General features: G+C 43.1%; 1 protein-coding gene across 1 annotated transcript; it reads right to left on the bottom strand.

Moving 5' to 3' along the window:
- Positions 1 to 15,134: 15,134 nt before the first annotated feature.
- On the bottom strand, positions 15,135 to 45,602 carry LOC126284663 (uncharacterized). The gene is made up of 5 exons (XM_049983766.1): positions 45,469 to 45,602; positions 39,304 to 39,522; positions 33,226 to 33,258; positions 28,699 to 28,932; positions 15,135 to 15,328 (listed from the first exon to the last, which is right to left on the bottom strand). The coding sequence occupies exons 1-5, from the start codon at positions 45,514 to 45,516 to the stop codon at positions 15,230 to 15,232; spliced, it is 633 nt and encodes a 210-aa protein (XP_049839723.1). The 5' UTR covers positions 45,517 to 45,602; the 3' UTR covers positions 15,135 to 15,229.
- Positions 45,603 to 59,038: the final 13,436 nt, after the last annotated feature.

Genomic DNA, 59,038 nt, shown 5'->3' with positions numbered 1-59,038 from the left:
ACTGCAGTATTTTGCAAACAAAACTTTCTTTACTTCTCGGAGATATCCCTTCATTCTCCATTATTTCCAAAAAGTCCTATCTATACCTGATTTCTGTACTTTTTTCGTATAACTTCTCAATGCATTTCTTCCAATCCATCGCAAATCATTCTCTTATATAGGCTACCCCCTCTTAAGCTAACTTAAATATACTGAGCTCAGATGCTTAACTAAGGGACGAGGCAAAGCAGCAGCACAAAACAATTTACACAAACAACAATGATAAAAAAATAGAAATTGGCAAAAAAGGCAGCAATATTACAACTAATATAAGGCAATGAGCAGCAAACAAGAAAAATCAGTAATAAAATTGGCTTAACCCAGTAATACAAAGTGACATTCAGTAGCACTATGAATGGCAAACAGCCGCATCAAATGCTATAACTTATACCTAAACATGACAAAGCTCAATCAGAAAAAATGTTACACTAAAGACAACAATGCAGATAAGGACAATGTCTATTCACATCTTAATGTCTATGCAATTAAAGTGGTGGACCACAACTTATTCTATGAAATAAATTACCAAGTACTTGAAAAGAAAATTATGTATGCAGTTCCTGTTACTAGTCCCTTCTTATTGTTCTTTCCTTTCCAAGTGCTCCTTTTTTTTGAAGAATGTGGATCATAAAATTATTATTTAACAGATCTGTTGACAGAAAGTTTTCACATTAGCAAATGCATTTACTTTTATTTTATAAAACCAATGCTGCAACACAGCTGGAAAACAGATATCAAATGAAATAAGCATTTATGTAAAAAGCATAAAAATATCATTCAATAGTGATGTGGCATTTCATAAGTTAGTAGAAATTCTCTCAATTCTCTTAGAAAGACGCTTGTCATTATCAGGTGTGCAGATGTAAGAAAGTATCTTTCCAAGTAATGAGCGTGTCGTTTTTGCGATGCTTTCTACAAAGGAATCTCAATAGCGAGGATAATGGCCTCTTTTTTTTTCACCTGTGCCTCTGAAAGGCACACACTAATGGCTTTCTTTTGTCAGGTGGTTGTTGCGCAGCTGGGTGCCCACGACGCATTACATGCAGGTGGTCACTTAACTGTCTTATCGAAATACTTACGACACCAGTTTCCGCTACAGTGGCAGTCTCATATAAAAAAAGTTCACAGGTCAAGAATTTGCGTTACAAATCTGTAGAAATAAAATCATTTAAACATAATTGTGTCCAAAAAATTTGCGCCAGCACAGTGATACATTCACGCATATACACTCATTTCATAACTCTTAAAGTACGATTCTCGGTTTCCAACATCCTTTTTCACAAATCAGAGTCCCTAACCACTACTCGTTATTTCTTACCTTATTACACATATATATATTCGTCGACACTTCTTCAATATTTCATCATAACAAATACGTAGCGTAACCAAATAACTCATATAGCATCAGCTTAAACATACCTCAGCAGCATAATTCACATAGTCGTCGTAATAATAACATCATAACACCACAGTCAAATTCTCAAAATCTCCGTAACTTCCTCCAATAATTTCGAAACCTAAAAAAAAATTCTCTGCTCATGTCAAAAGTGTCATCTGCCTCAAACGTACTTTAAAAATCGTGATCCCATACCAAATATGTCATTCAAAGCTCTCATAGTATCACAATGGTTCCGAAAAAATATGAACAGTTCACAAAGTACAGACAAAATACAACTTCGTAAGTGTGAAGTTATCCAATGGTGTAATTACGTAAACATCTGTCACTGATGTAGTAAAGTAAATGTTTGTCTCTCTCTCAGTTAAACGATCAGATAGCTGTGTAATTTATGTGTTAGAGAAATATGGTACCGATGTGTAAAGTTGTATAAACAAATACCATATTAGCTAGGGCTCCTTGTGCTTGCCAAACACATGGTACACAAAGTAAGCGTGTACCCCCCTGAGGAATAATGTAATTATACCCTCAGGTGTTATACATCACAGCAATGGAATGAAATGTATCACGGAAAACTTTCTTTGTAATTCAAATATGTTAAAAAATAAATAGTTTAATGCGTGTCCTGTAGCGCTAAATGTGCGTCTTGCTGTAAGACAATCTCTGTGGAAGTGTCGTAGTTATTGTCCTTCGAAAGTTAAGTTCTGCAGAAGTCAATGTACTTACCTCATGATAAACGAAATTGAAATGCTTTGCGTATAGATATCTTAGTTATTACGCTTATTGCCGTGATGAAGTAAGTACTGTACTGTACGTATTGTTGTGCTACAGAAAAGGTTGTCTCATTGTAGCTATACCACAAACGTTACTACTAAAACATGTTTTACTTTCCAGAAAAATTCAGAAAAACTGTGCAGATATAAAACAGATAAACTGCAAAAGCAACATTGTAAATTGTCACTCATTAGTAGCGTCGTGATAAAATCGTGTAGCTGTCACATAAACTAACCACTGTGTCAACTGGTATCTCACAGAAAGTACTTTAAATCCAGAATGTATTTTCAAGTAAACCAAAATGTTGCATTAAAATCTCATTAGCAATACTGGTAAATGTTCTAAGTATGTAAGCCTGATAGTCGTTACATAATCGTGCAACTAACAAGCAAGAATGTACAAATACAACACTGTGTCGTCTGTTCACTATAACAATGCATTCGTAATTTCTGTTTAAATAAGTTATCTTGGTTCTAGACTGGATAGTTAACTTCAAAACATTGTTGCATGTTAACAGTTTCTCAGTGTGACAAAATATACTAGAAATGTTAAGTGAAATGTTTTATGGCAAAGACAAACTTAAAAAGCAGATTATTTCTTAATAAACGGTTTTACATGTGAAATGTGGTGTAAACCTTTACTCTTCCTAGTACGCAGACTGTCAACTGAAAAGCAATTATCATGTGGTTACGTCGGTAAGGAACACTGGAATTTTGCTCAAGGTTAGCTTATGTTATTTTTCTCTGAGCCCGGCGGCGCATGCGGCTGCCTGCGGTGCGAGTCATTGCCTGTTTCTTTGTTGGCGCGCGTCGTTAATGGGATTAGGAGACCTAACTTCTACAAATTCACCTTGCTGAGAGGGCCCTGCTCTGTTTGAATCCCGCCAGTTCTGATGCAATTCAGGTCTGTCGTTACGATTATATCGTATGTTGTCATGTCGGTAATTTCTGTAATTAATTTGTTGTCGGTCACGTGGTGGAGAATTTCTCCCTGAATCGTAACTGCGGGCTGGACCGTTGCGTCTGAAGTTATTCCGTCTCCCTTGATAATAATTATTTTGGTTCCCGTATTGTCTGTTTCTCTGATTGTGTCTGTGATATTCATTACTACGGAAATGCGATCTCTCTCTGTAACTATTACTCTGCGAGTGGTTGTCATACGGGTGGTGTCTGTTATGGTCACGATTTGTATTGTGAGTATAGCCTTGTCGTGTCCAGTTATTATTGCTTTCATCGCGGAATTGCGACGGATGTGACCTGTAATTGTTGTGGTCCTGTTTTCGCGTTCCGCGATTGTCAGTGTCAATTTCTAATTCTTGTAAGAGTCCCTGAAAAGCTTCAATGTCGTCTTTGCAACGGCCTGCCAAAATAATATGCCGTAAATGTTCAGGCAATTTGATTAAGCAAATGCGGATGAGTTCTGACAGGCTGTATGGGTTTGACAGGTACTCATTCTTGTGCAACATGTCTTCAATATATTTCACAAGACTGGAAAATTCAGATTGTTCGAAATGTTTCATCATCATGATGCCATGTTTTACTCGGTCTTGTGTGGCTTGGGACCAATATGCAGAGAGGAAGGCATGATAAAATTCTTCTTCACTGTGGCAATCGTGAATGACCGATCGCATTCTTACAGCTGGTTCATTCTCTAAGTAGCCACACATAAATTCTAATCTGTGCTCTAGTGACCAGTTGGGAGGAAAACAATGAGAGAATTGATGGAGCCACGCTTGTGGATGAATGTCGTTGCCAGAATTCTTAAATGTTTTGAATTTACGTGTAGTAATGAACAGCTTATAGTCAAAATCATCGTGTCGGCGGGTCGCATGTCGGTCATTGTTACGTCGTTTCGGCGGTTCCATCTCAAAATTCGGTGTACTTTGCCAATTTCTTTCATAATCTCCAAAGTGCCCTGTGTTATTATTTTGTGGCAGTTCCGTATTTTTATGTCCCTCTTCCCGTATTGGTGTGCGAGAGTCCTCTGAAATACGTAATTCTTGTATTACCTGTGTCAGCTGATCTTGTACTTCCCGGATTTCTCTTTGGTGTTGCGTATTAATTTGATTTTGATTTTGTTTGAATTTCCTAATTTGTTCGCACTCTTCTGTGTCATTAAAGACTACCGGTTTTGTGTCATTCAGATTATCATCTACCTTCGTTGATAAATTAGTTAACTGATCCGAAAGTTCGGCTACTTTCTCCGATAGTGAACACATTTCCTCTGTGTGTTTTTCTGAACCAAGTTTCAGAGTGTCCATTTGTGTTGAAATCGAATCTACTGTGTCCTTTAAGTTTTCCTGAGTTCTTGCAAGTTGCGTAACCGAATCGGTGGATGCAACTGAGTCCATTTGAGCTTGCAAGGTGTCGTGATTTTCACGAATAACAGTTTGCAATTCTTTTATGGCTGCTTCGTGATTCTGTAATGAGTTTTCATGCCGCGAAAAAATAGGTTGAAAATGCTCACAAATTTGTGTTGTAACGTCATTACAGATTTTTTGACATTTCGATTCAATGTTATGTAACTCAGTATTTAAATCTTCACGTGTTTCTTCAAGTGTGGTGTCTAACTTCCGAAGATTATGTTCCATTGTGTCCAACTGTTGCTGTGTTAGTCTCTGATTTTGTTCCATTGTGTCTAACTTTTGAAGCTTTTGCTGTGTTTGTCTCTGATTTTGTTCCAAGGTGTCTAACTTTTGAAGATTTTGTTCCATTGTGTCTAACTTTTGAAGATTTTGTCCCATTTGTTTCTGATTTTGTTCAAGCATTGTGTCTAACTTTTGTAGCCTTTGTCCCATTTGTTGCATTAACTGCAATAATAGTGCACTGGTGTCTGAAACATGTTCCTCAGTGCTAGTCAGCAGTGCATTTGAACCGGCAATATTCGCATTTTGAAAAGCAGAAAATGTGTCTTGATTTATTTGAGAAAACGGTGAGGACGCAAAATCTGAATCTACAGTATTTGCAAGATTGTGTCCTGTCATTTCGGAATCCTGAGGCGAGCTGTTGCCGACCGATCGATCGATAACTCTTCCCTGTTCACTAATTGTTTCACTGCCTACACCATTATTTGCAACCCGCTCCATTTCCCTATACACAATTACCAAATTACTACTTTGAACATTAGTTAATTCATTACCTGGTGGCGCTAACACTCTGCTTTCGTCTTCACTGTCATTTCTCAGTTTACTTTGAAGCCTAGTATTACGTTTTTCACACGCCATTATTGTCACAATTTTTCACACGACAACACAAAAAAACACAATTTGGAGAACAAAAATAAGAGAACACATTAACATAGCACTGAAAATAATAACTATTTAATTGCAAGCACAGCTGTGAAATACTTGGTGCAACTCTACATGCATGCCACAACTGTTGTACTGTACAACAATGAAAGACTACAACTACAAAGGAGATTCTCTCTACAATTACACGCTAGCAATAAACAAAATCTACATTAATTGCACAAACTACAAGAAAATATCAGAAGAATCCAGTGAGGAATCCTGGCAAGGTCGCCATATGAAATGTCCCCTTAGAAAAATTATACACGACTGTGCTTAAACTGACACACAATATTTTTTTAGCGCAACGCAATCTGACTTCCAAAAATCCCTACGAAAAATGGCCCTGATTAACATTAACCTATACATTTCACAAATCACTTACCTCACAAAAATCTTCGTTACTCAAGCTACTGCAATACAGCGAGCGCCACTAATGCCAGCTAAATAAAAGATTCAAACTACTGAAGGCACTAACTGCTGATAGGCATAGTTAGCAGATGAAAGATTTTAATAGAGAACAAACAATGTATTTACCTCACTAGTCATAATATATATAGCAGTTCATGACACCAATTCTTACAAATTTCAAAACTCCGCCATCTCTCTCCCCACGTCCACCACTGCTGGCGGCTCACCTCCAACTGCGCAACGCTACGCACTGTTAGCATCCAGCTGCCGCAGCTCAACACTACAATGGCAGACAACAATGCAAACTAAACACAGACTGCACACAGCACAGCCAGTGATTTTCATACAGAGCGCTACGTGACGGCGGCGTTACCAATAAAAAATCCTAAACAGCCTACTTACACCTATGATGCTTTCAGTAGTAAGATTTTGTATGGTCCTATGTACTGCAGTGCTGCGTGGATGTTCAACTTGTATTTGGGGCCTTTCTCAAGTAATTGCTGTTCTTGTTTTGTGAGTGTTATCTCAGTAAAGTTAATCACGCGTTTTGTGTGTGTGTGTGTGTGTGTGTGTGTATGTGTGTGTGTGTGTGTGTGTGTGTGTGTGTGTGTGTCTTAGTTTCAAATTATTTTGTTCATTACCTTATTTATTACTCCTGTTTCTGCTATTTTTCTCATGGTCGATTCTGTGTGGCGATTTATTTTTTTCTATTATGTCATAGAGTATTGAGGAGCAAGTAGTTTTGTTGGCTAGCTCTAAGTGCAATTTTGTATAATTTGAGATTCAGTTATTGCTTTTTTCACCACAGGAACAAATTAGATTTTTAAGTCAGGATCTATCGGCTGTGAGTTTGCATGCTGTGCTGCAAATGACATGTTTTTTTACATTAATTTTAATGTAATTAGGAATGGTTTTTTTGAAGTTGGTGTTCAAGTTTGATTGGTGAAGTTTCACCTGTGTTTTCTTAAGTTTATTGAACAGCTTTCAGGGAATTACTGGCAGAGCACAGACCAACAGAAGAGTTTTCAAATGACATTGGTTATAATGTGTTAGATATATGATGTTTTTTTCTTGTACTTGTGACCAAACTGTAGTCACAGTGAGATGTTTAGGGCCTATGATACTGCAAAATCTGTGCACCTCTGGTCTATGACAAGTAATTTTTTATAAAGAGAGGCAGCACCATGCGGTCTCCAGTGTTCTATATTTGCCTAACACGCTTCTTATTGCATGTTAATGACACGAGCTAAGTTTCGCCCTGCTGCCTCACTGTCTCACTACTGATGATCTTCATGCATACTGAGATGTTCGTAAATCCTTGCCGAGTTTCAGAAGAAGGCCGTACAAAAGTTAAAAGTTAAACGGAGAAAAGGCACATGTCAATGTATGGCGCATCTCTCCAAGTTTCTCTTCGTAATACGGGTCATGGTATAGTTTCACAGCACACCAAGAGGGGGTCACGCATGTTAGAACATAGAGTATAATGGAGCAATGCATAGGTTTTGTGTTATTTAATTTACGAACTCTTAGTCAATTATGACAATTCAAGGAACGATTTGGTACCAAATACCAGGTAAATTCTCCAACATACAAAAAGATTCTGTGGATGGTACAATATATATGTGTATGTGGTGCAAAGAGAAAAGGCCGGCCAGAGCCGTCAGCAGAGAAAGTGGAGCACATGTGAGACTCCTTCGTCAGAGGGAACCAACGACAGGTGCGAGCAGACACTGCAGATAACGCATTCAATTGTATGGTGCATTCTACATAAAAGTATGGTTAAAAACCATTGGTTAAAAAACCATACCGGCTGCAATTGTTAAATGTGCTTACTCTGAGGACTACGAACTGCGTTCTGACTTTTGCACTGACTTACAGCGTCTAGTTTAGGAAGACGGTTTTTCACATAAGTTGGTTTTTATTTATGGTTAGAAAGACGACAATTACAGCAGTACAGTACAGACTTCAGTTTCCTGCAAAATGGTGTTCCTCAACATTTTCTTTTAAATGTCCTTGTTTACCTCAATCCAGAGCTGCCCTAGCGTTGCGCTGGTAGCCCTCCCTCTCACGAATCTCCTCTTTTCAACTGCAGTCATGGACAGTACGGCTGATCCCGGCGAAGGTTCGAGTCCTCCCTCGGGCGTAGGTGTGTGTGTTTGTCCTTAGGATAATTTGGGTTCAGTAGTGTGTAAGCTTAGGGACTGATGGCCTTAGCAGTTAAGTCCCATACGATTTGACACACATTTGAATCACTCTTTTCCAGTGGCCCCCCATGGTCACTTTGACTTCATGCTATTCCTTCTCACTGGGTTATGTCAAAGACCGTGTGTATCTTCCTTCACTGCCACTTAATTTGGAAGAGTTGCAAGGAAGGACATTAATTCAGTCTCATATACCGACGACATGTTGGGACGTGTATGGCAAGACTCTGACTATCGTATTGAAGTTGCACTTACTGAGCACCTGTCGCGTGAGTTAAAAATTGTGAAAGATGCTCTGTCCATTGGTATGATCCTGTTTTCTGTGTGACGTATAGTTTTCAGGCATTTGTTTTCTGAAACCCAGACTCTACTTACGGATAGCCCTACACTTAAATAAAAAAAATTTGCTATCGAGAAGTCACTACTGACGTTGTGTATTATCACAGAGTTAAGACTCACAATCCATTCAAAAGTTAGTCATTCTAGGTCTGTCAAAGTGGAATTATGATAATAAATTCTACCATTAGTCATAAATGGGGCTAACATTAATATCAAAAGCTCTTCCCTATGCACCTGAGAAAGCAAGTTGTAATTTCCATTGTCGATTATCGCGGTTATATCCTGCAAGATGTATCTCAGGACAACACGGCAATGATGAATGCTTATGTACGACACATACCTATGACATTCGTCATTTTGATTATGCTTGACATAAAATAAAGAGCTCTATCATAGCTCTAACTTTAAAACAAAATAAATGAACCACTTCTTAATCAACGACAGTACCTGCTCTTTTGTTTCTACGCATTCTTCCTCCCATTACAATTGATTAACCTCCTCTCCCAGAAAATCTTTCCCCCAGCTAAAAAGTTTCTCATCTCAAGCACTTTAACAGAATTTGTCTCTGTTAAAACTCGTCATGGGTTAGTGTACCATTTTTACCCTTATACAGAATCGCCTTAGGACTTTCTAATAATAATTGTTATTGTTATTACTATTATTATTAGTACCAGTACTACTACTACCAATATTACTACTATTACTAGTACTGTTGGCATTCAATATAAGCAGTTGTTGTTTCAAGTTATCCTGTCACTTCAGCTACCACCGTTATTATTATTTATAATACATAGCGCTACCTAACTGAACTGTGACGAAAAATTTTTGTATACATAAAAACGTGTCTCGGTGTAATAAAGGTTCTCTGTTTTATTGTTGCGATGAAGATTTTTCGATTTAGTACCATTTTTTATTTTTAAAATGTTTCTTTGACGTCAGAACATTTCTGATAACACGTTTTTGTTATGTTTGCATGCAACATGTCTTGTGATGAAACATTACCTTGCTCTGCAAGCCTTTTGACTTCCTGTCCAGGTAATATGAACTCATTTCATGAGTATTGTTAAGTTTTCGACACTAATGTGGCTACATATTTAATTGATCAAATGCTGTACCGGCATAGGACAAATCAATTTACAGCTGATTAAAAAATTTGTATTTCATGACGACACATACTGCACGTTTTGAGACTACACTACGTGACAAAAGAAGTGAAGCATCCAATTACGCTTCTCTGTCTTTGCATTCTTCCCTTCCGACAAGCAAATCTTATACGGAATTGAGCAGCCCACACATTGTGCACGTTCACAAATGTGTTAACTTGAAAATTCACAAAGAAAACACAGAGCGGATTCATCACACAGAAGCATACAGCACATAAGCTTTCTCCATATTTCTCGTTTTAATAACTTTTAAAACCTTTTCATAAATGTTTTGGTAAAGGTCATAAGAATAATTTTCGAAAACTTTACTACATTTGTGAAAAAAACTTTCTATCTGTCCTAGTGCAGCAAACCAATAACCGTTACAAAACGCGGCCCCAGCAAGAAACAAAAAATAACGTGTAACACCTATCTGAAGATGGGTTTGTAAAAAATCCGAAACGTATGATTCAAATAAACTTTGTTGAACCATACTTGTGGCTAGTTGCGGTTTCAGCCATAAACCTTATCACTAGTGTGAACCTCCACTGGAACTGCACCACTTTTCCCACCGCCATGCTGAGGTATGGTATCTCTTACCCATTTCCCTCGCTTTTTGCATTCCACTCCAGGTAACTTGGTTGACAACCCCTCCCTGCGCTATCGGAGCTATTTTAAGAGTAGAGCTGACTATGTCAGAGCGTTGGTCAGAGTTCGTACATACCTGCTAGATTCTGTCTACAGTAAGCACAAGCCACTTTCAGTGTGGCGTGTGGGTGTTTGTACGAGGACGTCCTAGATTTTACTCTCTCCCTCCCGAGCTGAAGTGTCTCAGAACACGTTGTCTGCAGCCAACACCACCACACCCCCCATCCACCCTCCTCACCACCACCCCGCGCCAACCATCCTCATTTTGGGTGGCTACTGAGGAGAACTACGAGCACCGGCCGCTATCGAAACTTCCTCTCAGAGCTCGATTTTCATCTCTTGAATACTTCTGCCCCTACACACTTCAGAGTGACATATGGATATCAGGTAACATTTCCATTTGCAGCTCCGGTCTTCTCCCTTCCATCCACTGGAGAGTGACAGTGATAATTTTCCCATCGTCCTGTCCCTTCCCAGCATCATTCGCCTGGGCTCACAACAATGCTGACTGGGACAGCTCTGTCTCTACTGTTGGCGTAAGCACCCCACCACGTGGAGGTATCGATGCGGCTGTCCAAAACAGAACTGCAGCCATTGTATCACCAGCAGACATCCGAAATCGACATGGTCACTAGAAATTTCAGACAGGCTACCCAACGCCATAAGCAGCATCCATAGATGGTGCCCCTCATAGCCTTTAAAATGTTTCATGCCCAGGTCCAATACCTAATAAAAGGACACAAACAAGAATGCTGCGAACGGTCTGTTACTACTATTGAACCGCATATTCCTCTTTTGCGATAGGTATAGCTATTTCACATGGCTTTTACTACACATCAGCAGGAGGTATATGATGCTTTGTTCAGTGAGTGGGAATTCCCCAGCACGCCAGCCCTTTACCCTGACATGGCTCTCCAGAGCCAGACCATATCCACAAGCAAATGCTCAAACACCTTTTGGTGGATTTCCAACGTCACGTTGCACCCATTTTAAACCACATCCGGGTAAGGGTGGGTTCCCATCTCTGCCACGAAAGACCAGGTAAACCCGTCCTTGAGATGGACAACTATGATCAAGTTAGTTTCATTAATGTTCTCTGCAACTTAGTCAAACATATGGAGAACCAGAAGCTGTGTTAATACGTTGACTCTTGGGGCTTATTGTCTCTGTCCAAGGCTGTTCTACTGCTGACAATTTTGTTTGCATGAAGTCTACTACTGAGTCAGCTTTTGCCCATTATCGCTGTCTTCTTCGACTTGCAAAAGGCTTGTGACACCACATGGCATGATCATATCCTCATTACCCTACTTGGGTAGGGTCTCTGGGATCTGCTCCCAATTTTTATCCAGGACTTCTTGTCACACCATACTTTCCAGTTTCAAGTTATCCCTTGCCACATCACTCACATACACAAGGTGATGTGGTCCCACAGGGCTCTGTATTGAGTGTGCCTCTATTCCTAGTGGCTATCAATGGTCTATCTGCAGCTGTGGGGTCTACAGTGTCGCTCCCCCTGTATCCTGATGATTTGCGCATTTACTATTGGCCCTCTTACAGTGGATGTTTCTCAACGCCAACTGCAGATTGCCATTCAAAGGTGCCATCCTGAGTTCTCTCATGACTACTGGTTTAGAGCCAATAAGACTTGCATCATGCTCTTCTGTCACTATCATACTTTCATTTACAACTAGAACTTTACATCGACCAACAACTACTCAGTGTGGTTGAGACTTATCACTGACTTGGTATGATCTCAATGTCCAATTGACATGGCTTCTCTATCTTTGCCAACTTAAGTGAATGTGCCTTAGTAACATCAGCTGGTGTGCAGAACCCTCTGAACCTGCCCCATCTTGGTTATGGGAGTTTGACATATGACTCAGCATTGCCTTCCGTATTGTGGACGTTGAGCCAATAACAGTGCTGTTGGTCCTACTTGTGACAGATACTTTTTGGACGAGCAGCGTGAACACCTTAAACTTGCTAAGACGCTGCCAGTGATGCTAGCAGATGACGCCTAAGTGGTTAAGAACCAGAGTGGCTGATCTAATTTTGTGTTTTACCTACGAAGGTGTTTCTACTCCTTTCTGTGTGATAGGACGCACTGGCCTCGTCGGCCGCTTGAAGGACTGCAGGAGTGCCCTATCGCCGGTTCCGAGCCAGGTGGTCCATAGCTGCCGTTGCTCGGGGGTCCAACTTGGATCGTGTGCTTCCCACCTTTGTAATTCTTCTTGTACATCTGCTGTTCGCTTGCTGCCTCGTCGTCATCTGTTTCCTGACTTTTATCAACTCGGCTGAGCTGCTAGCTTTCTTGTGGTAATGGAAGGTGAGTAAACACTTGTCGTACGCTGAGACTATGTCTCCTGTCACATATCATGTACCAGGGGCCTCCAGCTTCTTTCTGAGCGGAGCAACTCAGCCACCTTCACACTCTTACTTGCTTGTGTCTCTTGGTTTTATTGATTCTCGCTTACAACAGCGTTTGTCACTAACGCTTTTGCTCTCTTCTCTCTAAGGAGTCTTCCTAGCTTGGCAGATATACACTCCTGGAAATGGAAAAAAGAACACATTGACACCGGTGTGTCAGACCCACCATACTTGCTCCGGACACTGCGAGAGGGCTGTACAAGCAATGATCACACGCACGGCACAGCGGACACACCAGGAACCGCGGTGTTGGCCGTCGAATGGCGCTAGCTGCGCAGCATTTGTGCACCGCCGCCGTCAGTGTCAGCCAGTTTGCCGTGGCATACGGAGCTCCATCGCAGTCTTTAACACTGGTAGCATGCCGCGACAGCGTGGACGTGAACCGTATGTGCAGTTGACGGACTTTGAGCGAGGGCGTATAGTGGGCATGCAGGAGGCCGGGTGGACGTACCGCCGAATTGCTCAACACGTGGGGCTTGAGGTCTCCACAGTACATCGATGTTGTCGCCAGTGGTCGGCGGAAGGTGCACGTGCCCGTCGACCTGGGACCGGACCGCAGCGACGCACGGATGCACGTCAAGACCGTAGGATCCTACGCACTGCCGTCCCCCATTGAGCATGTTTGGGACTGGATGAAGCGTCGTCTCGCGTGGTCTGCACGTCCAGCACGAACGCTGGTCCCACTGAGGCGCCAGGTGGAAATGGCATGGCAAGCCGTTCCACAGGACTACATCCAGCATCTCTACGATCGTCTCCATGGGAGAATAGCAGCCTGCATTGCTACGAAAGGTGGATATACACTGTACTAGTGCCGACATTGTGCATGCTCTGTTTCCTGTGTCTATACGCCTGTGGTTCTGTCAGTGTGATCATGTGATGTATCTGACCCAAGGAATGTGTCAATAAATTTCCCCTTCCTGGGACAATGAATTCATGGTGTTCTTATTTCAATTTCCAGGAGTGTAGAATGGAGGGACTGATGACCTAGTATTTTTCTCTCTTTAACCTCATCAATCTAATCCAATTTTTGCACATTTGTGCATCATCCGAGAACAGGTAATGAACTCCCTGCTACCTTCTGTGTCATCCTCACCATTGTGTGGATGCTAGCAGCAGTTGGACTAGAGAATTACAGTCCCAGTGCCGTTAAGACCCCAACACAAGCGGCTTCATATGAAGTGGTTATGTGACCAGGAAGCATAGACTGCTCGTGAATAGTGTCGCATTGTCTTTAGCGATGAATCATAGTCGGACTGTGGGGCGACATGGGGAGGTCTCATTTTTCCAATGTCTTTGAGTGGCACAGTAGTGATGTTCTTTGTGTCGTCATGTGGGGAGTCATCAGATACTGAAACACCCTGTAGACAGACAGACTGCACATAGTACACCGCCGTTTGGAAAAAATTGTACCCCTTTTAAGGATCAGCGTGGCGTGCTTAGAATGGAAATGTCATAATGAAACGTCCAGTTTTAGAAAACTCATTGCTGTACACTTGCCTATGCAGATGTGACTTCTCGACGGTCCTAGTTTAAATTTAAAAAATCTGCTCTCTGTGGGAGATTTTGTTTTAAAGCCGGAGTCATTCGAATAGATTTCGTTAAAGCGTTCCATCTCGTCCTAATCTTGTCATAACTACTTAACTATTACATGGAGCATCCTCGTCAATGTATTTATCATATTCTAATCTTTCTCTGTTCAGTTTTTCTTTTCAACTTCTGTCGCTATTAAATTTGACTATTTCTAAACTGAATACGAATCTGTATGCGGTTTACAAAGCCTTCTTTCTTCATCTGTTCTTTGTGGTAACTGTACTTCTAACACATTTTTATAGTCTCTTAGTTTTACGTCCTTCGACAGCACGACATTTAAAATGTTTTGCTGTCGTTTCATTATGTTTTAGAGATACGTTTCACATACTTCTCTCTCAACTTCAGTCACGTGTGTTTTGGTGTTGCAACTGTTACTTTCTGTTATGTTTCTGTGTCGCACAGGAGAAGAATCTGCTTAGTATTTGGTAAACAGGTTTCAAGTGGCTCAAATGGTTCTGAGCACCATAGGACTTAACTTCTGAGGTCATCAGTCCCCTAGAACTTAGAACTACTTAAACCTAACTAACCTAAGGAGATGACACACATCCATGCCCGAGCCAGGATTCGAACCTGCGATCGTAGTGGTAGCGCAGTTAGAGACTGTACCGCCTAGAACCGCTCGGCCACTCAGGCCGGCCGTAAACAGGTTTAGGAAAGGTCCTAGAGGTTGAATAAAGTCGGAGAGCGCAGATTGTTAAAAGAAAAAAAAATGCCTCACAGACTTGTGTAACGAGTCAGCGCTCAAGAGATTATACTGTACGAAAATATCTGGAGTGTAGGTGTAGCTGTGATCAATCCTTCGTGAAGTGAATAGATAGCTTCCGGCACGGACAAAGGAGGGACTGAAGGAAGGGGAATGCAGAAAAATAGAGAAGAAAAAGTGATTGCTGAATACTTTTAATCGTTGTATACAGTGAGCGACTGAAAATCAATGTAGTGCAGCCGTTCCTACGGACACATTTGCAGCTGCTGGAGCTCACGCCGCGTTGGCGGAAGCGGCAGTGGTGACGTCACCGCTTCCGTCGTCGCCAGAGGGCAGCAGGCCCTTCACCAGGTCCAGCACTCCCTCCACCGTCTGAAACAGAGCAGCCGAGGCTCTCAGTCCACACTCCGAAAGAACAAGCCAGCAGTCTGCGCTTCTCAAGCATCTGCAGGGCGTTACAAAAAGGTACGGCCAAACTATCAGGAAACATTCCTCATACACAAAGAAAGAAAATATGTTATGTGGACATGTATCCGGAAAAGCTTACTTTCCATGTTAGAGCTCATTTTATTACTTCTCTTCAAATCACATTAATCATGGAATGGAAACACACAGCAACAGAACCTACCAGCGTGACTTCAAACACTTTGTTACAGGAAATGTTCAAAATGTCCTCCGTTAGCGAGGATACATGCATCCACCCTCTGTCGCATGGGATCCCTGATGCGCTGATGCAGCCCTGAAGAATGGCGTATTGTATCACAGCCGTCCACAATAGGAGCACGAAGAGTCTCTATATTTGGTACCGGGGTTGCGTACACAACTGCTTTCAAATGCCCCAATAAATGAAAGTCAAGGCGGTTGAGGTCAGGAGAGCGTGGAGGCCATGGAATTGGTCCGCTCTACCAATCCATCGGTCACCGAATCTGAGTACGAACACTTCGACTGAAATGTGCAGGAGCTGCATCGTGCATGAGCCAAATGTTGTGTCGTACTTGTAAAGGCAAATGTTCTAGCAGCACAGGTAGAGTATCCCGTAGAAAATCATGATAACGTGCTCCATTGAGCGTAGGTGGAAGAACATGGGGCCCAATCAAGACATCACCAACAATGCCTGCCAAAACGTTCACAGAAAATCTGTGTTGATGACGTGATTGCAAAATCGTGTGCCGATTCTCGCCACACACGTTGGTTGAGAAATATTACAATTTGATCACGTTGGAATGAAGCCTCATCCGTAAAGAGAACATTTGCACTGAAATGAGGTTTGACACGTTGTTGGATGAACCATTCGCAGAAGTGTGCACGTGGAGGCCAATCAGCTGCTGATAGTGCCTGTACACCCTGTACATGGTACGGACACAACTGGTTCTCCCGTAGCACTCTCCATACAGTGACGTGCTCAACGTTACCTTGTACAGCAGCAACGTCTCTGACGCTGGCATTAGAGTTATCCTGCACGAAGAATTGCCTCGTCCATTGCAGGTGTCGTCGTTCTAGGTCTTCCCTAGTCGCGAGTCATAGGCTGGAATGTTCCGTGCTCCCTAAGACGCCGATCAATTGCTTCGAACGTCTTCCTGTAGGGACACCTTCGTTCTGGAAACCTGTCTCGATACAAACGTACCGTGCCACGGCTGTTGCTCCGTGCTAATCCATACATCAAATGCGTATCTGCCAACTCCGCATTTGTAAACATTGCACTGACTGCAAAACCAAGTTCGTGATGAACACTAACCTGTTGATGCTACGTACTGATGTGCTTGATGCTAGTACTGTAGAGCAATGAGTCGCATGTCAACACAAGCACCGAAGTCAACATTACCTTCCTTCAATTGGACCAACTGGCGGTGAATCGAGGAAGTACAGTACATACTGACGAAACTAAAATGAGCTCTAATATGGAAATTAAGCGTTTCCGGACACATGTCCACATAACATATTTTCTTTATTTGTGTGTGAGTAATGTTTCCTGAAAGTTTGGCCGTACATTTTCCTTACACCTGTATACACTGGAAATAGCGTCGGCTGCAAAATTAAAAAGAAAAAGAAAAAAACCGTATTGGGCATTTCAGGGAAAAGAAAAATGTACCTGATGTGGCGACATAGGCCATTCATGATCGTCACACAAGTTATTGTGGAGTCTCAGCTGCTGATTTTCTAACAAGATGTATATCTACAGCAAAGTAAGTCCGGAACAAAGAAAGGCAGCGGTCAGCCAGAAAGGGCTAGTCTGAGAAAATCTTCGCAAGCGAGCGACTTATTTGGTTAGCAATCGTCGAAGACGAACGGAGAAAATCACGCAGAATGTTCTGGATTCATCGATGGCATGAACAGCGACTTTCTGGCAGAGAAACACTGCGCAATACTGTCCAACGATCTTAGATACACTGTGTGATCAAAAGTGTCCGGACACCTGGCTGAAAATGACTTACAAGTTCGTAGTGCTCTCCATCGGTAACGCTAGAATTCAATATGGTGTTGGCCCACCCTTAGCCTTGATGACAGCTTCCAGTCTCGCAGGCATACGTTCAGTCAAGTGCTGGAAGGTTTCTTGGAAAATGATAGCCCATTCTTCACGGAGCGCTGCACTGAGGAGAGATATCGATGTCGGTCGGCGAGGCCTGGCAAGAAGCCGGCGTTCCAAAACATCCCAAATGTGTTCTGTAGGATTCAGGTCAGGACTCTGCGCAGGCCAGTCCACTACAGCGATGTTATTGTCGTGTAACCACTACGCACCTGCAATCACCATTTCCGAAATGCTCTTCAAGAGTGGGAAGCACCAAGATGCGTAAAACATGAATGTAGTCCTGTGCTGTGATAGTGCCACTCTATACAACGGGGGCTGCAAGCCCCTCCATGAAAAACACGACCACATTATAACAGCACCGCCTCCGAATTTTACTGTTGGCACTCCACACGCTGGCAGATGACGTTCATCGGGCATTCGCCATACCTACACCCTGCCATCGGATCGCCACGTTGTGTGCCGTGATTCATCACTCCACACAACGGTTTTCACTGTTCAATCGTCCGATGTTTACACTCCTTAGACCAAACGACGCGTCGTTTGGCATTTACCGACGTGATGTGTGGCTTACGAGTAGCCGCTCGACCATGAAATCCAAGTTTTCTCACCTCATAGTACTTGCAGTGAATTCTGATGCAGTTTGGAATTCCTGTATGATGGTCTGGATAGATGTCTGCCTATAACATACTATGACCCTCTTCAAATGTCGGCGGTCTCTGTCAGTCAACAGACGAGGTCGGCCTGTACGCTTTTGTGCTGTACCTGTCCCTTCACATTTCCACTTCACTATCACATCGGAAACAGTGGACCTAGGGATGTTTAGGAGTGTGGAAATCTCCCGTACAGACGTGTGACACAAGCGACACCCAACCACCTGACCACGTGTGAAGTCCGCGAGTTCCGCGGAGCGCCCCATTCTGCTCTTTCACGATGTCTAATGACTACTGAGGTCGCTTATATGGTAGTACCTGGCAGTAGGTGGCAGCACAATGCACCTATTATGAAAAACATATGTTTTGGGGGTGTCCGGATACTTTTGATCACATAAGGTACATACTACTAGATGATATTCGTTACGCCTCTTGAAGTTTCATCCAATTATCAGTTTTAAATTAAATACAGTTCAAGTGTACTGACTGTCAGTTTGTGCATGCATAATACTCATATTCTCGACGTTGCGTTCAATACCAACACTCTGAAGTAACGTATTACATCAAATAGACTTTAAGATCGAGATTCGTTTAATAATTTCATTCGAGTGAGAGAGAAGCTACTTTTGAAGCTGCTCACCATCATTTGGAAAGGTAGTTACCGTCAAGAAACAAACATGAGCCAGTTCGTTAATCCAGAGATGGGTATATATCTATTACACAGAGTTTCATAATAGAAGGAACATCCAGTGTGTAACTTGTGTTTACTTTCAGACGTAGATTGGCAGTCATGCTGGGATTTCTTGTCACTGGGAAAACATTCGAGCCGTTGGCCTTTGCAACCATACTGGCAGCAAATATATTTTTTATAATAAAGAACTTACACTTTTGAGAGAACACTTCTACTATGAATAAAAAAACACGGTGAATCGTTTAAGGAAAGACAGTGAAAAAATAGGAATGAACTGCACAGGAACCTGCTACTTTTCTCTTCGTATCTTGCGAGTACACGACGCTATAATCAGCGCTGCAGCTTCGACATACCAACATGTGGCACAGACTGTATAGAGAATGTGTCTACAAATATCATTATTTGATATTTAATATGGAAATTGTGAAAAAAGAAGACGAGTTTTTGAGATGTCATCATCGTGCCGTAGCATTCAAACGGTGTACTTTCGTAGCACACACCTCACAACACTAAAAACCCCAACTATAGGAAGCCCTTACTTACCGATGGGTAATTTCCTGTCATTTTGTTATAACGAATCATAAGTACAGCAACTCCCCATTTGCTGGTGCTTCGAAACACCTTATGTTCATACCATGTACGTTATGAGTCTCGTGATACCAATTGTGGAGCTACTCGACCGAATAGTAGCGGCTCCCGTCAAAGAAAACCATCACAACGACCGGAAGCGCGATGTGCTGACCACACGCCCTCCTCTCCGCATCCGCAGCTGAGAATGACACGGCGGTCGGATGCTAACGATGGGCCACTGTGGCCTGAAGACGGAGTGCTTTTTCATGTACTTTATGAGAAAAAAAACCTACCAAATACAATGCTTAGCGCCGTACAATATGGCGGCTCCTATGTTCTGCCTTGTAATGTAGAACGATGTCCCATCTCATTGGTCACGTTGCTCCCCGAAGCTATAAGCTGACATGCCAGATTCTTTATTTCACGACGGTCCTCAGTGAAGCGGAACGTGAAATTCCACGCTGTCACGTCGCCAGCTCCTCGCCCACGTGCGATCCCACGCCTAGTGAGAACGACGGATTTATATTCGTGGCTTCTCTGACCCCCCCCCCCCCCACCCACCTCCCCCCTTCTAAGCTTGGCATCCCAAGCGGTGGCTTGTATCACTTGGGCCTTAAACCGACCCTGCTTCCAAAAAAATGGTGCGTGTTGGATCAACCGTGGGGGGTAGTCGGGTGAAACGACGAAAGAGTTAAGATAACATGTTTACGAAAATGACGCTTCACTGAGTACCTCTGCCAACATCTAGTGACCTCAATCAGCTAGCCACGTTTGTCAATTCCGAACATTTGACCTTGCCATTCGCTTAGGTCGCCACAGACAAAACCGTGTTGTGGAGCCCAGAGCGTGTAAAGATTGCTCGTCACTTCGTAAGCGACAGCGCGTGTATAACCAGTGTCTCTCATTACGTAATGTGGTATTCGTGATTTAGTCCTAAAATCTCATAGACTTATATATGTGTTTTACTTTTTTAATAGTATCTATGAACTCCTGGAATGTTGTTTGAATTAAAAATGCAGAAGTCTTCTAAAATGGATGGATGGTAAAATGATGATTGCCGACTACCCACTCGCCTTTTTTTGTGATTCGTCAGCTTACCCGTCAATTTATTAAAGCCCTCAGAGTTTTTATAGTTAATATAGTGCCTTTTTATTGCATTACAACTGAAATTTCAAATGCTTTAATAACTGCACATAAGTCAATATAATAACAAGAACATTTAATAAACCTAAGATTGACTCCCAGTGCTCCTGTTCTACTGACTCTCGCTCAGACAGGGAGGTATTTCCGGTATGAGTGAAGGAGCCTAATCTACATTGAAGTAGAAACTGTCTCTAGCGATATAATAATTTTGAAATTTAACAACATTTTCAAACCTGTTAATTTAGAATATTGTCGCGATCCTTTCTAGGTCACCGTCAATCAGCAAAACTGAAAATTTAATACTATTCGTTGAAGCAAGTTCTTACCTTAGTTCGTCGTCTTACACAACTGCTATCATCAGCTTACCATCACATTTTTTTTAAACTAATAAATGGCCCCTTTCGAGGCTGTGTCTGATAATTGCGTCTTAACTGTGTATTCTGAGCGGAGGTGATTACTATGGATGTTTGTATTAGCCGAGCACGATAATATCGCACCCGGTAATGTAGGTGCTACGGTAGGCTTATCGCGTGTCGACAGGTAATCGGGATTCGGTGTGGAGGTTGCTTGGTTGGTTGGTTGCGTGGAGGGGACCAGACAACGAGATCATCAGTCCCATCGAATTAGGCAAGGATGGGGAAGGAAGTCGGCCGTGCCCTTTCAAAGGTACCATCCCGGCACTCGCCTGAAGCAATTTAGGGAAATCACGGAAAACCTAAATCAGGATGTATATAAAGATAGTAATTATTCTCGAAAGAACAGATACCATTGATGTCCGTGCAGCTTCTCTAGAAAAAATTAAAATTAATTGAAAACCTCAGCTGCCAACAGGTGCTGTTGATGTACCTCAATTATCATTTATTCCACAGAACCTGCACGGTCATCAGTGGTATCTGTTCTTTCGAGAACAGTTACTATCTTCATATATATACACTCCTGGAAATGGAAAAAAGAACACATTGACACCGGTGTGTCAGACCCACCATACTTGCTCCGGACACTGCGAGAGAGCTGTACAAGCAATAATCACACGCACGCCACAGCGGACACACCAGGAACCGCGGTGTTGGCCGTCGAATGGCGCTAGCTAAGCAGCATTTGTGCACCGCCGCCGTCAGTGTCAGCCAGTTTGCCGTGGCATACGGAGCTCCATCGCAGTCTTTAACACTGGTAGCGTGCCGCGACAGCGTGGACGTGAACCGTATGTGCAGTTGACGGACTTTGAGTAAGGGCGTATAGTGGGCATGCGGGAGGCCGGGTGGACGTACCGCCGAATTGCTCAACACGTGGGGCGTGAGGTCTCCACAGTACATCGATGTTGTCGCCAGTGGTCGGCGGAAGGTGCACGTGCCCGTCGACCTGGGACCGGACCGCAACGACGCACGGATGCACGCCAAGACCGTAGGATCCTACGCAGTTCCGTAGGGGACCGCACCGCCACTTCCCAGCAAATTAGGGACACTGTTGCTCCTGGGGTATCGGCGAGGACCATTCGCAACCGTCTCCATGAAGCTGGGCTACGGTCCCGCACACCGTTAGGCCGTCTTCCGCTCACGCCCCAACATCGTGCAGCCCGCCTCCAGTGGTGTCGCGACAGGCGTGAATGGAGGGACGAATGGAGACGTGTCGTCTTCAGCGATGAGAGTCGCTTCTGCCTTGGTGCCAATGATGGTCGTATGCGTGTTTTGCGCCGTGCAGGTGAGCGCCACAATCAGGACTGCATACGACCGAGGCACATAGGGCCAACACCCGGCATCATGGTGTGGGGAGCGATCTCCTACACTGGCCGTACACCTCTGGTGATCGTCGAGGGGACACTGAATAGTGCACAGTACATCCAAACCGTCATCGAACCCATCGTTCTACCATTCCTAGACTGGCAAGGGAACTTGCTGTTCCAACAGGACAATGCACGTCCGCATGTATCCCGTGCCACCCAACGTGCTCTAGAAGGTGTAAGTCAACTACCCTGGCCAGCAAGATCTCCGGATCTGTCCCCCATTGAGCATGTTTGGGACCGGATGATGCGTCGTCTCACGTGGTCTGCACGTCCAGCTCGAACGCTGGTCCAACTGAGGCGCCATGTGGAAATGGCATGGCAAGCCGTTCCACAGGACTACATCCAGCATCTCTACGATCGTCTCCATGGGAGAATAGCAGCCTGCATTCGTGCGAAAGGTGGATATACACTGTACTAGTGCCGACATTGTGCATGCTCTGTTCCCTGTGTCTATGTGCCTGTGGTTCTGTCAGTGTGATCATGTGATGTATCTGACCCCAGGAATGTGTCAATAAAGTTTCCCCTTCCTGGGACAATGAATTCACGGTGTTCTTATTTCAATTTCCAGGAGTGTATTTAAAGGCTACCCGGCCATTGACCTTACATGCGCACCGGTTACCCGAACTCTTACGGAAATCGTCACCTTTGTGTGCACGAGTAATGAGTGGATGGGCAAATATCTATTACGTACATTACGTATGTAGATTGTGGACTGCTGGGAAATGTGGGTCTCACGGGAAGCTTGCAAAGGGATAAGTCCCTGTAGTCGAGATATTCATCTGTGTCCTCGGTGGCTCAGATGGTTAGAGCGTCTGACAGGTAAGCAGGAGATCCCGGGTTTGGGTGCCGGTCGGGGCACACGTTTTCAGCTGTCCCCATCGAGGTATATCAACAAAACCTGTCGGCAGCTGAGGATTTCAATTAATTATCACTAAATCAGAATGGTGGAGGCGGGTTTGAACCGGTCGTCCTCCTGAATGAGTGTCCAGTGTGCTAACCAATGCGCCACCTCGCTCGGTGCAGAGCGAAGGATGGAGTATAACACTGCACTGAACTTGGTGATTAGTTATGAAGTGCATGATCAATCACAACAGGCATAGAGGCCAATTTCATCTGCTATACATCGCTTTCATTGTAATAGATTGCAGTTTTATCCGCCCTGTCACTTCCCATAGCACTGTCTTCGCAAAGGGCTGTACATTCGTCTTCACTCTCCAGACCAACGCTAATTATTATATTCTCTGTTCCTTATTCCATTAACCCATCTCTGCAAGGCCAAAATTTATTTACAATTGCAATTACATGTTCGCATTAATACACTTGTTGTAGCTGGGATCCACAGTCTTAAAATTTTTTTTGAATGATATCACCTTTACGCCAGTGACTGTTATAAGTTTTTATTACACTATTGCAATTTCGGCCTTACATTACGTTGACATGGCTTAAAGCCGTAATATCACATGATAATGGCCTAAGGCCGAAATTGCAATAGTACAACAAAAACTTACAACAGTGACTGGCGTAAAGATGATGTCTTTCACATGTTCGCATGCTTTTAACCAATCGCGTGCGGAATTCTTACACAAAGACTCTTTTGACTCTTTGGTTATCGTTATTAATGGAAGAAAGTTCGTTTCTACACATTTTTTCATTATATCCAAATAAGCTATATAGGATTCTATCCATTCCACTTTACAACTGCATCTGCTTTAAAAACAACTTTGGCATATTACAACACACACACTCTAAAAACTCGCTTATTGTTAAGCTCGGTGCAAACTGACTTTGTTCTAAAAGAGTCAGTCAGTTACGTCGTTGTTGCGAGTTGCAGAAGTGGGGGCTTTATTTGTCTGAACAGTATGATACGGTGCGTTATCAAGAACAACAATGCTACCAGCCGGGATGTTAGGAATCAGTTTCTCTTCTGACCGTTTGTTATAATTATCACCTTTCATATCATAGTGATAATCTTGGAATTTAGATTTCGAATCATAAATTCAGTCTGCTCCCTCTTAGAAACCCATTGCTCCTCCAGCGTGGACAATAATAGGGCCTTCACCTTCGTTAGTAATTACGAATTTCTTTACGATACCAGCATTTTTTCGTGGTGTAATGCCTACGCACCCACTTTTCGTCCGCGAATACCAATGCTTCATTCGGTCCACTTACATCAGTTCTGATTTCTCTCAAGCATCCTGCACGCTTAGCAACAAAATATTCTGTTTTGTTGGTTTTACATTTTTTGAAACTAAATTCCATCTTCTTCAATTTTCGAATGGCTACCTTACTCCATGAAAATGTGACTAAGTTTTTGAAAATATTAGCAGGTTTCTCAATGTTGGAATTACCTTCTTCTTCTCGTAATACACCAAATTATTTTCTTCGAATAAGTGCTTTATTGAAGTCACCTAGAGAGACTACATTTCTAAAACGCCTTCATTTTCAAGGGGTTTAGCTTTTTCGCCGATTTCTTCTGCTTTCTTACAGCCTTTCCAAGTATATTTTACTCTTCTTTCTGACGTCCCTATCATTTTTGCCGTCCGCTAGATTGATTTCTGTAAGGGTATCACTTACCTGATTGTGCTTTTTTTCTTCCTGGGAAAATTTTACAACTTCGAATATCAATTCTTTTTCACCTGAATATGTCCATTTTATCAACGTCTTCCTCTGTTTGCCATTTTCAGGAATATCCACGATTATGAGTAACATCGCATAGCACTATCGACATTATTGACGATATTTCACGAGGACAGGTTGAAATACTTGATAGTATTTATGCACAGCTGAACTGAAAGCAATGACGTGCGGTACGTATTCCTTAGTCACCACTGCACTTTCTTACTGTAACGTCACTGTGTGCTTCCAATAACGGCTGCGGGAGACGAAGTGCAACAATATCGAAGTTGGGTTGTATAGGGTGATTTCCTGTTGTGGCCGAATGCATCAGCCTCGGTCCCGTGATTATGGTTAAAAGTAAACCGCGTTTAAATGTCTCTGCAGTGCAGCAACGTTAATTGTCAGTCGGAAAACCGTCGTCAGCCAACCGTGCATTTCACATTGACTAACTCCCTGTATTCCAATGGAAGGCGCCATCGAGATGCAAAGATTTCAATACAGATACGAATTAGCACACGGCTGCCTATGTACACAAGTTTCCAAGACAGGCACTTGTGAGTGACGTCACTGTCACAAGCTCTCACTCTCGCCAATAAGCAGAAGTGTGTTTACACCTCGCTAATAGCCCATTCGCCTGTGTTTGGCGAAATGGAGAACAAAATAAAAACAAATTTTTTACCGGTTATACTTCTCGAATTGGTCGGTGCGAATGCATCATTTCTTGAAAATAAAAGAACTGGGGGCTGCAGTATAGAAGAAGAAATGTACAGTGTCTCGTTCCGGTCATTTTTTTACGTTTTTTCCGTCCAGGTCGAAAACCTACGCTACTGAAATACGAAAGTCATTTACTGTATGCTACTTAACATTACTAATTGTCTTTTTATGAAAACTGCACGTCTTGTTATTTCTAACTACTATATACTGCATACAAAAATCGGTTTTCAATTTATTTTATTTTATGTCTCTCATTTATCTACCATTGTCCGTAGACGCTTAATACACGAATGTTTCCGATCAAGTCACGGGAAGGACGTTATATTAATTTTAAAATTACGAGTAGTTACACAATACATTTATTATACGATTCTCAAGATACATTCATTTTTCATCAACTGTCGCAATTCGATGGAGAAACGACTTTCTTTTGTATCTGGCGAGCAGTATTTCACAAGTCGTCTTTCGATTTGCTTGCTGTCTTTCATTCAGTTCATGCGGAACTCATTTTGCCATTTTGTGCGCCTTTCTCATAGTTTTCAACTGAGAGAAACGGCTTCCTGCTTCATATTCAACTGTTCCGCAAGTTCCTGTTGAGTTTGAGTATCATCTTCATCCAATAAGGCTTGCAGTTCGTTCTCTTGGAACTTTTTTGGTGGTTTCAGCGCTCGGTGTTTATCACGTACAAATCACCACTTTTGAATTGTTTGAAACGCTGGAAACACTTTGTTTTCCCAAGATCATGTTTGTCGAAAGCTTCGTCAAGCAGTCGATGCGATTCCGCAGCAGCTTCTTCAAATGATAACAGAATACCTATGCTCTCCGCATAAAACTACGGGTTTGAAACAGATACCGATGCATCGAATTTGGGTTACTGTGTGTTGACATTAGTCGTCAGCCGTTACAGGAAGCAGATGGCGCTGCAGACATGGTCCCTCGGTCCCGAAGCTAACGGCTAGAATCATCTATACGGGAATTCAGGTTTCATTCTTCTGCACCTGGTATCGTCCACTGCTACCTGTTCACTTTGAGAACTAATTCGGGAATGATATGTTTCCGTTACTGATTCCCTCAAGAGGAAAGACACCCAGCTGGACAGGTGAGAATCGATTGAATACAAGACCCTGCTTCCAGACTGCACGAATAAACGGGTATAATTGCCGGCCGACCAAAACCCACTTCTTAGGAACGAGTACGCAACACCACCAAAATTCTTAACAAGCTACACAACAGCAATGTGACTGAAAACAATTTCAATTTTTTGTCATTTATTTATTGTTTTTCGAATACATGACACAAAAAACCGCAATGTTAGCCGCTGTGACAAAGCTTCAACTTGTGTCCTCGGAGTCATTCGCGACGGTATACATGAATAAAAAGTTCTCGGTTTTCAAGCCGCGTCAATTCAAATAAAATCCTCGAACTTTCGATGACCACGTCCGCCATCGTCGTCAGGAGATCACTGACTGCCGGGACTTGTACGGTTTCTCGCTTATATAGGCATGATAACATCAGCAGCAGTCAACAATGTGGCGCGCCCGCGTAAGTGGACCCGGGCAGCTAGCCGAGCTATTGCCTGTGGCAGTACCGGTGACGTCACATTTGAAACTGCCGCTCCCTCGTCGCGCATTCTTCTTTGCTTTCTTTCGATGTCCAACGTCCGCCCCCATGCCCCGATGAGTGTGTACCCCTGGTCTCTGTTGAAATTGTAGTTGTTTAAACGAATCTCGGCCGCTTCCTTTACAACGGAGTCCCAATATGTAGATGCATGAGACACAGTTTTGTATTTTCGAACTATACTCTATGTCCGTTTTCTAGACAGTGCTCCAATATGGCTGACTTGTCCAGCTCCCTTTGTTTTATATGGCGCTTGTGGTCAGTAGAACGCTCCGCAACCGTGCAAATTGTCTGCCCGATATACATACTGCCACATTCACAGGGTACACCATAAACACCGGACACTCGAAGAGCAATGTCGTCCTTAACAGGGCGCAACATATCTCGTCATCTTGGGGGCGGGCCGGAACACTGGTCTTAGTCCATGTTTCTGTTGCAGACGTGCTAACATACTGTCAGTTGCTCCACAGTATCGCAGGAATACAGTCCGTTTGGCATCTTCTACTGATTCACCAGGTATCTTTCGTCGGCGGCCCTTGAGAGCTTTTGCGACGTCTCTTTTGCTGTATCCATTTTCCCCGAAAATACGTTTTAAGTTCTGCAATTCAGACTGTCGGTGGTCGTCATCAGAGATAATCTTGGCTCTATGAACCAACGTGTTCAAGATCGCTTTCTTGTGGACGGGGTGGTGGAAACTATTGGCGTTCAAGTACCGATCAGTGTGTATTGGTTTCCGGTACACTGAATGACCAAGCTGGTCTCCTGCGTTTCGTTAAACCAAATCATCCAAGGATGGTAGCTTGCCGTGCTTCTCCATCGCGACAGTAAATTTGATGTTGGGATGGACACCGTGTCATCGTGCCTATATAAGCGAGAAACCGTAGCAGCCCCGGTAGTCAGTGAACTCCTGACGACGACGGTGGAGATAGTCAACTAAAGTTCGAGGATTTTATTAGAACTGACGTGACTTGAAACCAGAGAACGTTTTATTCAAGCTTCAACTTACGTAATTACGTGCTGAACGGCATATTAAGTATCTCAAAAACTTTGACAGTCGTTTTCTTGGAAATTGTTGAGTATCTACTGACAAGCAGAGATGCGTGTCAGCTTAAATTGACCCCTTTTCCAGCGAGTGAAGTTTCTGAGACAACTGGTTGTGGCACTTGCCGTGTTCTGCTCGTAAGTTTGTCCCCATATGACGGACTGATCGCTATCAACTATGACAAGTGCACTCGCTTCATGCGACACAGATTCTTAATCCAAGACGTCCGGCCAGACACCTACGGCTAAAATTTGCTCCACCACCGGGCTTCGAACCGGGTCCATCCAATTCGAGCGCCAGCACAAAGGCCTGTGTCAGCGACGCCTGCTTCGGACGCGGGTGCACTGCAGTTACCCGCTCATCTTTCAGCTGCCCCATCAACTGCTTCTTACCCCTTTGACGGTGGCGACCACGGCGTCGAGAACGCCGGACCCGATCTCGCCGGCGACCGCCTGCAGCTCGTTGAGCAGAGTGACCACCTCGTCGGCCAGCTTGCGCACTTCGTCCAGGGTGGAGTTGGTGACGCCGCTCGCGATGTTGAGCAGCAGCTGCACGTCGTTCTGGATGGCGTCGATCAGCTGCGTCACCTGCTCCAGCGCATCCGACGTCAGCTCGCCGGTCAGGTTCTGCGGGAGGACGAAATAATTGGAATGGCTGGAGCGAAAGCCTGCACTGGTTCAGACTAGGGATTGGGTGATGTATTAAGTACGGGTAATACGTTACAAATTTCTACGTCCAATCAGGTTACAGACTCCAGAAACTTAACGGCTTTTTAATAGGTTCCAAGAGTACTGAAAGCAGAGAAATGCTTTGACTTACTGCAGCATTTTCGCCGGGAATAAATTAACTTATCGTTGGATGCCTTCGCTCCGCACTCTTTCAAACGTTATTCACAGTCGTGAAACATAATATTACACCTTAAATACATATATGAAGATGGTAACAGATAACATCTGTGGCCATGCAGCTCGTTAGAATGAAATTACAATGAAATGAATACCCTTAGCTGCATACAGGCATTGACATAAGTCAACGGGGACAGTTGAAAATGTATGCCGTGACCGGGACTCGAACCCGGGATCTCCTGCTTACATGACAGACGCTCAATCCATTTTATTTATTTTTTCATTGTGTTTTGTCTTTGCGGAATTCACATAACATCTGGTCAGGCTCGTTTGCTGATCCTTACAGTCAGTTTTTTTTTTATTGCAGAGGCCAAAGAGCTCTCTGACCGAACACACTGAGCTACCGTACCGGCTATCCATCTGAGCCACCGAGGACACAGGATAGTGCGACTGCAGGGACTTACCTCTGGCATGCCTCCCGTGAGGCCCACATTCGCAACTTTTCCCGCATTATATTCATAGTACCCCTGCACCTCATACTCATTACTCGCCGCTTTACCGCCTATTCCCGTAAGAGTTCGGGCACTCCATTTGCACAGAAGATGGTCAAATGGCCGGTGAGCCTTATATATATATATATATATATATATATATATATATATATATATATATATATATATATATATGCTCACTGGTCATATGACCATCTTCTTCTGTGCAAATGCAGTGCCCGAACTCTTACGGGAATAGGCGGTAAAGCGGCGAGTAATGAGTATGAGGTGCAGGGGTACTATGAATATAATGCGGGAAAAGTTGCGAATGTGGGCCTCACGGGAGGCATGCCAGAGGTAAGTCCCTGCAGTCGCACTATCCTGTGTCCTCGGTGGCTCAGATGGTTAGAGCATCTGCCGTGTAAGCAAGAGATCCCGGGTTCGAGTCCCGGTCGGGCACACATGTTCAGCTGTCCCAGTTGACTTATATCAACGCCTATACGGAGCTAAGAGTGCTCATTTCATTGTAATAGACCTCAAATATCTCACTGTGCAATTTAGTTACCCTCGTCTTTCGCAGAAAAGTATCCTTACAAATAACTGCACTGACGGGAAACAAAAAATCGCAGCACCAACAAGTAGAGCGACATAAGTGGAAGTCGGTAGACACGTTTCTATACCCGAAAAATGACGTCTGTTCAACATTCGCACCAGTCAGACCGCTATAACGATGCAAATCAGGATTGCTTTGAATACAATTGTAACGGTCGCGAGCGTTAGATAGCTTAGAGATCGCACATGGTGAATTGGGGTTAGCCAAGAACGTCTTTAAGGGACCAAAGATGTCATTATCAACATTTGAACGAGGTCACGTAATAGTGCTACGAGAAGCTGGATGTTACTTCTGCGATAACCGTCCCTGTATTTACCGACCAAGTGCAACAACAGCCATGGAGCCACACATTGACATCCGGCACCTGTACAACACAATGCATGCACGTTTGCGTGGTTGCTTTCAACTATCTCACGGTTACATCGGTTGTTAATGTACCACCATATCACATTTACAATCGCTTATCTCGTGCTTACATTAATCTGTCGTCTTGCAGTGTTAATCGCTTAAATATGTTACATAGGCAAATGTAATTCCGAAATCTCATTATTCCACATTAGTTATTTTTTGGCGTTGGGATTACCTTCTGTCAGCGTGTTTAAATAAAAATGAATCGTTCTATATGACTCTTTTAAATTGGACTAAAAAGTATAGAATAATTTCTTCCAGCCCCTTACACATTCTTAAACACAGAACATTTGTGATTTTGAATTTTTAATAGCTATGAAAGTGCTTGTAAGATTTAACAAAAATAAATGTGGCACGCATGCAACAGACAACGGTAAGGAAGCGAACTACTAATGCATCAATATCAATAGTAACAAGAAGGTGAATTATTCATGCGTCAGTTACAAATTGCGTATCCCCCACGTTATTCATTTTGAATCTTACAAGTATTTTGATAGCTATTAAAGATTCGCAGTCACAACTTTTCAGGACTGACTGTATGGAGTTAGGTATCTGTTTGGAGATGGAATAAATTATTTTATACTTTTCAGTCCGATTTAAAAGTTGAGCAGTGAAACCACTTGAGCAATTAGGAGGCATTAATGATTAGGAGGCTCCGCTCAAGAGATTTGGCAATCTGTATTACCTACAATTATAGCTTTAGCCTTAAAGATGCTGATTGCTACTTGACAAGCAAAAGATTAAAGTCAAAAATGTTGGTTTAAAATATGCCAACTGAATCAGTCAATGAAACCTCTGACAGCCAAAATGCTCACCTAATTGGAAAATTATTAACTCCTCGTTGAGGAAAGACGCCAGATATCTGTTTCCTAAAATTTCCCTTAAATGTGCTTTCTCGACAGGTGTATTTATATTCTCGCTCCGCATCAAACTGCACATATTTCATTATTGCTATCGGCCCCACGAAATGTTAAGTGATAGTATAGTCAATACATGCCGGATCTTTTCGTCTATGTATAAGAAATACATTACTTTTGCTTTGTCGAGTGTCAGTTGCTATTCGTATCCTAACATGAAAAAAAGAAACTAAGCTTCACTAATATAAGATTCGTACAACGCAAATGATACCTGGATTTATTGTACAATAACGGAACAAACAAGCATTGTCTATTGTAGAGCCACAATACAAAATAGTTTGTGAAACCTCCATCCACAACCCTGATTGAGAAACGATAATAGAAGAAGTAGGTTACATTCAGTGACGCATATTACAGAGCTTGTATTTGCTCCGCACATCCTGTCTCCCCTTACAGCCACCATCCCCCCCACTGACCCCCTCCCCCCTCCCCCCTCCCCCCCACCAAATCCTCTTTTTTATTCGTGGATGCGTAGGTCGACCACTCGACCACTTTACGTGCGCACAAGTGAGGCAAAACAGCTATAGTCACCCTGCTATACATGATTTATTGTGGTACAAAAAATGTTTCAGAAAACTGAGCAGACGGCAGTTTTCTTAGGACGTAGTAATTTGATTTCTACAGTCTCAACGATCGAGCTCCATGTAGATTGGTGAACAATAATTAAAAACAAATGTACTGGTGACTCCAAATGATGTAATGGGTTGGTGATTTCCGAGTCTGACAACTGGATTTTACTCGTAGTTCACAGTTAACTTGAGGGCTGAAATGTTTTCAGGAAAACAGGGCTTCGTTTCACAGCTTATCGATCACTTGACTCATTTTCGCGACGTGGTTCCGATATGTTAATTGTGTAATTTTTGAGTTGTATGCTTTCGATTTGTTCATGTATATTTTCTAAAAGCAAGTGTTACAGAAATTACAAATACGTGTGGTTCTATCGCACTCTGGTCATCGCACTGTAAAGTTCCCATAACAGTAACATATATTTTTAAATTTGTAACACAATATATTTAGTCGGAAGTTATGCAGTTATTATATTAAAACCCAAAAATATTTCGCTACTCAAGCATGTTGAAAAGAATCCGTATGCAACTGTTTATCTGTGGTTTCCGCGCCCTTTTTAGCGGTCACTTGCTTTCTGTGCGGTAGGAGCTGTGCAACAGGTTGGGTTGTGGCTAGAAGAAATGTGTAATAACTACAAAATTAAATCGGAATTTATGCTCACTTCTTGAATCTGAAATATTTGCTCAGCATGATGTTTGTGAATTTAACAAAGAACTTGAGATACCGAAATAATGCGTTCAGCAACTGGTTACAGTGAATTATCGGCAGCAACAAGATGAACCACACAGTTGAAAATCTAATTGTACTGCTTATTCTCAATTATTTCTTAGAATGTGCGTACCATTCGTAAAGTTGGAATTAAATGCACTTAGGAATTGACGACTTCTACATGGTTAGGAGAGAACGAGTATGGTTACAAAGCTGGTAGAGGCATATAAATGATACTACAATTGTCAGATCATAAAAATAATAGAATTTAACACACTATCAACAACAGTCAAGAGAATCTGGTCATTATTATGATAGTCTTGTCAAATATTTAAAAATTGTTAACTGTAAACGTGATTCGCTTTCTTACCTGAACTCCAGACTGCACTTCCTGGATACCATCCTGAAAGAAAAAGAAAGGTTTCTTATGAATATGGCAGTTACAGAAGATAATGAACACATACACGAACAGAGACAGCATTCTGACGTATTTTAAATTTATCCATAAATCTAATATCATTAACATTCCTTTCGTGTTAACATTCCTTTCATGGTACATATCTGTTAAAAAAATCGTCGTGTTCCGCATCATCCTGCTACGTAATCTTTCAGATATTTTCAATGTGGTTTCATTTACTTGCTTCCGAAATGTTCTTTTTATCGAATCTGTAATATAAGTTTTAAGTTGCAAATATTTTGTAGGATTAGGAATTAAATCAATACTTATCAGGTTGTAAAATTATCCTCTGGAATGAACATGACTGGCCAGAAGTCATGAAGAAGCAACAGATACGATATCACTCGTCGGCTGCTGAGGTCTGATGTTGTGGTCTTCAGTCCGAAGACAAGTTTGATGCAGCTCTCCATTCTGGTATATCCTGTGCAAGCCTCTTCATCTCCGAGTAGCTACTGTAAATTACATCTTTCTAGATTTGATTATTGTGCTCATCTCTTGGTCTTCCTCTACGATTTCAACCCTTTCCCCAAGCCGTCCCCCCCCCCCCCCCCACACACACACACACACACTCCCCTACGTTAGAAAACTGGTGTACCTTGATATTCACATCTCATAATATGTCCTACCAACCGATTCCTTCTTTTAGTAAAGCTGTGCCTCAAATTTCCTGTCTCCCCAAGTCTATTACCTCCTTATTAGTTACGCAATTTACCCACCCAGCCTTCAATATTTTGCTGTAGCACCATATTTCAAAAACACCTATTCCCTTCTTGCCTAACGGTTTATCGTCTATGTATCACTTCCATACATGGATACATTCCAACCAAAACCTACAGATAAAGCTTTATAACACACAAATCCGTATTCGATATCAAAAAATTTTTCTTCCTCAGAAATGTTTTTCTTGCCGTTACCAGTCTACATTTTATACCGTTTCCACTTTCTCCATCATAAGTTATTTTGCTGCCCAACAGCGGAACTCATATACTACGTTTAGTGTGTCGTTTCCTAATCTAATTATCTCAGCATCGCCTCATTTAATTCTACAGCATTCCATTACCCTTCTTTTGCTTTTGTTAATGTTTATCTTACATCCTCAGTTCAAGACAGCGTCCATTCCGTTCAACTGCTCTTCCAAGTCCTTTACCGTCTTTGAAAGATTTACAGCGCCATCGACATATCTCAAAGTTATTATTTCTTCTTGCTGAACTTTAGTTCCTACTCCAAATTATTCTTTGATTTCCTTCACTGCTTGCTCAGTGCACAAATTGAATAATATCTGCGATAGGCTACTCCCTGTCTTTCTCCCTTCTGAACAACTGCTTCACTTTCATGCCCCTCGACTGTTACAACTGCCGTTTGGTTTCTTAACAACTTGTAAAAAGCCTTTCATTCCCTGCATTTTACCTCTGATACATTCAATATTTCAAAGAGAGTATTCCAGTCAGCATTGTCAAAACCCTTCTCTAAGTCTACAACATCGTAAACATAGGTTTACCTTCCTTAACCTATCTTCTAAGAGAAGTCGTAGGGTCAGCACTACCTCGAATGTTCCTACATTTTCCCGGAATCTAAATTGTTTTTCCCCGAAGTCGGCTACTACCGGCTTTCCACTCATCTATAAATAATTCGTGTTAGTATTTTCCAACGATGACTTATGAAACTATAGTTCGGTAATATTCACACCTGTCAACACTTGCTTCCTTTGAAATTGGAACTACTACATTATCCTTGAAATCTCAGTGTATTTCCCCTGAGTGATACATTTGCGCACGAGATGGAACAGTTCTGTCGCGGCTGGCTGTTCCAAGGATATAAGTTCTGACGACTGGAGTCTGCGCGCGGGAACTTAGGCCTTTCAGTGCTCTGCCAAAGTCTGCTTCAAGAATTTTAAAGCTGCTGTACACGGGGGTTGAACAAAAATATGGAAAAATTGCAAGAAATGCGTGCTTGAACATAAATACCGATGCTAGCCAACAGGTAGCGCTGTTGTACCTGACCACAGACGGCAGCTGTGCGATGTCCTCAATACGGCATAAGTGTAAGTCTTGGGCAGAACGGTGTTCTGTGTAGTTGTGAGTGCAGTATGTTGGACCTAAATGAATTTCAACATGGGTAAATTGTTGGTGCTAGTATGGTGGATACGTCCGTGAGCATGGTTCAAATGGCTCTGAGCACTTTGGGACTTAACATCTGAGGTCATCAGTCCCCTAGAATTTAGAACTACACATCCACGCCCGAGGCAGGATTCTAACCTGCGACCGTAGCGGTCGCGCGGTTCCAGACTGAAGCGCCTAGAACCGCTCGGCCCCATCGGCCGGCCGTGACCAATGCATCCAAAATGTTTGGTGCTTCAAAAGGCATCGTATCGAAGATTTATACTGCATACGGGGGAAGCGAACAAACATCATCTACTATGTCACTGTTGCGAGCAATAGTGACAGACGGTCATTAAAGAGGATGATGACGAAAAGTAAAAGGACGACAACTGCTCAACGCTCTGCAGAATTGAACGTCTCACTCGCGAACCCTGTCAGCACCAAAGCTACGCGAAGGGAGCTCCATAGTCTGGGAATTGTAGCACTCCGTCTTCAGGCCACAAGTAGCCCATCGGGACCATCCGACCGCCGTGTCATTCTCAGATGAGGAGGGGCGTGTCAGCACACCGCTCTCTCGGCCGTTATGATGGTTTTCATTGCCCGGAGCAGCTAATATTAGGTCGAGTAGCTCTTCAATTGGCATCACGAGGCTGAGTTCATCCCGGGGAACAGTAGGGCGAGGTAGAATTACGTACCAGCACGTCAATCATGCACATGCCCGGAACGAGACATTGTCTTGCTAAAGCCATATAACCTGGACTATGGAGCAATAGAAGAAAGCCATTTGGTCGAATGACTCTTGTTTCACAATGTTTCCAACTTATGGCCGAGTTTACATCTGGCGTAATCCGAGCTAGGACTACGATAGTCTGCTTGCTACCAATAGTGAGGCATGGCGTGGATTCGGTGATGATTTGTGTACCCAAATGGTCAGCCCATTGTTCTCTGCAAAGTCACATTACTACCAAGGATTATGTGACCATTTTGGGTGATCAGGTCAGTCTCATGGTACAGTAGTTGACCACAATCTGGATGCTATGTTCCAAGACGACAGGCGCCTGTTCTAACAACTGGCATTGTCCAGGACTGGTTTTGTGAGCACGAGGATGAATTTTCGCATCTCTCCCGGACACCACAGTTGCCAGATATCATTAGTATATTGGGCTTTCGTAGTCTACTTTCGAGAGAAGGGACTCTGATCGTTATTCACCTATATCATCGTTACGAGAACTTGCTACTATTTTGCAGGAAGTGTTGTATGAGATTCCCCTGAAAATCGCCTCGCAGGGTAGCCCTGCGGTCTTGAGCGCCTTGCCACGGTTGGCGCTGCTGCCCCGTCGGAGGTTCGAGTCCTCCCTTGGGCATGAGTGTGTGTGTTGTCCTTATCATAAGTTAGTTTAAGTTAGATCAAGTAGTCTGTAAGCCTAGGGACCGATGACCTCAGCAGCTTGGTTCTATAGGAACTTATCACAAATTTCCAAATTTCCCCTGAAAACCATACAGGACCTGTGTTCATCCAATCCGAGACAACTGGAAGCTGTTTCGAATGCCAACCGTTTCGCTACACCGTGTTATGCATGGTAATGTGTTGTTTCCCGTGTTTCCATATTTTTCTCCACCCCCTGTATGTCTTAATATGGCAAAGAAAGTTCTGCGGACTTATCCTTTAAATATGCTTTGAATCAAGGATAGGAAAGAATTATTTTCTATGTGGCTGTACAAAAGTGTGTCCAAAATTAAGTGACTAATAAATAAAGCAAATGTTTTCCGCACAATCGACAAAGAATGAGATCTGTCGAAATCATTAGCTACAAGAAGGGACAGGATTCCAGGTCGTGTGTAAGGTAACAACTTACATGGCACTCGAGAGAGCTGTAGAGGACGAACATTGAAAGGGAAGCACAGAGATTTGAATCATGTTAGTCTGTTCCGTGTGACATTCTCCTTATCTCCACATAATAACTGGAAACTAGGTCCACTTGGACATGATTCTTGTATTCCAGCCTCCCTCTGCGCTTCCCTTCATTACCAAATTAAATATTTCCTGATGCCTCGTGCTTTGTCCTATCAACTTATCCCTTCGTTTAATCAACCGTGCTATAAATCCCCCCCCCCCCGAAATTCGCTACATTGCTTCTTCTTTGGTTACTCGATCTAGTCATTTAATCTTCAGTGTTTTTCTGTAGCATCAGATTTCAAATGCTTGTATTTTCTTCTCATCAGTACTATTACAACAAATAATTTAGGGCGTTGCGTATAAATGCTGCCCAGAGGTTAAGAGACTGGCAGAGGGGAGAAAATTTTGGCTGACTGCATATTAGTCTGCAACTGCGAACAGGATATCGTTCTATTCATCAAAGAAGGAAAAAAGTTGTTTCGTTATCCTGGTATGCAAAACGAAAACGAACATTTCAATACATATAGAGTAAGATACTCTTTCTTTTGCACATAGACTTAAATAAAACCTTGTTCCGATGCCTTAAACAATTTATCAGATGACAGTGAATACCGTAAGTGTCACACTCTATTCGTGTATGGATTTTGAAAACTGCAGCACACAGAAAGAACGAAACGGATGAATCCAGCCTTGGAGTATGTGTGGAACAACTTACTAGCAATATCGAATTAAGAGAGCAGAGAGCTGGCGTACATCTTCGTCAAACGGCTCCCTTTCTAGTGTGACCAGAAGGATTGATGTAGCGCCAAGCCCAGTCGTGTAAGAGGACCCAAACGAAGTGGAAACGCGAAAACAATTACCAGCACACCTCAAAAGGTGTGGCATTAACAGGCGGCTGATTTCGATCAGAGCAAAATGACATCTCTGCAGGAAACGTGTTTATCAGACTGTGATATTTCGGCTCGTAAAGGACATTACGCTACGGTAGTTGTGGGCATAGTTTAGGATGACAGCCATCACGTCCACATAACCATACGTTATCGCGTCTAATATACACCGCAGTTAGTGTGAACCTGTCTGCGTCGACGGTCCGACGCAGTCTTCTGACGACCGGACTTAATATCGCGCATAATAATGCGTCACCTTCTATGGTCGACAAACCACGAACCTCTCGGGGTACACAGCTTGGGTTCTGAGTGGAAAAATACAGTGTTTTCGGAGCCCTAGCTCCAGCATCAGCCTAACCTAATATGCATACTGTATTCGTTGGCTGCAATCTGCTAGTCTCCGTTGTTGGCCGGTGTGACGAACAGGTGTCAAATGTTAGTGACTTATGTGCCGTTTGAGACAAAGTGAAATATCAGGCCTAATGGACTGACGGATCAGAACTGCAATCGTTACGTCAGGGATGTCTTAGATGCCGTACTACTACCCCCCTATCCCCCCCCCCCCCCCACCTGCCCATCTCCCCTCCCCATTGGACATTTCCAAATACTAAAATCATTATGACAGCGCCTGGTCAAAAAGTGAAGTATGTACAAGACTGTCCGACACGTCCGTTGAATACATATCTATCACTATCTTCATTGATTCTTTGCGGACCCGCAAACAAACTATGCGGAGACGGACTCCGAAGCAACATAACGAATTCCTGCCTGATTTCATGTCATTACAACGTGCTGAACGGTCTGAGATGATACACAGTTCTGTGTACCTAACCCTTCGTGTACCGTCACGGAACTAAGCTGTTCTGCAAACTCAATGTCAGTCACATATGTTTTTCGTAGTGAACCATTTTCACAAACGGAAATGTGGATGTAGACTACACCAAATTTAGGATACGCCAGTTTCAGAGATAGACAAGTCTGAAGACGGAATGTGTGTTTTTAATCTCCACTGAAAGAAGAGTAGATGATTGTCCCATGAAAGTGGAGGAGGATTCATCACGGTTTAGCTCCGAAGTTGCAGCGATCTACTGACTCGTCTCAGACTTACCTGGATGTTGTCGAGAGCATCAGATGTAACGTTCACGATACCACCGACAATTGATTCTCCAGCTCCGATTACATCATCAACAGCGTCACCGATGCCACCGATAATTGTCTCTCCTGCATCGATCACATCGGATGTGATATTAGTAACGGTGTCGATGACGTCGCCAATGATGTCACCGATACCAAACAACGGTTCGGGAGCCGGTGCAGCGATGACACCCTGCAACATAGAGCAATCAGTGGACTATCCATTAGCCACATATCTCGAGGATCAACACACGCTTCAGCTTAAGTTGACCCGTAAATGCAGACTGCGAAGCAACATTAAGTTCGATTAAACACAGAAAATTGAACTGTTAATATAAAAATAATATTATAAGAACTGGGTGGTACAAACTAAACGAGAGGTTTAAGGAACATGCAAAATAAAAAAAAAAAACAATGTAAACATTTGGTAACAGAAAATGAACTACTACAACTCTTCTTTAGTTTGTAACGAGACATCCTCCTTTAGCATTACTTTTCCTCAACAGTAGTTGTCGATAACAGTAACACACTTAAAAATTATATTATTAGCCTAATTATGCGATCCTGTACTGTTTACTACCTTAATTTCTGGATTCATTTATGCAATAATAATCGAAATTAAAGCTAGTAGAAATTCATTTGTTAAAGAGAATTGTAAACCGTTTGGAATATTGTTATTTCCGCAGAGAGAGAGAGAGAGAGTCGTAAGCATGCCTCTGATGTAATCGGACGTAATTTTGTATTTTTGTGCCAACAATGTAAGTTCGGCTTTGTTAACGAGAAAAATCAAAAGACTGTATGATATTCTAAAATGTGAGTAAATATATTTAGGTAAAAACAAAATTTCTGAAACAACAATCTTCAAATTTATTACTTTCATTCCAATCGTGAGGACCCAAAATGTGGGATTTTCAAGAATCAGACTCCTAGACAAGACGAGCTGGAGCCATGACAAGCCAAGTAAACGTGAAAGTTTATTGTAATCTTCACTCCTCTCAAATCTTCATAAAAAACTTTAGTGTGGACGATAGATGGAAGTAAGAAGGACGGGGGAGATTACAATTAGAAAATTTCACTTTGTAGATAATATCCTACTATTCGGATGCATTCATGCAACATTTTTTTCCGGACCTCATTACTGAATACCGGGAACGTCGAGGTGAAATCGTTTGATTTCATCAACTCTCCGTGGCCATGTATTACAAGCCGAGCTTTTGATTTCATCCCACAAGAAATAAGGAGAAAATTGAAGAGAAAGTTTACTGGTGCAGTAGGTTAGAGAATGTCACGAATTCTTGATTATTAATCTGAGAATCGGGGAGTGGCCGTCACTAACCGTCCCTGTGTGTACGATGTACCGTAACCCTGTGAGAACCAGAGGTAGTGAAGGTACGTAAAATCGCTCATTGTAGCTGTAATAGAAGCCTGCAGCATATAAAGGAATTACCCGAAGTGAAAGTCATCTCATCCGCTCCTCATTTTCGATAAAGTTTGGTCTGATGAGCCACTGTGACGAAACCATACATCACACCATCAGTTTATGTCACGTAGTCAGTGAGATGAATATGGTCCTCATGCGCCATCGAGCGAGTCCAGATGTTCTCTGTACTCTATTGTGATCGTCTTCATTTGTTTCCGGGTGCTAATTGGAACTGTTAATTCCACTTATTCAATTATTTTACAAATCGTCTTTTATACGAATGAGAGTTTTAATCACTGTGGGTTATTCGGCGACCAGTCTCTCGAATAACGTGCCAAAAGACGTTCACCCCACTATTTTTAAGACTAAAACGGATAGTTTCTCGATGTTCTGCCTAATGATCATGCCCTTATCCGTCATCCTGACGCCTTTTTTTCGATCCAATTTCGTTTGCGATTCATGTTCCTACAGTTTTTAGGATAGCCGACTATGCTACTTTAACTGAAAAAACCTTGCAATTCCCTACGGGCCACTTCCACAATACTGTTCTCTTTTTAAAACATATTTGTGGAGAAAGAACGAAATAACGAGGTCGTAGTTAACCGTCCCTGTTATACAGTGCCGCTAATTAGAAATGTCTATCACGACACATTTCAGAAGTATCGTATTTTTGTGTCACCTGTATACAGTTCTAGCAAATATTGTGCGCTTTTAGAGAGAGCTGTTGTTCGGATGGGATAGCGAATGGATGAAGGTGAAAATAACAAGCTAAGGCAGGTTATACCGACTACTAAATAGTGTTATGCGGTCTTTACGTCATTTCTTAGATTAAAGGAAACCCGTTGAACACATCTAAGAACAAAGCATTTACATATCAAAGCATAGTCAGCTCTTCCGGGGTTGGAATCCATCGCTATAATTGACTGCTTGTTATATTCTGACACGAAAACAGCCCTTAAAGGTCATCGGTCTGTTCTGTGAGACGGTTTTAGTTTTATTGAGTCTCCCGGTCCTACGCTAAGGCTTACGGAAGAATTTTAAATTGGGATTAGAATACTTTAAGTGTGAATTTATTTATTCGTTAGATTCTGCGGGATTATGCGAGCTAAAATTACCTGGCCATGTACTGTGTCCGTATATTGCTTAAAATTGCCAAATAGACAATGTACACACAAAAGGATCTAAAGAATTAAGAAAACATGCAAAAGTTCTTTGAAGGCACACGAATAAGTACACATTAAAGTACAAAAGTTCTCAAGTACTTGAAAAATTACTGTATAACAGAGAATGAGTGTGCACAGGGAAACCTTTCGATTCAGATTTGAAGACTTGGGTTTTATGACTTAGTTTCTTGAGGTCTGCCGGTGGCCTGTTGAAAGTGAAAGTTCTTGAACAGGTCACGCCCTTCTTTACAAAGCTTAAAGAAGTGCAAATCGTTTTTTGGTCTAGAGTGCAGTGAACGAATTATGAATGAGTCAGTATTACCAACAACAGATCCTATGATGGTGTACTCGTGTATATAAAGGGATAACAAGTTGGAACTTCGAGACATCTAAACAACGGCCTATGCAAAGTTCGCGATTAAACACCGCAACGACTGCTCCAGAGTACACTACTGGAGATAAAAGAGTGGCAAGGAAACAAAGGAAACCAACTTTCGCGTTTCGGAGACAGAGGAGAATACTGTCATGCGGTGAACATATCGAAATTTAGTTTCTGCTCAAGGTATTGAACCTCATACTTCTCATGAAACTTTTTACGTACCCATAATCTTGATCATTTAAAATGATCGACTTCACTGACTGTTTGACAAGCATGTGACAATAAAATTTCGCTTTTAAAAGAGTCTCGAGACGGAAACTGTATGCACTGCTTTTATTTGCAGCTAAATAACTCTGAATAAACAAAGTATGAGTAACATCCAAAGTTAATACATGTGACAAATTTCGCTAAGTGTACTCTCTCTCTCTCTCTCTCTCTCTCTCTCTCTCTCTGTCCCTCTCTCACTCTCTCTCTCTCCCTGTCTAGTTAAACTGAAGTAATACATATAAACTGACTTTTTCCCTGATAGACAGTAGACATACGTCGGTGCAACCCTCAAGCGAGGAGAGGAATAATTTCTTGAAAACGGTGTTTCTAATCGCTTTGGACAAAAGTATAAAAATAAAATCTTGCGAGTGAAAACAGGATGTTATTTTTGACATACTTGTATTATTGTAAAAAGCATGTACAGTGTTTTTAACATTGATCAATAAGCCAACCTCGTCATTTACTTACGTAGTATTAAATTACGTAGAATAGACTTGATACAAAGATTCTAAGATTCTTTTTGTGCGGTACTGTTAGGCGAGTTCAGTGAGAGACAGGAAAGGGTGGTGAATTCTTTTTGTTGTCTTACCAGTTTAACTTCCTTCGTTTGGACTTCATTCAAATGACATTAAACTCTTAAAGGCTGTAATTAGAACCACTGTCATACAGAGACCAAAGTAAATTTGCTTTCACATTGGCAGTACAGATGACATATTCTACCGTCCAAGCCATTAAAACAGTGTCATCTAACATTCCTCATTACTGCAACAAAGATTTTAACATGCTGTACTTTCACTAGTACGGAATACAGATGGATTACGCTTCACTTCGTAAGATGCGGTTCCAGATGAAGGAATGAAACTCATTTTTTGTTGTTGTTTCATTTAACATATTCGAGTGGTACTTGTGAGAAATTTATTTTTACTACCAATATTTTGCCGTAAGAGGAGAGATGGTAGCGTAAACATCATAAACAAATTTATTCAAGAACGTCCAGGCTTAAACTCTAAACCTCTTACCAGCGACTAGTAGACTGAGAGTAAGAGACAGTTTCGATAGTGTTGCGTCATTCAGATTCAAACGTAAACTCTGCGGTTCCCTAGACGTTCTTCGATAGCAGAAGGCTATGTTTAGGTACAGCTTTCAGTCCTTTTCTTGCCACTCCTATCGTCATCAACAGAAACACAATTTAACTTAGTGGTGGATTAAGATTGTGTGCCAGACCGAGACTCGAACTCGGGACCTTTGCTTTATGCCTTAGAAACACAATATTCGCATTCATCAACTTCTTACAGGAATACGCATGATACATAACACTCCCACTTCGAGATGTAAATATAACCAAAGGGTGTGAACAAAAGTTACCTCCTCAGTTCAGAGAGCACGACGCCTACGCGATCAGTGTCATAAAACGCTTTTGCCGTTACCATAACGAGGAAGAAAATTGCGAAATTTACTAAAATTCGAGAAAGAGTATACGAGTTACAGTTAAGCTGATAATTTTTACATCAAATATCATTCGTTTCAAACTTAACAAGATCTCACATAGCATCTTTCAAAATAAAATTTATGTACATGTTGAACCAATTCTAAGACTTCAGCTGTTAAAGAAAACACCAGCTAACCTAGAAGAAAGAATGTTATTGTGCGCGCGAGAAGATACAAGCAGGGGATAGACCTTTTTTCTTTTAGTGTGCGCAACACTCTTAGCTTATAAGCCCTTCAATGTAAAGATCAAGATCTGCAGGGCGATCGTTCATTCATTTGTCCACGACAGATCAGAAATCATGGACAGCTATAAAGTTCGGACAGAAAGAAGACTAATACATTTGGAAATAGAGTGATTACGTGATTCATTGGATCTGTTCAGATAGAGGAGATTGGGGATATATGACAAACAAAGAAGCATATTGTTTGTTTTGTTCTGCCACTAGTCACATTTTTCTCTTTTTTAACTTGATACACGGCTACGCGTTTCGAGCATGTTTTGCTCATCAGGCGCTTTCTATTGCTTGTTGTTGTTGTTGTTGTTGCTGCTGTTGCTGTTTTTGCTGTCGTCGTTGTTTTACGTTGGGCTGCATATTGTTGGTTGTGGCATTGTCTGTGTTGGTAGCATTACGATGCTGAAATGTGCAGGAGCTCCATCGTGCATGAACCACATGTTGTGTCGTACTTGTAAAGGCACATGTTCTATCAGCACAGATAGAGTATCCCGTATGAAATCATGGTAACATGCCCCATTGAGCGTAGGTGGAAGAAACTAAAATGAGCTCTAACATGGAAATTAAGTGTTTCCGGACACATGTCCACAGAACATATTTTCTTTATTTGTGTGTGAGGAATGTTTCCTGAAAGTTTGGCCGTCCTTTTTGTAACACCCTGTATAATTGCCCAATCAAACACAACACTAATCTTCGGTAACCCTGGTACATTCAGCCCCATTTACTCCCTTATATCCCATTATATGACGATGTATACTTATCCTCCCCACCCCCCGCTCCCTCGCTCCCCCGCCCACCAACGTAACTCCTCTCTGGGTCCAGGTACCTCACTAATAGTCACAAAAACATCAATACGGTAACTTTGAATTAATAAGTTATCGACAATCTTTAATATTTTACAATGGCATCGAAAATTATTGACGGTTTTAGAGTAAGTATTATATGTAGATAAGTTTACACCTTATAGTTTATTGTCTTCTCTACTGTCACATGAAGAGTTCAAACTGAGGAGCAGAAAATTATGCCACTGAGGCACCTCCAGAAAGCATGACGGAAGGGCATGGCGACTAGATGCAGTAACAAGAATAAGAAAGAAGCACTCAGTTTGAAACAGTATTCAAGCTTCCTTACCCCGAAACTTCTCCCATGACACTGATACGCAGTGCTTTCGCTGTAGACTCTCACTTACCTGCGACAACACGGCTAGCGCGACAAGGAACACTAGTTTTGACGCCATTTCGACAAGGCTTCGTGTGTGGCCGTCCGGGCACAGGTTGAGCTTTTTATGTTGTGTCGCACGTGCCCGGGTAACTGTTTGCGAACAGTTTAAGCGATTTGCGCACCAACCTGTGATATAACCTGTAGCTTCCTGCCAGTCAAGGTCTTGATAAAGATGTCCTAATGTCAAGCACTTCTAGGAAAATTCCACACCAGATAGCAGATGTGTAGAGTTGTTGACGAACCTCATTGTAGGGACTCCGGTAATCCTGCAGCTCTGCGGACCATCACCAACGAGTAAGCACAAGTCGTTATGTGACACTGGCAGAAATTTCCTTTTCTTTCGTTTACTGTAGTAAAACAAATCACAAAACATGTTTTTTCCACTGCACTGCATTTCAGCCTAGACTCATGATCTGAGAGCATTGTATTTTGACTGCAAATGTAGAGGCCACAACGGTTCTGAACAGGCTCTCATTTAGATTTAACACCTGAAACTTCTTATGATCTGTATTTGGCGTCCAGGTGCCATACGCTGCTGGTTAGTGTTAGACTATGAACATCTTGACCGAATGATATCAAATTGATATTCCAGTATTTCTATTCCTGTGAAGAACGTTTAATTAATTAATTAATATTTCATCTTATGGGAGTTCTTTTTTAAACAGTTTCAGTATATTTACAGGAAAACGCCATTCCCACGTATGAAAATGATGCATGAGTATACAGGTGGTCCATTGATCGTGACCGGGCCAAATATCTCACGAAATGAACGTCAAACGAAAAAACTACAAAGAACGAAACTGGTCTAGCTTGAAGGGGGAAACCAGATGGCACTATGGTTGACCCGCTAGATGACGCTTCCATACTTCAAACGGATGTCAACTGCCTTTTTTTTAAATAGGAACCCCCATTTTTACTACGTAAAAAAATATGAATGTTTTAGTTGGACCACATTTATTGCTTTGTGATAGATGGCGCTGTAATAGTCACAAACACATGGCTCACAATTTTAGACTAACAGTTGGTAACAGGTAGGTTTTTTTAAATTAAAATGCAGAACGTAGGAACGTTTGAACATTTTATTTCGGTTGTTCCAATGTGTAACATGTACCTTTGCGAACTTATCATTTCTGAGAAAGCATGCTGTTACAGCGTGATTACCTGTAAATACCACATTCATGCAATAAATGCTCAAAATGATGTCCGTCAACCTCAATGCATTTGGCAATACGTGTAACGACATTCAGCCGGCCGCAGTGGCCTTGCGGTTCTAGGCGCTACAGTCTGGAGCCGAGCGACCGCTACGGTCGCAGGTTCGAATCCTGCCTCGGGCATGGATCTGTATGATGTCCTTAGGTTAGATAGGTTTAATTAGTTCTAAGTTCTAGGCGACTGCTGAACTCAGAAGTTAAGTCGCATAGTGCTCAGAGCCATTTGAACCATTTTGTAACGACATTACTCTCAACAGCGAGTAGTTCGCCTTCCATAATGTTCGCACATGCATTGACAATGCGCAGACGCATGTTGGCAGGCGTTGTCGGTGGATCACGATGTCAAATATCCTTCAACTTTCCCCACAGAAAGAAATCCGGGGACGTGAGGTCTGGTGAACACGGTATGGTGCTTCGGCGACCAATCCACCTGTCATGAAATATGCTATTCATTACCGCTTCAACCGCACGCGAGCTATGTGCCGGACATCCATCATATTGGAAGTACATTGCCATTCTGTCATGCAGTGAAACATCTTGCAGTAACATCGGTAGAACGTTACGTAGGAAATCAGCATCCATTGCACCATTTATATTGCAATCGATAAAATGGGGGCCAATTATCCTTCCTCACATAATGCCGCACCATACATTAACCCGCCAAGGTCGCTGATGTTCCATTAGTCGCAGCCATCGTGGATTTTCCGTTGCCGAATAGCGCATATTAAGACGGTTTACGTTACCGCTGTTGGTGAATGACGCTTCGTCGCTAAACAGAACGCGTGCAAAAAATCTGTCATCGTCCGTAATTTCTCTTGTGCCCAGTGGCAGGACTGTACACGACGTTCAAAGTCGTCGCCATGCAATTGCTGGTGCATAGAAATACGGTACGGGTGCAATCGAGGTTGATGAAGCATTCTCAAAACAGAAGTTTTTAAGATTCCCGATTCTCGCGCAATTTGTCTGCTACTGATGTGCGGATTAGCCACGACAGCAGCTAAAACACCTACTTGGGCATCGTCATTTGTTGCAGGTCGTGGTTGACGTTTCACATGCGGCTGAACACTTCCTGTTTCCTTAAATAACGTAACTATCCGGCGAATGGTCCGGACAGTTGGATGATGCCCAGGATGCCGAACAGCATATCCATATATCAACACGATATCGACCTTTTCCGCAGTTGGTAAACGGTCCATTTTAACACGGGTAATATACCGACGGCACTGGCGGAATATTTCGTGATACCACGTACTTATACGTTTGTCACTATTACAGAGCCATCTATCACAAAGCGAAAAAAGTGTTCCAATTAAAACATTCATATTTCTTTAGGTACTGTACGAATATGTAATAAAAATGGGCGTTCCTATTTTTAAAAAACGCAGTTGATACCCGTTTGACCAATGGCAGCGCCATCCAGAGGGCCAATCATAGCGCCATCAGGTTTCCCCCTTAAAACTAGAGGAGTTTCGTTCTTTGTAGTTTTTTTTCTTTTGATGCTTATTTCGTGAGATATTTGGCCCGGTCACTATCAATTAACCACCCAGTACACTGTCCAATCACATTAATGTGATCACCTGACAAGTGCCTGAATAACCAGCTTTTCCTGCGCTGATCGCTGTGAGACGAGCATAAAGGGAGTCACTGAGGTTCTAGAAGATGCCGACACCTATGTGGAGCTATGCCGACTCCAGTGGCGCGGCCAGCTGCGCCAGGTTTCTCGGCTGAGGATCCATAGCGCGCACAGCCCGATCAAGGTGGTTCCACAGATTCTCGAGTGGGTTAAAATCAGGAGACTTTGGTTCGTGTAAACTTATTCTAGAGCTCTTCGAAATATGGACGTGCAGTGCGAGCTGTGTGAAACGTTGCGATTGTCCTGCTGATAGATGGCATCGCGCCGAGGAAAACCATGCCGCATATAGGGGTGGTCATTGTCCACAAGGATAGACGCGAACTTGTGTTGATCCCTTTTGCTTTCCAGAATGACTAGATCAACCAGGAAATCCAACTAGGACGTTCCCCAGACCATAAGGCTCCCTTCTCCAACCTGTACCCTTCCGATTATTGTTGCAGCGCCGCACACAACAATGGCCATCTGTCCGATGGAGCATAAAACCTGATTCATATGGAGGCAACTTGTAGCCTCTCAGTGGACGACTGGCGTGCAAATTCCAACCTTAGTCGCCGATGAATGACAGTGAGCTTGCGTTTGGGAACCAGGGACCTGCTGCAGAGTCCGGTACGCATCAACGTTCGCTGAAGTTTCGATGAGGAGACCATGCTGGTAGCCCATTGGGTTCACCTGGGCGGTCAGCTGCTCAACAGTTGCCAGCTCTATTAGCCCGTACTCATCTCTGCAGCCGTTGTTTAGCCCTGTCATCTATGGCCCGTGGTGAACCACAGTTGCCTTGGTGCCTGTTTCGGATAGTGCCATTTTGTTACGCATGATATACCTTAACTACAGCAGTCGCGAACAGTTTACATACTTAGCCGTCTGGGAAATGCTTGTACCCTTGCCCCGCAAGCCACTGATAATGCCTTTTTTCGCGGTGAGATAAATCTCTCCATTTCCGCATTAGACTGTACTGTACTGTTTTCGGCGTCCCCCCCCCCCCCCCCCCCCCCGAGACACACTTTATATACCCTCCACTGCAAATGCTGACGGCTGTCGCCTGTGATCGGTTATTGCAACATGGACGGTGGCCACATTAATGTGACTGGACTGTGTAGTACGTCTGATTGGTGTGTCTAACGGTACTGGAACTTTTAATGTGGATATCACAACATCTACATCTACATCAAAATTTATATTACGCAAGCCACCCAACGGTGTGTGGCGGAGGGCATTTTACGTGCCACTGTCATTACCTCCCTTTTCTGTTCCAGTCGCGTATGGTTCGCGGGAAGAACGACTGTCTGAAAGCCTCCATGCGCGCTCGAATCTCTTTAATTTTACATTCGTGATCTCCTCGGGAGGTATAAGTAGGGGGAAGCAATATATTCGATATCTCATCCAGAAACGCACCCTCTCGAAACCTGGCGAGCAAGCTACACCGCGATGCAGAGCGCCTCTCTTGGAGACTCTGCCACTTGAGTTTGCTAAACATCTCCGTAACGCTATCGCGGTTACCAAATAACCTCTTCTTTTGATCTTCTCTATCTCCTCCGTCAACCCCATCTGGTACGTATCCCACACTGATGGGCAATACTCAAGTATAGGTCGAACGAGTGTTTTGTAAGCCACCTCTTTTGTTGATGGACTGCATTTTCTAATGACTCTCCCAATTAATCTCAACCTGGTACCCGCCATATCAACAATTAGTTTTATAGGATCATTCCACTTCAAATATTTCCGCACGCAGACTCCCAGATATTTTACAGAAGTAACTGAAACCAGTGTTTGTTCCGCAATCATATAATCATACAATAAAGGATCCTTCTTTCTATGTATTCGCAATACGTTACATTTGTCTATGTTATGGGTCAGTTTCCACTCCCTGCACCAAGTGCCTATCCGCTGCAGATCTTCCTGCATTTCGCTACAATTTTCTAATGCTGCAACTTCTCTGTATACTACAGCATCATCCGCGAAAAGCCGCATGGAACTTCCGACACTATCTACTAGGTAATTTATATATATTGTGAAAAGCAGTTGTCCCATAACACTCCCTGTGGCACGCCAGAGGTTACTTTAACGTCTGTAGACGTCTCTCCATTGATAACAAATTGATAACAACATGCTGTGTTCTGTTTGCTAAAAACTCTTCAATCCAGCCACTCCATAACATGCACAAGGACGTTTATGTGTGTGCAGAGCGTCGCCGTGTCTCGGATGGGTCTCATCATTCGCACGAGCTATATTTGAGCATTATACCAATTATTGCATAGATAGTTGGCTGTATTGTTATGACAACAGAGTAAAGCGACAAGAAGGGAAGCCACAAACCCTTCCAGAAGGACTACACCGCGAGAAGCTTGTTGGATTGTTCGACTGTGTTTGAATAACTGACGGATAACAACAGCTGAAATGAGGGCAGAGCATACAGATAGTTTCACTACGAAACGTCGGGACCAGTTAGGGGAAGCTAGGTTGAGATGTCGAGTTGCCATGGTTTAGAGCCAGAGTCAACAGATGGGCAATCTGCGGAGCTTCTATGGATGTTAGATCGACGACAACGAGTCGTAGACTACACGGTGAAAGGTCATAAGAAGCAGCGATTATCAAGGTCTATGCCTCGCCAACTCTTAACGGGGACTGATGACCTTCGTAATTTAGTCCCTTTAAACAACCAACCAACCAGCTTTTGAAATCAAGGTGTGTGAAGCTGTTGGATACGAAAACAGGACTGATTTCGTAAATTCTGAATGAATTCTCTCGAGTATGTGGAAAAATCTGTAGTACGTAAGCGACCAGAATACCAAATGCCACATTCCAATTCGATACTGCAAGACCCCACAATGCAGTTCACAGTCGCCTTGACCAATGTATGGACTCCTGACTGGTCTGACCTGTCGCTTGACGTGTCACTGATAAAGCATATACAGGATGCAATCCGAAGACGTATGTGTACATATACCAGCGGCCAACTAGCATCCTTCAGGAACTGCCACAATATATGTTTCAGATATTGCAAGAAATTTCTCAAGATGATATTTGGAGATTGTTTGCTTCCTCGGCATAACTAATTAAAAGGTACAACTCATGACGGTAAATTCACTCTACATATCGATGTTTATAACAGATATCAGCTCCGAATGAAATAAAATGATGGACATCTCCACATAAATATCGGATAGGGAGCACTTCCCGTATCCTTCTTAAAGACAATAATGCCACGCACTGATGAGGCTCCTGCACAGTTTTCGATGCGAAGTGTCTGGTCACCCATATACAGTGAGCTGCACACCAGTGTAGAGAATTGGCGGAAAGCACAGGCGGTCACATTCTATGACAAGGATATTGGAATGTTGGCAGAAGACACCGAAAAATGTCTAAGTCTGAGCGAGCTGCAAGAAATCAGGCTAATCCCTCACCAGGGACTCATACATGGTAGGAGACACTATTTTCTATGTATCTTTACGTGCTCCCTGTGTGTTCTGAACTGAAAACAGCGACATGTCGCGATCGACAGGAATACTACATACAATGCCCAACCTATCAGTACAAAGTTTCAGTGATTTTTCACTGTGGTTTCACTCGATGACTTTCCGTCAGTTACTACGAACTCTGACCTCTCTGACAATAAATCACGAATACTGTCACATAACTTGCACCAAAATACTCAAAAAATGTACCTCAACAATCTCCGAATTTTTGCCGGTGTAATTCGGATTCAACCTGTATAACGTTCCATGAGGTTGTCTGCAGAAGATTATGTCTGCAGTAAGTTGCAGCACCAGAAGACCAGCAAAATTTACGGCGATTTGCAGAAGCTCAACAACTGTTGCAGGGACTGAGAACTGAACCTGAGCGTAAATATGTGCAATGTACTGCGTAAAATAAGCGAAGAGGTCCGGTAAGGTTCGATTATACTATTGGCGATAAATCTCTGGAAACAGTTACAATTGTAAAGTATTTGGAAGTAACTGTCTGAAGCAACCTAAAGTTGAATGAGTGGACGACCAAATAAGAGAAGCTGCCAGGACAACCTACAACTATTTAAACCTACTTCCTGTCTTCAACTCTTGCTCTACCTACACAATTAACCTCCCTTAGTTCCTTCCATTACCAAGATAACGTTTGCTTGATACCTGAGGATATTTCCTGTCAACCTATATCGTCTTTTACTTTAGCTTTGCCACAGAGTTCTTTATTCCGCACTTCAGTTCAGTATCTCTTTATTAGTTTTTCGATCGACCCATCCAACTGGCAGTAGTCTTCTGATGCACCACATTTCTAATGTTTCCTTTGTCTTCTTGTCTGAATTGCTTACCGTCCACGTTTCACTTTCGTACAAGGCTGTACCTTAAACACATGCCTTCAGGAAAAGATTTCGTCACACTTAAATTTATTTTCATTCTTGACAAATTTCTCACTTTCGGAAACGCTTTTGTTGCTATTGCTATCTGTATTTCATATTATTTTCGGCCATAATCAGTTATTTTGGTGCTCAAATAGGAAAACCATCGCTTCTTTCTTCAAGACACTGTCCAATACGTTCAAGTGCTCTTCCAAGCCCTTTGCTGTCTCTGAAAGAATTACACAGTCATCTTCGAATCGTAAAGTTTTTGTTTCTTCTATCTGAATTTTTCTAAAATGCTCCTTGGTTTCCTTTACTGATTGCTCAATGAACAGATTGAATAACAATTGGGAGACAGTACAACTCTGTCCCATCCCTTTATCAACTGTGACTTCCTTCTCTTGTCCTTGAATTCTTCTAACTGGTTACTGTACAAGTTATAGGTAGATTTTTGCTCCACGCTACGTTCAGAACTTCAAAGTTGTATTGCACTCAACATTGTCCAAAGCTTTCTCTGCTTGCCTTTCTACCCATCTTCTGAGATAAGTTGTAGAGCCAGTAATGTGTCTACATACTAAGCTACCACACATAAAAATATCCGGACTTATACCCGTTACAGCCTGTATTTATGATTTTTTCAGTTTAGTACCCCGCTTAGGTTCTTTTCTTTGCAAATATCTTCACAAGAATGGAAAAGCCTGTAATATTCAATCATTCTAATATTTAATAGTCTGGTTTCTTGTCGGCACCTATGTAGATAAGCAGAGTGAACTGTTTGCCGTCGTGGATGGAACAGCTCGGCACGGATCCGTTATGCCACTCTTTCACTGCATTCAGTGAACCAGTGAAGGCGTGCACATCGACCAACACTTCATCAGTACTCCACATTTCTCCGAAATCAAGTCATCCCCTAGGTCGAATTCTACAAGGTTTGTTTTTCATCTTCTGCACATAATTAGTGTCAGTCTTTCGTGAGCCTGCGTTAGTAAACTGGTTGTTCGGTAATAATCACGCCTTTCTGCACGTGCTGCCTTGGAATTGTAATTATTACATTCTTCTTGACATCTGAGGGTTTTCCGCCAATCTCTTATACAGGGTGGAGAAAAGCTGTGTCAAGAAATTTTAACCTTGGATAGCTGATGCCAGTAGGACCCAAAATTACTAGTGTCATGTAGGTCGACAACGCACAATTTTTAAACTACGGAAACATGGCACCACGCGCTCCGATTGGCCGCGGGACTGCCCTGTTGCCGGATGCTCTGGACAACACATGGCCGCGAATGCTTTGCCTGCCGGAGATCGCGATGTATCCAAGGCTAGCCGCACGCTCGGTGATAGCGCGCCAGCGTTCCCCTCTGGCGACCTCGGGGGGGGGGGGGGGGGGGGGGGCGGGGGGGGGGAGGGGGGAGAATCCGCCAGGGCCCCGGCACATCCAATGTAGATTCATGATAAGACGTACTGGGAACAAAGTCGTCAACAGCTGTTAGTTCGCGCACAGGAAACTCTTTTACAAATTGTGTCGGCCCTGAAAAGTGCCTTTTGTAGCTAGGACGTAGTTTACTTTAAGCAAGTGCCCGAACTAGCGACCCTCTGACGCGACACAAGCTTGATAACGTCGAACAGTGTTTTGCCCCAACCTTTCAAAGATTCTTGGCATTGCCCTGATGTTATTGGCGGCATGTTGATTGCGGTTCATTAATCCCTCTTCGTTTCTAGGCGGCACGCGTTGTAATGGTACTTGAATTACGTAACCAATCGCGCAAGCGATTATTAGTTGGTTGTTAAGTTGTTGAGAGAGTTGTACCTTGAGAAGGTCAAGTCGTGGACGTCATGTTGGAAAGACGCGTTTTGTATTCCGCTTATAAAATGTGAACTTTGACATTGACTGTGAGAAAGATGTTTTCAAGTACGTTTTTTATTGTGAAGTGATGTTTTGTGTTTACGTGATATTGCAATTAAAAGGAAGTGTAACTTAAATTCGGAGTGCTGATTGCTTTTTTTACATCACCATTGTCCTGAAAAAGTGTAATCTTCAAGAATGATTTGTGAAGCGCATCTACAAAACTTTTGAATATAGCAGAATAAAACCTAGGCCTCTTTGCATCCGAGCTTGGAATCATAACCACCTAGATTTTCAACGATTGAGCCATGATAATACGAGACCAACGTCGGAAACACAAAAAGATGAGTGCCTAGTTTTTTCATTATTACATGAAATGTCTTTATTAATTGTGCTCTAATGACATCTGCCACATTATATGACTGTTGTTGCCCGAAAATGCAGTATTTAGCAGTGTGAGCATCACCACAATGGTTATTAAATGCTGACCTTTGTTGTGGTAGGGTTGTTAGAGCGTCCAGGTGGATGAACAGGAACCTTGAAGAGTCGCCACAGGAAAGAGACCGGTGGCGTGAGGTCTGTTGATCACGGAGGTCATGTCCTAAGAGCACCTCTGGCAATTATCCGGCTCCCGACAAGTTCATTTAAATATCCGTGTACAGCGCGACTGTTATGTGCAGGCGCCCCATCATGCTGCAACCACATGCATAGCCATATTATGAAACGTCCCCTTAGAAAAATTATCAATGACTGTGCTTAAACTGACACACAATATTTTTTTAGCGCAACTCAGTCTGACTTTCAATAATCCCTACAAAATAATGGCCCTGACTAACATTAACCTATACCTTTCACAAATCACTTACCTCACAAAACTCTTCGTTACTCGAACTACTGCTATACAGCGAGCGCCACTACTGCCAGCTAAATAACAGATTCAAACTATTGAAGGTACTAACTACTGATAGGCATAGCTAGCAAATGAAAGATTTTGATAGAGAACAAACAATGTATTTACCTTAATAGTGTTCAAAAGTCATAATATATACAGCAGTTTATGACATCCATTCTTACAAATGTACTGTTCCTGATGGACAAATGTCCACATCATCCGCTCTCAAAAATACGCCATCTCAATTCTCCACATCCACCACTGCTGGCGGCACACCTCCAACTGCGCAACGCTACGCGCTGTTAACATCCAGCTGCCCAACACTACAATGGCAGCAACAATGCTAACTAGCCACAGACTGCACACAGCACAGCCAGTGATTTTCATACAGAACGCTACGTGGCCAATAAGAAGAAAACTTAAACAGCCTACTTGCAATGTTTCCAGGGGAACATCTTTTAGCAGGCTGTGTCGAGTGAAGGTGATTTGCACTGGTAAGTCGAGAAGGTAGACGGACCGACACAAACAGACGGTCGTCCACAATTCCTACACAAAGGTTGAGCTAAAATCGTTCCTGGTGTCCGTGGACGCACGTGACATTAGGATTTCCCCTTGCCGAGGAATGAACGTTTCGAGTGTTGTGAAGGCCATCCCGATAGAGGGTGCACTCGTCGGTAAACAACACCGCAGAAACCACCGGCAAAACCCTAGCTTGTGTTCATAGTCTTGGACGGGGCGGAAACTAAATGTATGCTGGCCGTCATCCCTCAGAATCTCCCAGACTAAACGATGAATGACCCCCACGCCGTGTGCAGACACTCGAATGCTTGTCGTAGGTGCTTCCTCGAAGCGTTTGAAAACAGTCTCTTCAAATGCAGTATCCTGTCGTGTTCGAGGTCTTCCAGCATCGACATGATATTCCGTTAACGAGCCTGCTTCGCCAAGTCGCCAGTGAACTGCTGTAAACGTTTGCGGGTGTGGATGGCGTCTTGCAGGGTACCGTTTCTCATACAACCGTCGACCTTCACGTGCATTACCGTCGGCTAGCCCATAAACAAAAACCATATCTCGTTGTTCTTCAAACGAATACTGTACCGCCAGCTTACTATATGAATAAATCGCAGGTGACGCGTGTGTCCTCCGAAGCGAAGCTTAAGTGTCAGTGCCTGTGACGTGAGGAGGAGACAAACAATAAGACCTACCCACACGTGTGCATATCACGTTGGGGCAGCGACGGGGCGAGGGACGTTTATATGTGTGAAACGACAACCACAGCGCTGCCCGTCAACCGACGAACGGCAACAGGGAAATCCCACGGCGAATCAGAGCGAGTGGCGCCAAGTTTCCATAGTTTAAAAATTTTGCTTTCTCGACCTAGAGAATATTAGTAATTTTGTTTCCTATCGGCATCAGCAATCCAAGTTTAAAATTTCGTGACATAATTTTTCTCCGCACTGTATACAGGGTGTTACAAAAAGGTGCGGCCAAACTTTCAGGAAACATTCCCCACACCAAGGAAAGATAATATGTTATGTGGACATGTGTCCGAAAAAGCTTACTTTCCATGTTAGAGCTCATTTTATAACTTCTTTTCAAATCACATTAATCATGGAATGGAAACACACAGCAACAGGACGAACCAGCGTGACTTCAAACACTTTGTTACAGGAAATGTTCAAAATGTCCTCCGTTAGCGAGGATACATGTATCCTCCCTCCGTCGCATGGAATCCCTGATGCGCCGATGCAGCTCTGGAGAATGGAATATGAACACTAACCTGTTGACGCTACATACTGATGTACTTGATGCTAGTACTATAGAGCAATGAGTCGCATGTCAACACAAGCACCTAAGTCAGCATTACCTTCCTTCAATTGGGCCAACTGGCGGTGAATCGAGGAAGTACAGTACATACTGACGAAACTAAAATGAGCTCTAACATGGAAATTAAGCGTTTCCGGACACATGTCTACATAACATCTTTTCTACACTCCTGGAAATTGAAATAAGAACACCGTGAATTCATTGTCCCAGGAAGGGGAAACTTTATTGACACATTCCTGGGGTCAGATACATCACATGATCACACTGACAGAACCACAGGCACATAGACACAGGCAACAGAGAACGCACAATGTCGGCACTAGTACAGTGTATATCCACCTTTCGCAGCAATGCAGGCTGCTATTCTCCCATGGAGACGATCGTAGAGATGCTGGATGTAGTCCTGTGGAACGGCTTGCCATGCCATTTCCACCTGGCGCCTCAGTTGGACCAGCGTTCGTGCTGTACGTGCACACCGCGTGAGACGACGCTTCATCCAGTCCCAAACATGCTCAATGGGGGACAGATCCGGAGATCTTGCTGGCCAGGGTAGTTGACTTACACCTTCTAGAGCACGTTGGGTGGCACGAGATACATGCGGACGTGCATTGTCCTGTTGGAACAGCAAGTTCCCTTGCCGGTCTAGGAATGGTAGAACGATGGGTTCGATGACGGTTTGGATGTACCGTGCACTATTCAGTGTCCCCTCGACGATCACCAGAGGTGTACGGCCTGTGTAGGAGATCGCTCCCCACACCATGATGCCGGGTGTTGGCTCTGTGTGCCTCGGTCGTATGCAGTCCTGATTGTGGCGCTCACCTGCACGGCGCCAAACACGCATACGACCATCATTGGCACCAAGGCAGAAGCGACTCTCATCACTGAAGACGACACGTCTCCATTCGTCCCTCCATTCACGCCTGTCGCGACACCACTAGAGGCGGGCTGCACGATGTTGGGGCGAGAGCGGAAGACGGCCTAACGGTATGCGGGACCGTAGCCCAGCTTCATGGAGACGGTTGCGAATGGTCCTCGCCGATACCCCAGGAGCAACAGTGTCCCTAATTTGCTGGGAAGTGGCGGTGCGGTCCCCTTCGGCACTGCGTAGGATCCTACGGTCTTGGCGTGCATCCGTGCGTCGCTGCGGTCCGGTCCCAGGTCGACGGGCACGTGCACCTTCCGCCGACCACTGGCGACAATATCGATGCACTGTGGAGATCTCACGCCCCACGTGTTGAGCAATTCGGCGGTACGTCCACCCGGCCTCCCGCATGCCCACTATACGCCCTCGCTCAAAGTCCGTCAACTGCACATACGGTTCACGTCCACGCTGTCGCGGCATGCTACCAGTGTTAAAGACTGCGATGGAGCTCCGTATGCCACGGCAAACTGGCTGACACTGACGGCGGCGTTGCACAAATGCTGCGCAGCTAGCGCCATTCGACGTCCAACACCGCGGTTCCTGGTGTGTCCGCTGTGCCGTGCGTGTGATCATTGCTTGTACAGCCCTCTCGCAGTGTCCGGAGCAAGTATGGTGGGTCTGACACACCGGTGTCAATATGTTCTTTTTTCCATTTCCAGGAGTGTATATTTGTCTGTGAGGAATGTTTCCTGAAAGTTTGACCGTACCTTTTTGTAACACCCTGTATAGGGTAATTCAGCTGCTCCAACCACCATCACCACCAACCGCTATCTTTTTATTCAACCCGCAAAATTATACCTGACCTTCAAAAATCACAGGCGAGATTCTTGTATTCTCTCGCTGGATACATGCAAACTATTAGTCATACAGAAAATATAAACTGGACCTT

Source organism: Schistocerca gregaria, chromosome 8, assembly GCF_023897955.1.
Source record: "Schistocerca gregaria isolate iqSchGreg1 chromosome 8, iqSchGreg1.2, whole genome shotgun sequence".
Lineage (NCBI taxonomy): Eukaryota > Metazoa > Arthropoda > Insecta > Orthoptera > Acrididae > Schistocerca > Schistocerca gregaria.
The sequence above is the reverse complement of the archived record's forward strand: the minus strand, read 5'-3'. Positions and strand labels throughout refer to the sequence as shown.

What these genes read in the sequence shown, in the direction of transcription:
- LOC126284663 (XM_049983766.1), bottom strand. Translation starts at nt 45,516, where the DNA reads ATGGCGTCAAAACTAGTGTTCCTTGTCGCGCTAGCCGTGTTGTCGCAG. An exon ending in CGCTAGCCGTGTTGTCGCAG is followed by an intron (nt 39,523 to 45,468) that starts GTAAGTGAGAGT and finishes TCTATGTTGCAG; the next exon opens with GGTGTCATCGCTGCACCGGC. An exon ending in TGGTCGCCACCGTCAAAGGG is followed by an intron (nt 15,329 to 28,698) that starts GTAAGAAGCAGT and finishes GCTCTGTTTCAG; the next exon opens with ACGGTGGAGGGAGTGCTGGA.